At 43.0% G+C, this 68,124-nt stretch overlaps 2 protein-coding genes across 2 annotated transcripts; one reads left to right on the forward strand and one right to left on the reverse strand.

The window, feature by feature from the left end:
- Nucleotides 1-1,169: 1,169 nt before the first annotated feature.
- Nucleotides 1,170-38,267, forward strand: sema3gb (sema domain, immunoglobulin domain (Ig), short basic domain, secreted, (semaphorin) 3Gb; the record flags this gene model as incomplete). The annotated part of the gene is made up of 17 exons (XM_083656940.1): nt 1,170-1,275; nt 26,471-26,631; nt 27,448-27,510; nt 28,580-28,699; nt 29,437-29,530; nt 29,810-29,929; nt 31,205-31,350; nt 31,478-31,592; nt 31,726-31,795; nt 31,890-32,034; nt 33,546-33,768; nt 35,167-35,255; nt 35,357-35,398; nt 35,581-35,738; nt 37,023-37,090; nt 37,358-37,482; nt 37,875-38,267. The coding sequence occupies 17 exons, from the start codon at nt 1,170-1,172 to the stop codon at nt 38,265-38,267; spliced, it is 2,238 nt and encodes a 745-aa protein (XP_083513066.1).
- A 6,276-nt stretch (nt 38,268-44,543) lies between these two features.
- trappc6b (trafficking protein particle complex subunit 6B) lies at nt 44,544-46,966 on the reverse strand. The gene is made up of 6 exons (XM_083656806.1): nt 46,696-46,966; nt 46,500-46,567; nt 45,940-46,057; nt 45,412-45,495; nt 45,132-45,225; nt 44,544-45,049 (listed from the first exon to the last, which is right to left on the reverse strand). The coding sequence occupies exons 1-6, from the start codon at nt 46,774-46,776 to the stop codon at nt 45,018-45,020; spliced, it is 477 nt and encodes a 158-aa protein (XP_083512932.1). The 5' UTR covers nt 46,777-46,966; the 3' UTR covers nt 44,544-45,017.
- Nucleotides 46,967-68,124: the final 21,158 nt, after the last annotated feature.

Below are 68,124 nucleotides of genomic sequence, written 5' to 3' on the forward strand. Positions count from 1 at the left end.
ACCTACAATCCGCTACAGAAAAATGTATATTGTTTGTTTATTAACTGGCCCCTGGCCTTCTATCATTTCACGAAAGTGAAAGCAAGTTGAGTATCCCTGACCTATAGGGAGAAATTTAGTTTGTCATTGTAAACCCACAGCACAGTAATGATGACATGTTCTTCATAGATCTAGCCTTTTAATTTTGCTCTTATGCTTTCTCAAAGTACACAAAATTCATGCATTTTACTTTAAAATGTTTTAAAAAAATCTCGCGGGGGGCATGTCCCCGCACCCCCCTAGGGGGTCTGCGGTCCCCCACCACAAATACTCAAAATCCTGTGGGAAACACTGGGCACAGATCATGGAAAGACACCTGTCACAGGATGCCTGTGATTTAAACATAATAAGGAGTTACTATTTTTGCTACATGTAGCGAATAAACTTGTTTGACAGTGAGGCTTGATATTTGCATTGTTATGATATCAAAGTGCCGAACCTATTTACAGATTATATAATCAATCAATCCAGTGACACTCACATTCAGAAGCCCTGCTGGTTTGTTGGCATTGTGAACACAAGGCCGCGTCTCTCTTCAGATGATGGTTTCCATGGGGATGCAATTGGGCGAAAAATGTATTTCATTCTTTCGGTATTTTCCTGGCCATATGCTTTCTTCAATGTGGAATCGGCTGCCATTGATGACAAATGGCCATAAATAAGCAGAATGCCTTGCAGATGCCTCGATAATTCATCACTCTGACAACAGAGACTGGCCCGTTTGAGTCAGGGAACGCAATGTATTTACTTGGAAGGTTTAGGCTCGTTAATTAAGTCCACTGTACCTCAGGCTCTGTTGGTCTGGGACCAGATCCCACCACAACTCTCTGTAATCGGTCTCCTTTCTCCTCTGCTCTCCAACTGACTGACAGAAAACAAGACACAGAGTCTAATAACGGTGTGCCTTCTACACCGGTGTTGGATGCAATGTGGATGCGGGGGAATTATATATATATGTATATATATATATATATATATATATATATATATATATATATATATATATATATATATATATATATATATATATATATATAATTATATATAGTTGGTTAATCTGCACTGCCTTTGAAACGTTTTCTCCTCTCTCCTTGTGCAAGGAGCCAAAGGTTACCTCTGCTGTCACTGCCATGCAGACCAGCCAGGCCGCCCTCCTCCTCCTCCTCCTGGCCTGTTGTGTCTACCGTTGCCATGGTTACTCCCGTGCAGCTCCCAGGGTGCATCTGTCTTACAAAGGTGAGCTGTAGTTTGTGTTTTGTTTCCCGCCGAGTTCATTTGGTCGCTATTCTCAGCCACTCTTGAAAGCTTTAGCATTGAAACAAGTCTGTTTCGAAAGGATAAAATAAGGTGCCGTAAAGGCTGGATAAATCTCTGTTCAAAGGGAGAAAGATGTGTAGCTTAGCTTAATTGCTTTCTATAATTACGTCTAAAGCAATAATGGGCCAGACGTCTGTGAGTTCAAGCCTAAATTATGACCATTTTCCAGCTGCAATTTTCCCCAACACTTCATGCACTCAAGGTTGAATCCCCCTTTCATCTTTCCATTTTTGACTTCAGCTGAAAGATTAATGATACGCTGAGAGTTCACCTCTGAGCAACACGTTTTCTTCCACAATGGAGTATCAATTTGAAATGTTGTGTTAGAATCATACAATCATTTTGAATTGACATAAAACTTTATGGAGCGAAACAGATTCAGGAATGGAGAGCTCCTGAATCAGAAAGGACAAATTCACTTTTATTTCATTTGTGTGAGTCTAATCGTGATTAGAGCTGGGTATCTTAGGCCAGTGGTTCTCAAATGGGGGTCCGCGGACCACCAGGGGTCCGTGGCACTTTGCCAGGGGGTCCGCGAAAAGTTTTCAAGTAAAAATTTTTTTTTTTTTTTTTTTTTTTTATTAAAAAATAAAATACTACATGTTAATTATTCCTTCTCAAACTACTTCCTACATGGTGCTAGTCTATCAAAATATCTTGGATGCCATTGATTGTGTTGCATAGTGGTTTTCTAATTGTGATATTGTAAGTCGCTTTGGACAAAACAAAAGTGTCTGCTAAATGACGTAATGTAAATGTAATGTAATAAAAAAAAAATATATATATATATTTTTTGCAAACTCTTCATAGTTCAACGAAAATAGTTTATGCTTTAAATCTAAAATGGTTCATGGATTACATTCTAATAACAAACCTATCAAAATAAAAGTCAAGCACATTACCGTGGAAACAATTAAGCTTAGCCCAAAATCACAAATCAGAATGAGGGGGTCCCCGGTATATTTTCTATCTTGTAAGGGGTCCTTGGCTGAAAAACATTTGAGAACCTCTGTCTTAGGCCATGTTCAGACTAGGAGGCCAAATCTGATTTGTGAACTTTAATGACCAGACCTATTTATGATTCTATCCAGATTGGTTTTATGAGTCTCTGGATGCTCCAAGTCTGATTCGTGTCACTTGTCCCAAAAAAGTAATAATAAAATAAATAATAATAAAAAGGGTAGTTTCCATTCTGCTTTCGACTGATGTGACTTCAGTCTGGACGCGCTGATCACCCAAATCAGATTTGAGAGTGTCTTTTGCAGGGGGCGGGGACTTGAAGAGCAGAGAGCAGACATGCAAACACTGCCAGAAACATTGTATGTTGGCTCATTGGCCCAAATTTGTATCTGGACACACAGATCCGACTTGAACACTTGCCCAAATCGGATTTGTGACAGTGCGTGGACACACTCCCAAATCAGATTTGTGAAACCAATCAAGATAATGATGATTAACGACTTAAGCAGCAAATCGCATTTGCCTGTAATGTGAACATGGCCTTAGTGTCGAAACTTCTCCAGTCAAACGATAGCTGTATATGATCCTTCTTGTACACAGATCTAGAAAATAAATGACTATTTGTATGGTTTTGCTCGCAGCCAATCACCGCAAGCGTTCTTCGGTGTAATGCGACATGTGATTGGCCCACCCACACTGCAACCCATACAGTCTGTGATGGTGAAGTGGAGTGCGGTGTATGTGACGGAATTGGCAGTTTAGTGTGCCGAGATGCCAATCCAATCAAAACGTTAAAAAAAGAAAGTATTGAATGAACTTCAATGAAGTACTCTTAGTGGTATATCAGTATCACTTTAAGGGTATCACTTTTATTGGTACTGGTTATTGTTATTTTTGTTAAACGATACCCAGCCCTAAATCGAGATGAGCGAGTATCGGAGTACAAGCAGCCTCAGTTGAGAAACCTGAAACAAAGAGAGGTGTAAATCTCAGTTGGACATGCGTGTGTTTGAGAGCGAGCGGGGGCAGAGAGATGCAGAGAGGTGACAGCGGGTGGGCTGACTCAGGTTATTGTGTGCGTAGATGACAGCGAAACGCATTCCTCTTCTGAGAAAGAGGATAGGGGCAATGGTGTAACCGCAGTAAAAATAGCCTCGCCACGGTTGCTGTGTTTATCTCCTAGCAAACGCGCAGGGAAGCCCCCCAAAGAATGTTGTCGCGAGGGCTTCGCTCCAGGAGCCTCATGTGGCGAATGTGGCGCAGCCGCCCGGACTGCCGAAACCTGGAAACCTGGAAACGCTTCACTACGATGACTCCATGTGTGCCGGCGAGTCAGCCAGAACACAGGCAGGCAGGGGCTGTTATTGCCAACTATTCGATATTACAGATACTGGGAACTTTGGAAGGGTGGTCCTGACGCTTAGAATACCAGTGTGAGGGGTAAGATCTGCTTATGTTCACTATCCACTTTAGAGTTCATCCTGGCTCTTGAAGCCATGGCACAATATCTCTGCCTGGCCCTTGTCTCTCTGCACGTCATTCTCTATTTCCTCGTCCTCCGTCGATCTTTTAGCCGAGCTGCGTCACCAGCTCAGCTAACTCTCCCAGAGCCTTTGTTTTCATATATTATATATTATATAATATATATATATATATATATATATATATATATATATATATATATTGTATATAGCTTAGCTTAATTGCTTTCTATAATTACGTCTAAAGCAATAATATATATATATATACAGTATATATATATGTATATATATATATTGTATATATATATATATATATATATATATATATATATATATATATATATATATATATATATATATATATATATATATATATAAAAGACTTATATATAACTTATATATAGGACCAATATATATATACAGGTTATGGGAACGGTTTTGGAAAAGGTTGACACAGCCCTGTGTGCAAAGCCAAATACCCAGGAACAGTGTTGGGAAGTAACCTGTTACTTAATAACGCGTTACTGTAATCTGATTACTTTTTCAGTAACTAAGTAATATAAGGCGTTACAATTTCCAAAACAGTAATTATATTACAGTTACTAATCCAAGTAATGCCGAGTTACTTTATTTATGCAGAAAAAAAACATAAGAAAAACCCAGGAGAGACTATTGCTTGTATAAATATATACCGTAAATTCCGGACTATAAGCCGCACCTTTTTTCCCGTTTTTTGGCCTTTTTTGGCCCCTGCGGCTTATATAACGGTGCGGCTTATCTATGGATTTTTTCCAAAAAAAAAAAAAAAAAAAAAATCTCTCTTTTTTAGCACTCTTTCTAACTATAAATCCACTTCTGTTTTAATTTCCTCTCTTGCCCTCTTTTCACCACACTGTATGACACTGTATGACACTGTGTGCACTGTAAAAAAGAAACACAGGTGGTGTTGTGTTATGTTGTTTTGTTGAAATGTTAATAAATGGGAGCTTCCTCAAACAGCCATCTCTTTCCCGACAATCCCCTCTGTGCATGAACCCTTACATATGGTAATTAAACATTAAAACACAATTAATAAAAAAAAAAAAAAAAAAAAAAAAACATTAAAACACCCGCGGCTTATAGTCCGGTGCGGCTTATATATGTAAAAAACAGTCAACTTTGCAGGTGCGGCTTATACACCGGTGCGGCTTATAGTCCGGAATTTACGGTACATCCTGTATCCCATCACTTCAGGTTTGACAGGCTGCAATGTGCAGTTTGGCCGATTGCACGACTTCTGTATTTCGTTCCAATAAAGTGGATTCAGTTGCAAAAGAAAAGAAAACTTGAAAAAAAGAATGAAAAAGTAACTAGTAACGTAACTAGTAATGTAAGTAATTACTTTGGAAAAAAGTCATCAGTAAAGTAGCTTTTATTACTTTTTTGGGGAGTAATCAGTAATCAGTAACTAATTACATTTCCCAAGTAACTTGACCAACACTGCCCAGGAATCAGCGCCATGCTTCATCTTAATACAACTGTAAGGTCCAGACATGGGAAAGGCTCCCCCCACCCCCCCTCTGTCCCTGTCTGGACCTTTTTCTGAGAACTAGCCTACAGCTTTGTTTATGTGTCCCTCAGTGAGCAATGGATTATCCTCCTTGCCACTTTAAAGTGCTGCTTCTTATAAATTGTACAATTAGGGCTGACTTATAGCAGTGCAGTGCAGTGAAGTGCATCTGACCATATTAGCGCAGTGAACATGAACGCGATCGTTGAAAGTATTTCTTTGATTAAGTTAAAGGAACACTCCGCCCATTTTCAACCAGCTTTGTATCATTAGAACATCAGTAGTATATCAGAAAACTGTAAACGGTTTTGTAGTCTGTCATTTAATTTGACAGTTATTGAGTGTTAAAGTGTGGACCAGTGAGTGTGGACTCATTAACTCAAATCAACTCTCAATAACTGTCAAACTATTCATCATTCATCTAGTTTGACAGTTATTGAGAGTTGATTTGAGTTAATGAGTTATTAATTTGAGTTAGTGTGGACCAGTGATGTCACTGGTCCACACTTTAACACTCAATAACTGTCAAATTAAATGACAGACTTCAAAACCGTTTACAGTTTTCTGATATACTACTGATGTTCTAATGATACAAAGCTGGTTGAAAATGGGCAGAGTGTTCCTTTAATCCACCGTTTTCACATCATTTTACAATGCAGTGCTGTTCGTTTACCCAGATAGGTCAGAAGGTAGCGTTCTATTCTGGTCATCACAGGTTATGTGAAAAATCCATCGGACAACTGTGGCGCAACAGGGTCCAAGAAGTCTGTGTGATTAGTTTGTTTTTTTCTTCCTTGAGAATATTATGCCGAATGCGAGCCAAACGAACCGGTCGAGTACAAAGCCAGGCGCTGACGGAGCTCTGTGACAGTGGAGTGGAAAACAGGGAAGTCCCTGTAGATCTGCAGCCCGGGCAAGCCGCCAACACTGGCACCTAGCCACTAATCCAGCCACAAGTGGGCTGTGGTGCCCCCCGAAAGCCACAGGCGAAGACAGACAAAGCCGGCAGCAAAAACGTGTTGAGGCAACACTTCAGCTCTGCTCTCAGGGCGAGGAGACGGAGGTCAGAGAGCATGCGACGGTAGTGGAGTGCGAGCCGACCGACGGCCTCGCTGGTGATGATACTGTGGCAGTAACACTCCCAGGCCAGCAGGTGTCGCCATGCGGGGCCGTGTTGACAGGGAATGTGCAAGGGATGCGGGCGGCGGAGGGTGGTTGTCTCCGCGAAGTGCATTAAAATCGTATAACGCACACCGGGGAGTTGATTATCGCGCTTATACCATGGTCATTTGCCAGCAATATGAAATGAAAGCATTTGTGAATTTTTGGTGCAAGTTTAGCAATCAAAACCTTACTTTTTTTAACCAGCCATAACTCATGTTTACCTAGCAACACTTGGGGGACTGACTAATACCTGGAACAAGCGTAAACCATCCCGTCGGCTTCTCATGCAATGGAAACGTTGTTCGCTGTTCCAGTAAATAGGACGAACCTTGGATACGAGCTGGTGTGGTGCAGGGAAGCTAGTCCGCTCAGCTCAGAGAAGCTGAGGTAGCGAGTTGAATATAACGTTAGCTGTGCTGTTTGATTAAACAGCTGTGCAGGTTGGGGAGCGCATGAATTTACAACATCTGATTAGACTTGGGCCGGACTACGTGTGCATCAGAGCCGTGTAGATAGAAGAGTGCCGACATCTCCATTCTCTCCAATGGACCAGTTTTTTACTCTCAAGAGTTCCAGGAAGTAAGGTCCTGGATTAAGCAGCACTGTCGAGCAAAATAGACAGTTTGTGTTGTACTCTGAAAGGGTTTTTCCCCCTCCTTGAATCAAATTGTACATTATCAGCTTTCTTTTAGCATGCAAAAAGTAGCGCGAGACCCATTCCTGGCTGTTCATTGGCTAATGAGTCTCGCATTTTGGTCCTCCGCTGACGCCACTCTCTCTCTAGAGGACACTAGTGTGCATTATACGGTTTTAATGCACACCTGCCGGCCAATCAGAGACGAGTATTCACCCAGGTACTGCAGGTGAACTCAGAACTGCTTCAATATCAATTACCATTTTAAATCAAAACGTGTTTTGCTTGTTTTATGTGTTGATATAGTTGCCCAGAGCTGTCCAGAAATCGTTCTACTCGAACTCCACATCCATTTTCACCGAGTGCTGCGGCTTGTTTGTGATTTAAACAGCGCACTGGCAGACATTTTGACTCCGCCCTCCTTGGAGAAACATTGATACTTTAAGTCGCCACGGTCAACATTGTTTCAAGTGCTGCTGAGGCCCACATGCTTCACTAATGTTTCACTAAACGCTGCCAAGCCGCTCTGGCAATTTGGTTGATAATTGACACTAATCCTCTCCGTGCTGCTTCGTTATTCCAATTCTTTACAATATGACAATACATGACAGCAATAATGAGCAACAGTAATGATGGATTCCAATATTATATATTTTTTTTTATATATTTCTTATCCCATTTTTATCCCCCATTAGTGCACATTTTCATTTATCCTGGTTGCTGCTCCACCCTCTGTCGATCTGGGGAGAGCCCAAACTGGCTCCATGCTTCCTCCGAGACATGGGCAGTTAGCCAGCAGCTTCTTTTCACCTGACAGGGGAAGCTTCACCGATACTATCCAATACTATTTTTTATTTTATATCATCATCATCATCATCATCATCATCATCATCATTTGATATCTAAAAATGTGGATACAGAAAGAGTGAACCAGGCACGTCGGCTGGCTTCCTGTTTGTACCGTGGAGATGGTCAAGGTCAGTCACCTTCTGTCCATCCTGCAAGACACACCTCATCCTCCCGGTGTTCCAACGCCTCCTCTCACTTCCCGGACGGCCGGGCACACGCTCCCAGATACATACTAAAAAAAGCCTTTCATTTACTTTTCATAATAATAATAATAATAATAATAATAATAATAATAATAAAGGTAATAATAATAATAATAATAATAATAATAATACCAAGAACTGGATTAAGAAACACCTGCCATATTTTGTGTCCCACTAACAAATGTTGATTCAAGGCTGTCTGGTTGATTTGTGCCCAGGCAGGCTGACACACACGCACACGCACACGCACACGCACACACACACACACACACACACACACACACACACACACACACACACACACACACACACACACACACACACACACACACACACACACACACGCACGCACACACACACACACACACACACACACACACATGGTATCAGGGCCTATGCAATCAATCAAAAACCACTGATGTAATGAGCCTCTCCCAAAACTCCCTCATGATTGATTACTTGATTGTTTTTATTCATTGTGTCATGCACTTTTTTTTATGGGCTTACAAGACAACAAAATACACACTACACACTACAACATAAGCCAGCGCTATAGTGGTACAACTAAATCACAGCATATTCCTGAAACAGCAAAACATCACTTTCTAAACAAAACGTTCTGCCTTTGCTCCCAGGCCTGGCAAATAAAATGAGCTATGAAGAAGGTTGCTTTCTTAAAACACAACTCAAGTTTCTCATAATCATCCAACTAAAAAAAAAAGTCAATGTAAATAGAGGACATTTTACATTATGGTCTGACAGGGACAAGGAACAGAACAGAAGACATAATATCAAAAGATCATCACATGGAATATCCTAAAAATATGTGTGATTTGGTTAAAGAGATATTTCTGAGATATAGTAGTTTTGGGGAATTTGACTTTTTACCCACTTTCCCACAGTCAGAAACAAATAAATGCCTTCACACCTTTTTTGGTCTAGTCTGAAGAAACAAACAAACAAACAGCAATATCAGGCTGTCTTGGCTCAATTGTTGAGTGTTTATGGGATCAAATAACATAATCATGATCTCATAGGCATCCAGGAAGGAATTGAGCGAGGAATCCAAGCTTTGTTTGGGGGGAGGCCCACCATCTCAGACTTTGAAAACCTCTGCCTTAAAATGATCATTTCACGTTCTCTGTGTGAAGTCACAATTTGGGCCATATCTTACGCACAGTGCAAGGGCAAGAGCAAGGGCAAGCGTTATCTTTGCTAGTTTCTAGCACTCAAAATCTCCCCTTTTTTCTTATAATTAACACTGGTTCACTGAAACACGTCCTGTGATGTACTGACCCAGTGGGAATTAAAAGATATTTTCAGTGCTAGAAACTAGCAAAGATAACGCTTGCACTGGCAGTGGGCGTAAGATATGGCCCAATATGTTTTTATTTGAGATGACACATAATGTTAGAAATCAATCACTTTTTCACAGACCCAGGACCGCACTGCGTCACACTTGCCCACATTCCAGCTGTTTAGTTTTGCAGACGACTCAGTGAAAGCACAGTCCTTCTGTTTGGACTTTCTACGGGGCTGGATTTTCTTCCAGAACCTGTTTAGAAAAAAAAGGTGTATAGTCAATTGTACTTGGTGGAAGATGAGATGCGCAATGCATTTTCAGGCCAAATCACCGATGACTGACTGGGACTGAAGAATGGATGTCTTACCCTGTGCCCTTCAGAAGTGTGCCATCCACCCATTTCCAGGTCCCCTCCTCATCCTTGTCACTCAAACCAATCCAGGAGGGTCTCTTGTTCAAGGAATTGATGAATTTCTGTTGAATTATTGAAAAGACAAATGACATCAACACACACTTGTGAAGCACTCAAACAAAGTGTGGAATGTGAGACAGATTTAGCCCAAATAAATGGACACTAAAGAGATTTTTACCACTTGGGGAGGGGGGGTGTGTGTGTTTTACCACTTTTCCCTTTACCTGTTCTTCTTGGCTGGTGATGATGACCAGGTCTGCTCCTCTCTGTAGACAGTCCTGCCTGCTGCCATTCCAGCTTTTTTGATCAGCAGAAATGTAGTAAAAACTGGTGTTGAGTGATCTACATCCAGCTTCAGCGTTACAGAAACGCTCTGCAAGAGGAGAGGATCTTAAGAGCAGCAAATAAAAGTACAATATATACGCACACAAATGTACAGTACATGCATGCTCAGGCAAATGCAAAGAGACAGACAGGCAGACAGACAGACAGACAGACAGACAGATAGGCAGGCAGATAGGCAGACAGACAGACAGGCAGACAGACAGGCAGATAGGCAGACAGACAGACAGACAGGCAGACAGACAGGCAGACAGACAGGCAGACAGACAGACAGACAGACAGACAGACAGACAGACAGACAGACAGGCAGACAGACAGACAGGCAGACAGACAGATAGACAGGCAGACAGACAGACAGACAGACAGACAGACAGACAGACAGACAGACAGACAGCCATACTCAACTGAGCTCAAACAAAGTCTTGTTGAGGGTCTGCAGTTTGCTTTTGTCCACAAAGGAGGTGCAGTTCTGTGAATCTAAAACAGTGGTAGAATTGAGGTAGAAACAAACATGCAAAATGGATGGTGAAAGTGAGAATCTCTTGTGTGAAAGAGGAAGTGAATGGCTCACAGTGGACCGCAACACCTATGAGGGCGGCCAATAGGAGAAGACACATCGGCACCAGACACACTGTAGTCACCCTGCAGGGCTTGGTCACCGGCTGGACAACATCAGCTGTAAGAACAAGACAGACCAGGTTATGTTTTAGTTATTTGCTGTATTATAAGTGATTAGATTAGATCCCCCCCGAACATACATTACATGTACTGTGTGTGTGTGTGTGTGTGTGCGTGCGTGCGTGCGTGCGTGCGTGCGTGCATGCGTGCGTGTGTGTAATGGCGTTGTGTTGATGGTACTTGCAGCAACCCATGTTAAGGGCTTGCCCAGGGGTGAATTCGAACCGCCGACCTCCGGCTTCCAAAGCACACACCAACAAGAGAGCTAGCTCCCTTGGCGGAGCTGATTAACGGGCCTTTATACTGGGGGAGTGAGTTTAACAAACTTACTCACTACGACTATGTATGTATGTATGTATGTATGTATGTATGTATGTATGTATGTATATAAAATGAGAAAAGAAATATAGGCAAGAAAATGCCAAACAAGAACAGACAATTATTGAATTGACAGCAAGTATACAGCACATTCTCAATCAATATGAATATTTCATGTCCGAAAAGGAGTAGGAAGAAGTGAATAGAGAGCCAAAGTCGATCTCACTTCCTGCTTCAGCATGCGTACCAGAGACTTTCATCCAGCATTTATTTTCCCATAGACATTTCGTAAAATGCGTATAAAAATAGTTTTACTTAGTCAAACCAAACGATTCAGCTATATTTCACTTCAACCAAAACTTTTTTTTATAAATAATTTTTATAGAGTTTGGTTTGACTAAGTAAAACAATTTTTTATAAGCATTTTACGAAATGTAAAATAAATGGTGTGTGTGTGTGTGTGTGTGTGTGTGTGTGTGTGTGTGTGTGTGTGTGTGTGTGTGTGTGTGTGTGTGTTACTCACCTAGCTCCTGAGGTGGTGTGTTCTCCGTATTTCCGTCACGACCCCCATAGTTGTCTGCACTTTCATAGATGTCACAGTCCACTGTCCTCTCCTCCACCATGGAGGAGGCCCTCTCCTCCCTCTTTCCTCGACACTCCTCTGTTTCCAGTGGATCTTCGTAGATGTGAATGTCAGACATCTCCATCTTCTGTCTCAATCATCAGCTACTTTTAGATCTGGACTTGTTTTCAGTTTGCTGCTCTTTTCTGCATAGTAAACTACACAGTAGCCTAAGTCATTTTTTGTGATCTAATCCAAAGAAAGACTTGTTTCCTAGCTCCATTCAGTATCATGCGACTCTACGGATGCTACCGGGTATATAGAGTATAAGAGTTTCTCCTCACTTCCTCCTTACTTTGAGAAGTAGGGTAAAGTTGAGATAGGCTGTCAATACCAGCCGCGACGGCTGCTGTTGTTTTCACCGTGCGTGTGTGTGTGTGCGTGTGCGTGCGTGTGTGCGTGTGCGTGCGTGTGCGTGTGCGTGTTTGTGTGTGTGTGTGTGCTTGGGTGTGTGTGTGTGTGTGTGTGTGTGTGTGTGTGTGTGTGTGTGGGTGTGTGTGTGTGTGTGTCGTCATGGCAAAATGTGAGACACCTATTGTAGCGGGAACTACCACAGAAGTGGTTTTGCCCAATATTGACCACCCCTTCCCCCCCCCCCCCCCCCCACACACACACATGCACACACACACATACCCCCCCCCCCCCCCAAAAAAAAAGAAGCTATATGTATTTCTCTGCGGAAAAACCCGTTGTGCTTTTCAATGGTCTTTTTCCAAGTAAATCCATAGCCAGAACTAATGTGGCGGAACCAAAGTTACTTCCGCATTGACTGAGGTGTATGCGCTGTGTGCCGTCATCAGTACTTCCTGGTATGCATTTACTTGGAAATTGACCGTTTCCCGTAACTTTGGATTATGATTTCATGGCGTCACAACATGTACATATGAGTGTTTTAGGCACTGTTGGAATGTGTAATTTTTGGTAACTGTACGGCGGTAGGCTGGTGTAGCGTTTATTTACTACCATTGTAGTTGTTAGCACTAGCAGGAGCAGCACAGGGCTACTTTCTACTGCACGCACAGGGAAGAGAAAGGCCTCTCTCTTCTCCTCTTACTATCGGGAATATGACAAATAGGCAAATCTCCCAAAATGTTGGCGTGCTCCTTTTAAAGGCAGTTAGGACAAATTAGATGCACCTCTGTTCTGTCCACGTCAGGCTGGACGGGAGGATAAAGTGAAGGGAGAAGTTAGACTTTAACTTTCTCAAACTGCTCTCTGACCACTGGACCAGGTCTGTGGAAGCCTTTCACCTGCTACCTGACTCACCTCACTCCAAAGTCACGTCCCCCGGCCAGAGGTGTTATCAACTGACTCTACAAAAGCCACTCTGTCCGCTGAGATGGAGATGTGACTGAGATGAGAATGAACTACTACCCAACGCTATCTGATGACAAACTGACAAACTGCTTACAGCGAAAGCAAATGAGAGGCTCTCAGTGTGTTTTGCAGTATGTGTCTGGGAGCGTCCGGGAAGTGCGAGGTGGTGTTGGAACACCAGGAGGATGAGGTGTGTGTGCAGGATGAGAAGTGCGAGGTGGTGTTGGAACACCAGGAGGATGAGGTGTGTGTGCAGGATGAGAAGTGCGAGGTGGTGTTGGAACACCAGGAGGATGAGGTGTGTGTGCAGGATGAGAAGTGCGAGGTGGTGTTGGAACACCAGGAGGATGAGGTGTGTGTGCAGGATGAGAAGTGCGAGGTGGTGTTGGAACACCAGGAGGATGAGGTGTGTGTGCAGGATGAGAAGTGCGAGGTGGTGTTGGAACACGAGGAGGATGAGGTGTGTGTGCAGGATGAGAAGTGCGAGGTGGTGTTGGAACACCAGGAGGATGAGGTGTGTGTGCAGGATGAGAAGTGCGAGGTGGTGTTGGAACACCAGGAGGATGAGGTGTGTGTGCAGGATGAGAAGTGCGAGGTGGTGTTGGAACACCAGGAGGATGAGGTGTGTGTGCAGGATGGACAGGAGGCCACTGACCCTGACCACCATCTCACCACGGTCCAAAGGCTCTTTCACACATAGTTAAATGTAAATTACTGGGATAACCTTTCAGGCACCGCAGCGATTTTCACTATTCACACATGCACCACTACGTTCAGGAACATTTCTGTCTCACGCCTTTTCTCAAATGCAATGGCAATTAGAGGTGTCAAAAATGTATCGTTTAATCGATGCATCGAAATGCGGACGTGTGAATCGAATTGAATCAAATCGTTGACAGATGAATCGTTGAATCTTTATGTTTAAATTTATGTTGACATTCAGATTTTAGAGCACTTTCTAAGTAAAAAAAGGGACTTGATATTTATCTGACTGCTTGTATTAATTGATGAAAAAGTAGCCATGTGCAGTAATAATATAGAAAATTGAGGATGTGATACTTGGAGCTGCGATACTTTGAGCTGTATCGAGGTGCATCGTGATGCATCGTGGAATCGAAACAAATCGAATCGTTGACAGATGAATCGTAATCGAATCGTGAGGCCAGTGAAGATTCACAGCCCTAATGGCAATGCTGGGATAGTTGGGGCACGGGGGGCTTCATTCACACCACAGCCGTGCAGGGATTTCCCCTGAAATGTTACTTGGTCTTGAGGTGGGGAAATTGGTGGTACAGAATTTCCCTGGATATCGATCCCTGCTCCCATTCACACGTGACGTGAGCCCATGCTGGAAATGTCCCTTGACTTTTCAGTGATAGGCTGCATGTGTGAAAGAGGTCAGTCAGGTACTGTTGCTGGTCTACTCAGACAAGCCTGTTGTGGATCTCCTATAGGAGGTCACCAGCCCCAAAGACTGCCTCTTCTCCTTTTTGGTCTCGGGTCTCAGACAGGCGGTGTTTGGCTGCTGCCTGATTTTTCCCACCAGGAGGCGCACTTGCTCACATGGCAAGTAGTATCCCAGATGCCATACCTGCCTTTGTAGGAAGTCTGCCAAGTAGCCCTGGGTTAAATCCAGTGTTGATGATAATTGAGTACCGTAAATTCCGGACTATAAGCCGCGGCTTTTCCCCCGTTTTTTGGCCCTGCGGCTTATATAACGGTGCGGCTTATCTATGGATTTTTTCAGAAAAAAAAAAAAAAAATACAAATAAAATCTCTCTTTTTTAGCACTCTTTCTAACTATAAATCCACTTCTGTTTTAATTTCCTCTCTTGCCCTCTTTTCACCACACCGCGGACACTGTGTGCACTGTAAAAATAAACAAAGGTGGTGTTGTGTTATGTTGTTTTGTTGAAATGTTACGGTAATACGGTAAATGGGAGCTTCCTCAAACAGCCAACAATCCCCTCTGTGCGTGAACCCTTACATATGGTAATTACGGTAAGCAAACGGCCACTCGGTGACCTCCAAAATCGATGGATTTTACAGGTTACACAGCTTCATCAGCACATTTTATGTGCATTGCTTTGCTGCTTGTTTTTTCGATTATTTTTTTGTAAAGCACCTTGAATTGCCTTTGTGTATGAAAGACTTGACATCATTGGCGGAAATCAACCGGTTACTCCTACCGGTTCAAAGTTCATCAGCAGCCCGGAATCACAACAAGACGAGCAGTCTCTCACTTACCATGGGGAAGGTACGCAGAAATTCACACGACGCAGCTTTCAAGTTGAAAGCAGTCAATCTCGCATTAAAAGAGGGAAACAGAGCAGCAGCGCGTACCCTGAGCATCAATGAGTCAATGGTGAGGCGTTGGAAGGCGCAGCAGGAGGAACTGTCTCAGTGCAAGAAGACCAAAAAGTCCTTCAGAGGTCATAAAAGCAGATGGCCCGAACTTGAAGATTTCCTTGAAGATTGGGTGTTGACCCAGAGAGCAGACGGCCGAGGAGTTTCCACGGTGCAGATCCGACTGAAGGCCAAAACAGTCGCCACCGAAATGAAAATTGAACATTTCAGAGGTGGGCCATCTTGGTGCTTCCGATTCATGAGACGAAAGGGACTGTCCGTCAGGGCGAGGACGACTGTGTGCCAGCAACTCCCTCCCGACTACCAGGAGAAAATCACAAACTTCGGCGAATTCACACAAAGGAAGATCAAGGAATATTCCATCGAACCGGAGCAGATCATAAATATGGATGAAGTGCCTTTGACGTTCGACCTGCCACTCACTCGGACTGTTAACAAGAAAGGTGAATCGTCGATCACATTGAGAACCACTGGGCACGAGAGAACGAATTTCACTTGTGTTCTGGCCTGCACAGCATCTGGAGTAAAGCTGCCGCCAATGGTGATTTTTAAGCGGATTACGATGCCGAAAGAGAAAATTCCCAGTGGGATATGCCTCAGAGTCAACAAGAAAGGGTGGATGATGGAAAGTGTCATGAAGGAGTGGCTGGCTGAGTGCTACGTCAAGCGCCCTGGAGGATTCTTTCGGCAAAAAAAAGCTCTGCTCGTTCTCGACAGCATGAGGGCTCATATAACAGATTCCGTGAAAGCAGCCATCAAGACCACAAACTCCATTCCAGCTGTGATTCCTGGGGGCACAACGAAGCATCTGCAGCCACTTGACATCAGTGTCAATCGTGCGTTCAAAGTGGCACTACGCGTTGAGTGGGAGGCGTGGATGACGAGCGGCGATAAATCATTCACCAAAACTGGTCGCATGCGAAAAGCAACTTTCGCTCAAGTTTGCCAGTGGGTCCTGACAGCGTGGAGGAGTGTGAAAACATCCACGATCACCAACGGGTTCCGAAAGGCTGGACTGCTGCGTGATGATGACGCCGGCACAGCTGGGCGCCTTCAGAGGCTGTTCGATTCCGACACCGACAGTGACGAAGAGGAGTTCCTTGGTTTTGAGAGTGACAACGAAGGAGAGAGGAGAGTGGTTGACGAAGCCACCCTGAACCTGTTCGTTTCCGACACTGAAGTTGAGGACTTTGCTGGTTTCAGTACGGAGGAAGAAGAGGAAGACGAGGATTAGTGACTTGACTTTGACTCTGTTTACAGCCGTTTGCTGCACCTTCACCTAAAAGATGAAGACAAGGATTACGGTACCTGGTTTGATTGTTGACAGCACCTTATCCTTTTGAGGATTGTTATATTATTGTTTTCCAGTTAATTTGTTTACTGCACCTTACCTTAACCTTTTGAGAATTGTTTTATTGTTTACAGCACATTATCCTTTTGAGGATTGTTTTATTGTTTACAGCACATTATCCTTTTGAGGATTGTTTTATTATTATTATTATTGTTTTATTTTTTATATTTATTTTGTTGAAATGTTAATAAATGGGAGCTTCTTATAGTAGCCTACCGTAATGCTGATTTTGTTGAAATGTTAATAAATGGGAGCTTCTTATAGTAGCCTACCGTAATGCTGATTTTGTTGAAATGTTAATAAATGGGAGCTTCCCCAAACAGCCATCTCTTTCCCGACATTCCTCTCTGTGCACGAACCCTTACATATGGTAATTAAACATCAAAACACCCGCGGCTTATAGTCCGGTGCGGCTTATATATGTAAAAAACAGTAAATTTTGCTGCTGCGGCTTATATACCGGTGCGCCTTATAGTCCGGAATTTACGGTAGTGGTAAACCAGTTCATTAGCCACATTGTGCTATCAGGAACATGGTGGCTCTACAGTCACTCAGAGACACTTATATTATGCTATAGAGCTGCAACAATTAATTAGTTGTCAACCTTTAAATTAATCGCCAACTTTTTTGATAATCGATTAATCCGTCGAATCGTTTTTAAGAAGAAAAGTTAATTTTCTGATTCCAGCTTCTTAAATGTGAAATGTGGTTTCTTTAATCCTGGGCACTACACTGAATATCTTTGGGTTATGTGCAAGACGAGACATTGAGGAAGTCATCATTGGGCTTTGGGAAACACTGACACACATTTTTCAAAAGTTTCTGACATTTTCTAGACCAAACAACTAAGCGATGAATCCAGAAGATAATCAACAGATGAATCGTCAATGAAAATAATCGTTAGTTACAGCCCTATTATGCTATAGTCTCGCTGGCCAGCCTCCTCTCCCTTCAGCCTCCTCTCCCTTCAGCCTCCTCTCCCTTCAGCCTCCTCTCCCTTCAGCCTCCTCTCCCTTCAGCCTCTTCTCCCTTCCGTCCGAGGAGTCTGCCGCCGCAGGTCTCCATAGTGGTATTTTTGCGATGGGCGGCGCTTAGCGGCAGTGCCCTTGGAAAATAGTTTCCAACAATCCAATTTGCCGTTTTCAGCGTGTAGCAACGAGCTAGCGTGTAGATTTCTGCCGTTAGCTCGCTAGCTAGTTAGCGTTGTTGTTTTCACTGAGGCGGCAGGGCACTATTTACAGCGACACACAGGGAGGAGGGAGCGGAAGCCGCTCTGATTGACATGCTCGGAGCCAATGACAGAGCTTGTAATGAGCCGGGGGGCGGACATCCGGCTGCCACCGAAACAGTCGCTCGAATGGGAGAGCAGAGTTGAGCAGGGGAGGGCTTATCCCAGTTATGGAGACCTGGAGGCTGGCCAGCGAGACTAATTATGCTACGACTCGTTTCCAGCATCACCTTCAGCGGAGGACTTTCAGGTGATGTAACACGCCCTCTGGCAGGCATCATGGAAGCCAGAGGGCGTGTTACATCCTCTGGCACCTCTTCAGCTCTTGGGCAGCAATAGCTGTGAACAGCTGATTATGCTTCTGCTCGCTCGTCTCAATAGAATTGAATGGACATAGTTAATTTCTCTGCTGTGTTTGATCATTCATTTGCTGCTACATCAAATCGCTTTCAGACACTGTAGAAGGAATCTCCTGCGCTTCAACCCCTCCACAGAGGGAGGTCGGTGCTCTCAGAACAGGACAAAACAATGTAAACAGGTCAATGGGCCACTTCCAAAAGGACTAACCCAATGAGTGAGCTGGAGCACACGAAGTCACTTAAATAAATTTAATAAAGGTACAAAACTGACGTTTCGACGCGCACTGCGTCTTCTTCAGAGTCTTTTTTTGACTCTGAAGAAGACGCAGTGCGCGTCGAAATGTCAGTTTTGTACCTTTATTAAATTTATTTAAGTGACTTTGTGTGCCCCAGCTCACTCATTGGGTTAGTCCTTTTGGAAGTGGCCCATTGACCTGTTTACATCGCTTTCAGACACGTTGAGGTATCTGGTTGTTATATTTAGGTGTTTAGGTAAAGATATTTAATTGGGAGAGCGCCCATGATCAGTGTTTCCCCTAGAAAAAATGTCAGGCCTGGAGGGATTTCGAAACGTACCTCGCTGGCGACGCTAAACTTTGAGCTAACCTGTCCGCATCTATGTTCGCAATGGCATCCCCAAGTATCATCATACTATTATGGGATGCGATGCGAACAGTTGTATTATGGGATGTGCATTTCCCAGGCAACGACACACATTGACATGTTTTGGAACAGCGGCGCACGCTGGCACAATGCACAATGCTCCTAAAAACAAAATGCTTATTGTTTTGAATGATTTAGCATCTTATATTACTGTCAACACTGTCAACACCAGTATTGCTGTATTGTAATAATATGCCATAAAGGTTTATTGAAATTTTGGGGAGAGCAGAAAAAAAATCTAACAATTTTTTGTTTTGTTTTTGCAATTCTTTTTCTGGCCTGGCGGGGGCGCCGCCTGTAAATTGTAGGGGAAACGCTGCCCATGATCACCCCTGGGCCAATGAAGTGAAATCCCTTCTTGAATCAAACGATCTATCATTCATCTTTCATAACCGGTTACTTTGTGACACCCGAGAATCTATGAGAAACATGTTTATTTTGTCTAAAGATAATTGGGCTGTGGACCTGTGGCATAAACCAAAACTAAGGACCTATCGGCTCATAAAGGACAGCTACTGTGTTGAACCCTATGTGGAATTTGATTTGAACAGACAAAAAAGATCTCTGTGTGCTCAGCTACGATCGGGAACACTTCCCTTAGCACTAGAAACTAGATTTAAGGCTACCCCTGAAGAAGAAAGACTATGCTTAGTTTGTGAGCTACACGAAATTGAAAATGAGGTTAATTTCTTGTTTTACTGCTCTGCGTATCATGACGCAAGGGATGTACTCTTTAGCAAAATGTCATCTATCTATGTTGGCTTCTTTAAGCTGGATGACTATGAGAAACTTGAGCTATGTTTCAGCAAGGGAATCTTCCTCATTGCAAATGTTATCTGTCAAGCATGTGGAGCAAAGACAGAACCTTCTATTTAGAAATTGATGTATGGGGGTACGGTGGTGCAGTGGTAAGCGCTGTCGCCTCACAGCTCGAAGGTCCTGGGTTCGATTCCCACCTGGGACGCTGTGAACGCTGAAGGAATGCGTGCCCGTCCGCATGTCCTCGAGTGCCCACCGCCCGGGTGGGGTCGTCAAAAGGGCCTTTCTGTGTGGAGTTTGCATGTTCTCCCCGTGCCTCCCGGGGGTTTCCTTCATATAGGAACCCCCTTCACCAAAACATGCAATATCCTGGTTGCTGATGTGGTGCCTCCTCTGGTCGTTCGGGGCACCTGTTCGGAGGGAGGGGAACTCGTTGGAATAGCGTGATCCTCCCACGTGCTATGTCCTACCGGTGAAGCTTCCCTGTCAGGTGAAAAGAAGCGGCTGGCTAACTGCCCATGTCTCGGAGGAAGCATGGAGCCAGTTTTCGGCTCTCCCCAGATCGGCAGAGGGTGGAGCAGCAACCAGGATAAATAAATTAAAATTAGCACTAATGGGGGATAAAAATGGGATAAGAAATCGGGAAAGAAAAAAAAAAAAAAGAGAGAAATTGATGTATTGGTTTTTATATTGCTGTCCGGCACCATTGCTGTCTTACGACTTGTATTCTAAATGTATCATTGTTGTGTTGTTTATTGTTCTGTTTTATTGTTGTGTCTTGTAAACCCATGGGGGTCGGGCACCTAGAGTGCATGACACGTAAATAAATCACTCAAATCAAAATATTGTTTGAGCTCACCTCGTGGTCTTCAGTGGAGTGGACCTCCATGATGCGCCACCTCAAGGTTTTCTTCTGAAATGCGCCCAAACATCTACCTTGATACAGTAGTTTGTTTAGATTTCTGGAAGTTGTATTGAAATGATTGCCCTCTTAAGCTGTGTTCACACCGAGATATTTATTTTTCTCTGTGTCGCTCGATTCAACCCTTTGGAATCGCTCTGTCGCTGTGTTTAAATCGCTCGTCAACAGGCACAAGAATCGACGGACATCTGGGGGCTATAACGTTACGCAATGTCATGATGTTTGCCCACTACGAGCCACCGTAGTTGTTTACAAGCTAAGCCTATCAGCGTGCTCCTAACGCGAGCTCCATACCGGTAGTACAGACTTCACTTCATGTCAGCTGTCAGCCTGTCAATCAGCTGTCAATGCGGTTTGTTGCCACACAATAAACCAGCGGTTTGTTCCAAGCCGGTGTGATCCTTGACTCACTCTCACACGGCAGCCAATCAGCATTGAACAGCGAGCGACTTTTGCCAGCGTAATTTCGCTCGAGTTGGGATATTTCATCTCGGGCAAGACGAGCGAATGTTCGCCCTATCGCTCTGTCTCTGTCGCTCGGACGCCCAGCGATTTTTCTCCCGGGCGAATATACGCTCAATCCTCGTTTGCATTGACTTTGTATCTGAACTCAATGCCAGCAAAAAACTTTAATAGGTCGGTGTGAACGCACCTTTAGTGAAACTGAAAAAATTAAACCTGCTCTTCTGTAAATGCATCGATCGGAGGACTATAGGACCCATCAAAGGACAAAGCACTACTCACACAGCTCCATCTATCTGCCGCTAAAGCCTGACAGTCACATGAGTGTGGTTACGCTCAGAGAACGCTCCGTGACCTTTGACCCCTACATGTCACATGTCTCAGTCAGAGCACAATGAAACAAACAAGATTAGTCGGGTTTCCATCCACCTGTTTTGATGCGAAATTTCAATTTGCGCATAAAAAAACTGAGTGGAAACGCTGCCTAATTCGCAAAAACCTCCAAATATCGCAAAAAAAAAAATCACGCTTGAGGGAGGGGGAAAAGTCTGGTGTATCGATAAAAGGAAAATGCGAAACGTGCGGTGGAAACAGTTTAAGCGATATTCCGTTGTCATTCAAAAACAACACAGTTTACCTTGATCACTGCAAAACATGACATGTCGTGTAGCCTACACAATAGGGCTACACACGGTAAATCATGGTACACGCAGCACAATACCCGCCGTGGTAAACAGAAGAAGACTGGGATATTAACTTTAAGGTGACTCACTTCTAGACTTGAATGAAATTGTATTCACTTACTATCTGCTCCGTGGATTATAACGTTATGGTTGCCGAGTTGCACCTGGTAATCCAGAAATGGCGTTATGGTACCTTACTTGTAGATCATCAAGAAACTTTAAATGAATAACATTAGATGTGTTTAACAGAGCTGTATATCGGGTCTAGCAGCTGATCAGCAGTTCAGACAGCCTCAAACACGAGGTGATTGACAGCTCTATAATTCGAAAAATAGCAGTGGATGGAAACGCGCATTGTTTCGCATTTTATTTTGCCGACTTTCTGAAAATTTTATTAAAAGTTGCGATACATTTGGATGGAAACCCAGCTATTGTTTATGTTTTATGGGTCTCTCTCACAGGTCCTCAAATCAGGGCAGCACCAAGACTGGAATAGCCTTCCACAAGGATCAGTTAAAATCAGTTGAAAAATAAAAAAAACACGTCTTAAAGCCTATTTTTTTATTCCTTGGCTTTCTCACTGACATTCTTTTCTGCTCGATTAATTTGTGCTTTTACCCATCCACTTATTTCCCTGTTCTGCCTCCTTTCCCCCTTGTTCTGCGTGAAGCACACACCGGCTTTGTATTTTGTAAAGTGCTATATAAGATAAAGTTGAGTTGACCCGACCTGACTGCTCATCGTTGCCTTCTGCCTATCCACATCTCAGTGTCTCCATGACGTAGGCGAGTTCGCACCACGCAGACAAGGCCATCTTGTGGTTAACTGTCGCTGCCATGGTCGCGGTGCAGAAATAGCCCCAGAATAGACGGATTCCTCCTGGCTTTCCGGGCCCGTAGGTGTGTCCGTCCCAGCCTTGCCTCAGACGTGGTTGATTTTCAGGATAATGCCACTTGGAATGGGATGAGAGAGGTCCTGAGAATAGAAGCCGTGCATACAGAGCGGAAGGTATGCCAGGCACTTGGCAGGGCGGTGACGTTTGGGATTCTACAGATTATTTGTGGATCGTCATACAGCTGCACCTCAGGCAGACAGACGGTGACACTTCGCCACCTAGTTAGACTCCCAGAACAGCAACTCTTGTCAAAACATCCACCTGCATGAGGGCATGTAAGCACACAGGTGCACAGGTATCCACAATATTTATTTTTTTCCATGCAACTTTACTCAGTAAAGGCTGGCTTTACACGGTGAAACTTTCACACAACTAGTTGCAGGTTGCAAATTGGATGAAACATAATTTCCATGCAACTTGACAGTTACATGAAGCAATTCACACGGTAGTTTATTTCACTAAGCTATAGCTAGAACAGACAACGAACATTAGCAAATTGTTCAAACAACCGTCATGTTAACGCTAACTAGCTAGCGGTAGCCACCAGCTCACTGCCATTTAAACAAACTTTGCTTAGCTCATGTTTGTTTGTTGACATGACTCAGCTGTTTGACAAAATGAAAAACTTTAGCATTACCAAACTTGCATGAAGTCTATGAAGATCATTCTGAAGTAGTCAAGATCATTTCTGTTTTATTTTCTTTATTTTGGTGATAAGCTGTCGTCGGAAAGAATCAATCAATTAAAATCGATTGAAATGATACCGCATCAACGGTAGTTTGCCTAGCTCGCGTTCGTTTGTTGACATGGCTCAGCTGTTTTGACATCATCATCTGACACGTTCCCAGCGTTTTGATTGGCTGTGGCACGAAACTAGTTTCACAAAGATGAGAGTTTTGCAACCGTTGTGGCTGAGTTCATTCAGACAAGTTTCAATTGTGTTGCGCGGAGGACTTTACACCATGCAAATCAGTTTGCAACTTAGTTCACTTCAGTTTCAACCAACTAAAGTTGCGTGAAAGTTTCCCCGTGTAAAGCCAGAAACTGAAATGTAAGCAACACTCCTATGGTCTGAGTTAGTTCTTGCCACATAACTTCCCAATGCAATAATATCGACTTTTATGCCATACACGTGCATTTAATGACAAATGTACCATACATGTTCTGGAATAAACATTACAGACACACATTAAGTATGGTGGAAATACACAGATCTGCATAGGCTCTCATTGACGATGGCATAATGATCACAAGACAGATGAATTCAGTTATTTACGTTATGGATGAATGGATGTCAGGTTGATGGATACTGTGTTTCTTATTAGGAGGTTTAGGAATGTTTTAGTAAAACCTTCATCCATCTGACTTCCCTTGTTGCTTTCGGCATAGTGACACACAGGCATGACAGTAAAGACAACAATGAAGCGATTGAAGTTTAATACAAACTCTCCATTGGGTATTGCCAAAAAACCTCTTCGCAGAACCCTGTGAAGTGTTCCACTCTTGGTGACTCTTGGTGACTTCTGGGTGCCGCTCGCTCCACATGATTATTTCCTGCCTCTGCCTTAGCTTCAGCTCTCCAGAAAAATAAATAAATAAAAATAAATGTTGTATATGTGTGTGTGTGAGCCCTGAAGCCCCGCCCCACTGTGATGTGATTTGACGGTGTTTATATGAAACAGACAGAGCTGAGTGGCTCGCTGTTCGCTTGTTTAGTCAAAGTTGATGACCATAGAGAGGCAAAGTGACCGCCTACTTCCTGCTTCAGCACTGTACCAGAGATTTTCATCCGCCATTTATTTTCCCATGGACCTTTCGTAAAATGCTTATAAAAATAGTTTTACTTCGTCAAACCAAATGGGTCAGCTATATTTAGAATCGGGAGAGACCATAGAACATTTCACTCTGACCAAAACTTAAAAAAACAACATCGAAAAAATATTTTCTTTAAATCCGCAGTTTTTTACGTTTTGGTCCGAGTGAAATGTTATGTGGTCTCTCCTGTTTCTAAATATATCTGAACCGTTTGGTTTGACCAAGTATTTTACGAGATGTCTATGGGAAAATAAATGGTGGATGAAAATCTCTGGTACAGTGCTGAAGCAGGAAGTGACGTTTCACTTTGGCTCTCTATATTGAACGTGTTGTGGGTCGAAAATTGCACCAAATCTGACACTGCACTTCCTTGGGTCCCCAGCAACACACGTACCACCAACCACCTGTGTTTTGTGTGTGTGTGTGTGTGTGTGTGTGTGTGTGTGTGTGTGTGTGTGTGTGTGTGTGTGTGTGTGTGTGTGTGTGTGTGTGTGTGTGTGTGTGTGTGTGTGTGTGTGCTAACCCTCTAGCCACCACCTCATTCTCTCTGACTCTCTGTGCAACACATTGAGAGGGTGATGTTGTCGCCACGTCCTCATAACCCGGAGATTTATAGCTAAAGTCAACAAGGCTGGTTTGGCACCCCTCCCCCACCCCACTGACTCCTCCCCAACCCCACTGACTCCTCCCCCACCCCACTGACTCCCATAGAACTACTCCAGCCATTCCCAAACCACGCGGCCCAATTTGAAATGTGAAAATCTTCCGTGGCCCACCCAACCCTTTAATCAGAACTCCAATCAACACATGAGACTCAGTGTTTCCCCCTAGAAAATCTTTCAGGCCTGGAGGGATTTCGAAACGTACCCCCGACCGCAACGGTGGGGGCCGTCACTGGCGATGCTAAACTTTTAGCTAACCTGTTCACATCTATGTTCGCAATGGCATCCCAAGTATCATCATACTATTATGGGATGCGATGCGAACAGTTGTATTATGGGATGTGTGTTTCCCAGGCAACGACACACATTGACACGTTTTGGAACAGCGCTGCACGCTGGCACAATGCTCGTAAAAGCAAAATGCTTATTGTTTTGAATGATTTGGCACCTTCTATTACTGTCAACACCAGTATTGTTGTATTGTAATAATATGCCATAAAGGTTTATTGAAATTTTGGGGAAAAAATAAAAACAAAAAACAAATTTATTTTCTGGCCTGGCGGGGGCGCCGTTGGCCTGGCGGGCCCGCCAGGCCTGTAGAATGGTAGGGGAAACACTGAGACTAATATGAAGTATTTCCCTATATGTTTTGTATATCTTATCTGTAAAGGGGAGACTCATGGGTACCCATAGAACCCATTTTCCCATTCAGATACCTTGACATGGGGACGTCAAGGGACCCTTTTGAAATAGTTTTTCCCTCGCCAAGATTTAGCCTAACTTTGATGTGTTATTTAGCCCCCTTCCCCCAGCTAGCATGGTACCAAGTTCTTACGTCTTCTAGTTTCATATGTCACTCTGGCTTTAAAACTGAGCCCGCAATACAGCCATTTCAATCAATCAATGAACTTTTATTAACAGACACATAGTCCATAGAAAAAACATACAAACACATATAACAATTAAAACATAATAACAATTCAAAGATAGCACTCAGAAGCACAGTAAGAGAAATAGACCATTTGATTTGAGCCATGCATTTGAAGTCATAGGCTCTCAATGGGTTCCTGTGGCCTTTACATGTTTCTTTCCATGTCTTTCTGTCCTTCCATGCAGAGTTGATAGAAACCAAGACGGCCAGGCCGTTCTCCTTCTCCTTCAACACCAGTGACTACCGCATCCTCCACATGGACCAGGACCAGGGCCGGCTGTACCTGGGCACCCGCGAGTACCTGGTGGCTCTGGACATGCACAACATCAACAAAGAGCCGCTCATAGTGAGTATTACAACCTGACATTACACTCGCCTCAAAGCAGGTTGGACCAATTATTGCAAGTACAGTTGTATAGAGACACTGCGGAGCGCGTCATCATTCAGAAACCACGCCCAAAATGGGGGGAAACTAAACAAACACTCGCCCCATCCCCCAATCCTGTCGTTCTCCTATGTCACGTGCATGGTCGGGAGTTGCGCACAAAGATCATATATATGGAAGATAAACACTCCAACTTACTTCTTTGACAGCTAGATTCACATTTTTCTTCTCGCCAATTCTCAGTGGCTTCCTTGTTTTGCTCGGGAGTACAAAAACAACATTAATTGGAAAATGACGCTGGTGTATGGGAGTGAATGGAGCGCTTTCCCCCGTGATGGGCGTGGCCTATTTCATGCAGTGTCTCTATTGGCAGAACGGCTCTGCATATGTATCGGAGGATGCATGTGTGTGTCTACGGCTCTCCCCAGATCGGCAGAGGGGGCAGCGACCGGGGCAGCAGGGGGAATTGGCCAAGTACAGTACAGTTGGGGGGAAAATGGGGGGTAAATCAGAAAAAAAAAAGATAAAAAAGAAAACCCATAGCATAAAACCAGACAATAAATTATAATATTATAATGTATTATTATAATTATTATATTATAAGAATGATCATTACTAGACCCCTCACTTTGCAGCTATCCCAACCCTTTCTTTTCACTATTACACCTTCCAAAACAAATGAAATACTGTCTACAACAGGTTGGTGAGCATCGTTGAGGCTGCTTGAACTTAGTTGGGTACAAATGAAAAAGTGTATTTTGTCCTTGTCTATATCAGATCCACTGGCCAGCTACTGCCCAGAGGAAAGGAGAGTGCCAAATGACTGGAAAGGGAGGGAAGGTCAGTTGAACCCTTCTGTCAAAGCTCTCTGTTAAACACTAAAGTCTATTCTGTGCCAGTAGTGTACTGTAGTAGATTCTGTCTTCTGTGCCTGTACTGTAGACTGTAGTATAGTCTGTCTTCTGTGCCAGTACTGTAGACTGTAGTATAGTCTGTCTTCTGTGCCAGTACTGTAGACTGTAGGGTATTCTGTCTTCTGTGCCAGTACTGTAGACTGTAGTCTATTCTGTGCCAGTACTGTAGACTGTAGTATATTCTTTGCCAGTACTGTAGACTGTAGTATATTCTGTCTTCTGTGCCAGTACTGTAGACTGTAGTATATTCTGTCTTCTGTGCCAGTACTGTAGACTGTAGTATATTCTGTCTTCTGTGCCAGTACTGTAGACTGTAGTCTATTCTGTGCCAGTACTGTAGTAGACTGTAGTATATTCTGTCTTCTGTGCCAGTACTGTAGACTGTAGTATATTCTGTCTTCTGTGCCAGTACTGTAGACTGTAGTATATTCTGTCTTCTGTGCCAGTACTGTAGACTGTAGTATATTCTGTCTTCTGTGCCAGTACTGTAGACTGTAGTCTATTCTGTGCCAGTACTGTAGACTGTAGTATATTCTGTCTTCTGTGCCAGTACTGTAGACTGTAGTATATTCTGTGCCAGTACTGTAGTAGACTGTAGTATATTCTGTCTTCTGTGCCAGTACTGTAGACTGTAGTATATTCTGTGCCAGTACTGTAGACTGTAGTGTATTCTGTGCCAGTACTGTAGACTGTAGTGTATTCTGTGCCAGTACTGTAGACTGTAGTGTATTCTGTGCCAGTACTGTAGACTGTAGTGTATTCTGTGCCAGTACTGTAGACTGTAGTGTATTCTGTGCCAGTACTGTAGACTGTAGTGTATTCTGTGCCAGTACTGTAGACTGTAGTGTATTCTGTGCCAGTACTGTAGACTGTAGTATATTCTGTGCCAGTACTGTAGACTGTAGTGTATTCTGTGCCAGTACTGTAGACTGTAGTGTATTCTGTGCCAGTACTGTAGACTGTAGTGTATTGAGTTTCACACCCTTTCCACGCAGGGAGAATGTGCCAACTTTGTGCGTCTGATTGAACCCTGGAACAGGACTCACCTGTACACCTGTGGCACCGGAGCCTACAAACCCATCTGCACCTTCATCAATAGAGGCTGGCGAGCTGAGGTACACGCATGCACGCACGCACACGCACACACGCACGCACGCACGCACGCACGCACGCACACGCACTTATAAATTTGTTATTGATTAAAAAAAAATTACATGATAATTCAAGAAAAAGACAAAAAACAAAAACAATTATATATATATAAATACAACATTTGTTTCATATATATATATATATATATATATATATATATATATATATATATATATATTATATAAAATATATATAAAATAAATAAATAAATAAATATTGGTTTGACTAAGTAAAACATTTTACGAAATGTCTATGGGAAAATAAATGCCGGATGAAAGTCTCTGGTACGCATGCTGAAGCAGGAAGTGACATCGACTTTGGCTCTCTATTCACTTCTTCCTACTCCTTTTCGGATATATATATATATATACACAGTATATATATATATATATATATATATATATATACAACCAGATTCAAACCCACAAATACATTAGCTCACACAGTATATACTTTATGTAAGAAAAAAATTACAAATGCAACCTAGCTATCATGGCGACGCACATGTTTGTATTCCTAACAGAGAATAGCCGGAGCTAGTCGGAGCCTTCTGTGCTCAGTTGAATATGTTTTGAGTGTCTGGCAGCCCTAGTTGGAAAAAGCTGTTAAGCACATATCCACCGATAAGTCTTTTGCTCACTGCGACTTTTCCACTTTTCCACGACAGCTGTATGAAATGGGGCCTTTTGTCTGTGTCCAGGAATATCTGTTCCGCCTGGTGCCAGGTTATGTGGATTCTGGGAAAGGCAAATGTTCTTATGATCCTCGACAAGCCAACGCTGCAGCTCTGATCAGTGAGTGAAACACTTTGTCACTTCCAACGCACAATGCAGTGTGACGGGAGTGACGTCCATCAGGATAGGTACGACATGACTCGGCTTTGTCCCACATTCGTGACACCAAAGATCGGAATGGAAGATTTGGATATTTGGATGGAGAAGGTGCTGTGACAAACGTATTTTGAAAGCTGCGAATTGCTTTTGGAAAGGATTGTTTACTATACAGTTGGGAATAGGAAGTTGACTCGTCTCCAGTAGGCGCTCACTGTTCTTCTCTTTGTTGATGTGACCCAGATGGGAACCTGTACGCCGGCGTCCACGTTGACTTCATGGGAACGGACGCCGCCATCTTCAGGACCCTGGGGGACAGGCCGGCGGTCCGGACCGAGCAGTACGACTCCCGCTGGCTCAATGGTGTGACGCGCGCACGCACGCACACATATACGCACGCACGCACGCACACACACACACACACGCACGCACGCACCCACGCACGCACGCACACACACACACACACACGCACACGCACACACACTCACACTCACACACACACACACACACACACACACACACACCGCTCCTCCTTGTTCTCTCTGTCATTGTATGTTTCTTTATCTTGTATAGAGAGGCAAAGTGACCGCCTACTTCCTGCTTCAGCACTGTACCAGAGATTTTCATCCGCCATTTATTTTCCCATAGACATTTCGTAAAATGCTTATAAAAATAGTTTTACTGGTTCAAACCAAACGGTACAGATATATTTAGAAACAGGAGAGATCGCATAACATTTCACTGGGACCAAAATGTAAAAAGAATGCGGGTTTATCGGTGTTGTTTTTTTAAGTTTTGGTCATTACATTACATTACATTACATCATTTGGCAGACGCTTTTATCCAAAGCGACTTACAATATCACATTTTTGTCAGCAATAGAGCAATCAACTATGCAACACAGTCTATGACAACTACAACTTTTGAAGGAACAGTGGTACAAGTTTAGTTTAGGTTAGTAGGTTTTTTTTTTTTTTTTTTTTTTAAGAGAGAAAGAAGTTAGTTCAAGAAGGGCCCAGATGGAGCCTGAAAAGGTGTGTCTTTAGTCTTTTCCAAAAGATCGGCAGTGATTCGGCCGTCCTGACCGAAGGTGGAAGCTCGTTCCACCATTGAGGTGCCAGGGACGAGAAGAGTCGCGAACGGGATGAGCGACTTTTGAGCCCCCGTAGTGAAGGAGGGGCGAGGCGTCCTGCACTGGTGGAGGAGCGGAGGGAACGGTGAGAGATTTGGAGCCTGACCATAGATTGTAAGTACAGAGGAGCTGTCTGGTGTACTGCCCTGTAGGCCAGTACCAGTGTTTTGAATTGAATGCGTGCCGTGATGGGAAGCCAGTGAAGGTCCCGGAAGAGGGTAGTGACATGAGAGAATTTGGGTTGATTGAATACCAGACGGGCTGCAGCGTTCTGAATGAGCTGAAGTGGTCGGATGGCTGCAGCAGGTCAGAGTGAAATGGTCTATGGTCTCTCCCGATTATAGCGTTTGCTGAACCGTTTTGGTTCGACGAAGTACAATTATTTTATAAGCATTTTACGAAATGTCTATGGGAAAATAAATGGTGGATGAGAATCTCTGGTACAGTGCTGAAGCAGGAAGTGACGCTCCCACTTTGCCTCTCTATGCTCTCTCTCTTCTGTCCAGAGCCGGTGTTTGTGAAGATCCAGAAGATCCCGGACAGTTCGCAGAAGAACGACGACAAGCTGTACTTCTTCTTCCGAGAGAAGAGCCTGGACGCAGCGGGGGGGAGCACTCCCATCGTGTTGACCAGGGTGGGCCGAGTCTGCCTGGTGAGAAGGTCTCACTGAACACTCCATAGAGAATGGAGCTCTGCAAATGACAGCAGTGATGGAGTATCAAGTGAGGAGGACCAAGCTGCAGTGTTGAATAAACCTCTGTGACATTGTTGTCCACCAGAACGATGACGGCGGACAAAGGTCGTTGGTCAACAAATGGACGACCTTCTTGAAGGCTCGCTTGGTGTGCTCAGTGATCGGGAGCGATGGGGTCGAAACACATTTTGATGAACTGAGTAAGTCCCAAACGATGTCTACAAAACTGAAAATTCATTCGACTATTTACATCTCAATTAGGGGGGATCAGATGGCTGTATTTTTACGTAAAAAAAAATGTTTTTTTTTCATTATTATTTTTTTTATCTACAGGGGATGTTTTCATTCAGCCAACACAAGATGAGCGCAATCCAGTCGTCTATGCCGTTTTCTCCACTGCCGGGTAAATAGAAATGTCAGTTCTAAAATATTTTACCCTCTATTACTGTGTCTTTCCTTGTGACAATCAGTCTGAAGCATTCTTCTTTCTGCCGTAGGTCTGTGTTCAAAGGCTCAGCGGTCTGTGTCTACTCCATGGCTGACATTCGAAACGTCTTTAACGGCCCCTTCTCCCACAAGCACGGACACAACTATCAGTGGACGCCCTACACCGGCAGGATCCCGTACCCTCGCCCAGGAACGGTTAGCACACCTACAGTTACAATCTTTGAGTTGTGTTTCACCTGTCGCCGACCAACCACATCTGGTTGTAGTGTGGGTGTAGGTCCATGGAGTAATGTTAGAGCCTACCAGTAGTTGGGCAAGTTACTTTCAAGATGTAATATACGACATATTACTAGTTACTGTCATTTGAAAGTAATAAGTTTCAGGTCCATGGAGTAATGTTAGAGCCTACCAGTAGTTGGGCAAGTTACTTTCAAGATGTAATATACGACATATTACTAGTTACTGTCATTTGAAAGTAATAAGTTACTTTACAAGATTACTGTCTGTGTGGAGTAACTCATTACTTATTATACACTACTTTTGCATTACTTTCACCAAAATAACTGCAGTAGCGGAATGACATCGCCGCCCCGGGACCATCCCGAAAAATAATTGAAACCGTCTTGAAGTCAGTGTAAACCGTCCAAAATGATAAATGTTATCCTTTTCCTTTGTTATTGTCATCTATAGTGATTATTTGCATAAAAACACAATTTGATTAGGAAATGATTGTATGTTTATTTAAACATGTGCTTTGATTTGAAAAGAAATTACTCAATTTGTAACTTGTGTTAGTTGACAGAGTAACTGGTATAATATTTCTGAAATCATATTGGTAATAAGTTATATTACTAAGTTACTGCTAAAAGTAATATATTACATGTAATATGTTACTCTTGTAATGAGTTACCCCCAACACTGGAGGCTACTACAAGTAACAGTGAATAGTCTAAATTTACAGTTAACTTGAATAGACAGTTTGTTTTGGGTCTGTTAGCTACATGTAGCTAAGCAGCCAATAAGTTTATAATAATGACTGCAATCGATATTTATACAGTGATAGAAACTACTGCTCTTGGTTCAAAGAGGTACGTTTCTCCACGAATACAGTGAAACTCCCATAAGAGAAGGGGTCAAACACGGCATAGAATGAAAAAAATCACACAAAAGTCAAGTCTTTTGTAGAAGCACTCCAAGGGACATAAGACCCATAAACCAGGAAGTTCACACGGCCAAAAATCTCATCGACAGTTTAAACTCACCGAGAGAGAGCAGCTCTATAAACCATTAGTTTAAATTTTCCAAGAGAGACCTGCTCTTTCAGCTTCATATCGTTTTATATCAGTTTCCATGACAACGGCGGAAAATACATAAAGTCACTTTTGCTCGATTCAGTTGTGACCTTGGGCACAGAGGACAGACACAAATCCTGGTATAAACGGTCATTCCCACCAGGTTTTTTGGAGATATAAAAGCACAAATTGAGAGGAAACAGATCCAGAAAGGAATACGAGCGGAACGGACAGGGCAGCCCAGGGGAATCTATTTCGATTTGAAAACCAAGTAATTTTACAGCAGCGGAATGTTTCTTCAACAGGTTTGATAGATCATTGAAAGAAATGACGGGGGGTGGGGGGGGAAAGCAGTAAAATGCTGTCTGCATGTTTTGTCGCTTTGTGTAAATCCTCGTCGTTGTGCTTGAACAGTGTCCAGGAGGAACGTTCACGCCAGGCCTCCACTCCACCAAGGAGTTCTCGGACGAGGCGGTGAACTTTGTGAGGGCCCACCCCCTGATGTACCACCCCGTTTACCCCATACACAAACGCCCCCTGGTGCTGTCCACCGGCCTGGACTACCGCTTCACCTCCATCGTGGTGGACCAGGTGGACGCCGTGGACGGCAGATACGAGGTGCTCTTCCTGGGCACAGGTCAGTCGCTGGCTTCATGACGCAACCATTAAAGGAACAGCTCACCCTAAAATCCAAAATACATATTTTTCCTCTCACCTGTACTACTATTTATCCATTTTTATCGTTTTGGGATAGCTGCCTGAGTTTTGGAGATATCGGCCCCAGAGATGTCTGCCTTCTCTTCAATACAAGGGAACTGGATGGCACTCGGATTGTGGTGCTCGAAGCACCAAAAAAATACATTTGAAAAACTCAACAGCATTGTCTCTTTCCAGAAATCATGACCCGGGTACTCAATATAATGCACAGACTTTGTTGTGAGTAGTTTCATGTAGGAACTATTTTCTTTTGCAGTCTCATGTAGGAACTAGCTAGCAGCTAGCGGGTGTAGTTCGGTCAAAAGAAAATAGTCCCTCCATGAAACTGCTCATAACAAGGTCTGTGGATTATCTTGAGTAACGGGGTCATGATTTCTGGAAAGAGACATTGCTGTTGAGTTTATCAAATGTATTTCTTTGGCACTTTGAGCACCACAAGCCGAGTGCCATCCAGTTCCATTGTGTTGGAGAGAAGGCAGAAACTCTGTGGCCGATATCTCAAAAACTCAGGCAACACTAACACAAAACAATATAGATGGATAAATAGCACTACGGGTGAGAGGGAAAATATGTATTTTGGATTTTAGGGTGAGCTGTGCCTTTAAAAGGGATCTGAGTACTGGCGAGTGATTTGGAATACACAAACATGGCCATTCTTCATCTAAGGCATGCACACAGGGAAGAGCAGATATACACACTCTAGGCACGCTGAATGAAATCTGAATCAGGTTTGTTAAAGATTGTTAAAATCCACACACTGTTACCTAGCCTGGTAAAAACCATCCTGATCATGTGACCTCACATTCTGTTGCGCTCCACGTATCAGTCTAGGCTTCTATTCTCCCGCATCGATTTCCTGAAATGACAACGCAACCAGGCCAATCAGGGACTGCGTCTTAGTCGATGACGTAACCAGTCCAATTAGGGTCGCCACTGGCAAAACAGTAATGCCGTCTCCTGAAGCAACGAACGGTAACGTTAACGTTCGTAGCGTAAACCCAGCCATAAGTGCAGTTATTGCAGAAATAGACTCCACAACAACAATAAAATAAGAACAAAGAGTACTATGCACCAGCGGAGGTTCTCGGCGGAAGACGTTTTCGCCGTTCGTCCGACTGGATTTGGATTTGGATGGAGCCAACACTGATTGGCTGAAGGAGTTGTCTGTCAAGGCAAGTACTCCCGCCCACTGAAATGGCTGTGGGGGCCTGGAAGTCCAGACTGATCCATCGAACGAATCGAATCGAATGTGAGGTCATGTGATCAAGATGGTACTGTAACTCTGAAGCCGAGATGACAGAAAACGCCTCCATTTCAGATCGTGGGACAGTCCAGAAGGTCATAGTGCTTCCTAAAGACACCAGCAGCACAGAGCAGCTCGTCCTGGAAGAGGTGGAAGTCTTCAAGGTAATGATGTCAAGATTTCCATCTACTTTGTTTGACTGTTTCAAATCCGAGAAGACAATCTCCTCAACCATTTCATTTTCCTCATTGTGGTGTTCTTGCAGACTCCAGTTCCTATCAAAACTATGAAGATATCGTCCAAAAGGGTAAGCCTTTAGAATACCTTGATAGATGTCATTATTGTAGCTGCTACAATAATCAATAATGCTACAATGGAGCATTATTGAGTGATCAGTCCCTGAACTCATGATCAGATGAATGACACAGTTTTGTTGATATAGAATTATTGGATGCTAATATGATCTGTTGCCTTTGTTGTGGCCTGCAGCAACAGCTGTATGTGACTTCAGACAGAGGCCTCACACAGGTCTCCCTGCATAGATGTGCAGTCTATGGCAAAGCCTGTTCAGACTGCTGCCTGGCCAGAGACCCTTACTGCGCCTGGGACGGCGAGAACTGTGCCCCCTTCGCCCCCTCTACAAAGAGGTGAGAGGTCAAACCCTGGACAGCCTGCTCCTAACAATGGCTGTGTTACGGTCTTTTCAGACCAAGGTCGGAATGAAAAAAACGAAACAAAATCTTTGAATATATAATAACGTTGATGCATTTTTATGTTCAAACCTTTCAAACCAAGAGCGTCAAAGAATAATCGCGCTCCATGCATTCCACCAAAAGTAAAAATTCCGCAACGTTGTGACAGACAGCAGTGGCTGAGCAGCAGCGGTGATGTGGTTAGTGAAACTGGAGGAGGCAGATAGCAGCAGGTCGGGGGAATGGTAACCAGGGGCTCCGGGGGAACCTGCTCGCCTCCGCCTTGCCAAGCCAGCTGTGGTGCACCATGGCCGGGTGCCGCAGCACGTCGCTCAGAGCAGGGCCCAGAGGCAGCCGCAGCCTCTCTCCTCCGCATGACCGGACAGCTCTTCCCCTCTTTCTGCAAACTGTGCTGCAGAAAGCATTCGCCGAGCATTTGAGTGGGATAATGGAGCTAGTATAGCATTTTATAACTGAAGAGTGAAACACGTGGTGTAATTTCATTCATACTCAAGACTACATTATTGATTTCCCTCTGATCAAGTTTGTACTAATAGGTGCAACTTGCATCCTATGTCTAGGGTACGCACAGACAGATTAATATTGGCATCTTCTTATCAGCATCCGGAATCTAAATCTAAACGGCTCCAGAAAAGGAGGGAGAGAGAGAGAGAGAGAGAGAGAGAGAGAGAGAGAGAGAGCGAGAGAGAGAGAAAGAAAGAGAAAGAGAGAGAGAGATGTTTACATATCTCTGTAAACAGGCTAACATTATAGTTTATATTATTGTTATTATTGTTACTATTATAGTTTTGTGCTAACCTTTCGGTTATAAATTGTGTTACTTTTTGTTGCACACTTGCTTTGGCAAAGTAAACCTATGTTCTCCATGCCAATAAAGCCTTTTGAATTTGAATTTGAGAGAGAGAGAGAGAGAGAGAGAGAGAGAGAGAGAGAGAGAGAGAGAGAGAGAGAGAGAGAGAGAGAGACCTGAAATACGGAAGTCTCCGTTTGGGTGTGGATAGGCTCATAAAGACATATGGGTTTCTTCTTTCTTTTTATTGACATGTGATTTATTGGTATGAATTAATTACTCACATCTTTAAGCAGTCATTCAACATTCTATACACTTGAGGGTTTTAATGACTGTTTTTACTGGATGTGCCCACAACACACAATATAATTTCACAATATTCTATGAGACTTGAGAGTAGACTGTAACTTGTTTGGTCTTCATTTCAGGCGGAGTAGAAGACAGGATATCAAACACGGAGACCCGATGCGTCAGTGTCGAGGTTTCAATGCTAAAGGTAGGACTAGACAACCGATTCACAAATGTGATGACTTCCTGGTGTTTCTGCCCAGTCTGGGTTACGTTTTTGCTGGGGCCTCATTTCTAGAAAGTGTACTGTCATTATTTGTTCTTACTTGGCGGTGCAGGCAGGAAATCACAATAAAGTAGTCATTTATAAAACCTCAACTTGATGTAGATTATACCATAATTAAAGATGAAATGAGGTTCCTGGCGTCTTGACTGTGACCAACCACCGGTGTCCCTCTGGTGTGTCCGCCTGTAGAGAAGCGTCTGGGCCAGACGGTGCAGTTTGGGGTGGAGGGCAGCAGTGTTTTCCTGGAGTGCCAGCCCAGATCTCCACAAGCATCCATCAAGTGGCTGTTTCAGAAGGACGGCAGGAGGAAAGTGGTGAGGAGAGCGAGTCCAAGTGACTGCATCTTACTTTGGTTGATGGCATCAGAATGACCTCCTCGTGGTCCTATTGTAATCAATGGTGTTTCATAAAGGAACAAGGGGAATGGTACCATCCATTTACGTCATCATCATTGATCATTAACTATCCGGTGTGCACAACATTGTCAGACTAAACTCGGGCTGACACCCCAAAAACCTACAATCCGCTACAGAAAAATGTATATTGTTTGTTTATTAACTGGCCCCTGGCCTTCTATCATTTCACGAAAGTGGCCCCCGGGCAAAGCAAGTTGAGTATCCATGGTCTTTAATGTTGGGAAGGTGAAAATATGAAACACCTTACAATATACATCATTTAAATACAATATTATATTCCCCCGGTCAAGCTCACCCGGGACCAGGAGGTGCTGAAGACGGGCCACGGGATCCTGCTGAAGTGGCTGACCCAGGCGGACGCCGGGCTGTACCACTGCCTGGCCACCGAGAACAACTTCAAGCACACGGTGGCCCGGGTGGCGCTGCGCATCCTGGACAGGGAGATCGTGGAGGCCCTCACCGCGCCCGACGACGACGCGCCGCCCGACGGCGAGGCGGACCAGAGCCAGCAGCAGCCCCCTCCGCCCCCGCCCCCGCCGCACACGCTGCCCCCGCACGTCTCCTCCCAGCCGGAGATCCGCCTCATCACGCAGTACTGCCAGTCCTACTGGCAACAGCTGCACCCCGACCTCACGATCAAACGCACCAGCCGGCGGCACGCCGAGGACCGGGACGACCACTAAAAGACGCGCCCCCCGCCCGCGCGTCTGCCGTGTTCACTCGCTCTGAAACGTCACGCGCTTTCAGACCACAGTTTGGTCCAGGACCTTACGGGAGAAATCCACCATGAGATCCACCGTTAGATATCATCAGTTTGTGATGTTCAGTATATTCTAGGAGTTATTTTATGATGACGTCTTGTAATTTTTTTTCTTTTTTGGTGTTGCCACTTTCCCTCAAGCTGCCTCCTGTACCGTCTACTTCAGTCAGTGATTTCCTACACTTCCCAGAATGCCTTTCAACAACAAGGTTTTCAATTTAGCTGTTTACAGTACATGTAGGTGATAGGTCGCTATCACTGTTGTCTTTCTAGTGAGTGGAGAGAGAACGGTGCTGCGCTCGGTTTGTTCCAGTTACAAAAAAAACAAACATTGAAGAGGACATTGTATTTGACCGGCGGCAGATCCACGAACATGCAAAGCTGTGCTGCTTTGCATTGTGGTCTGTTGAGTTGTTGTTGTCAGTGGAGAAAGTGGTCTCTCTGCCTCTTCTACGATGGGTTTCTCCCTGTGTGACTGTCAACCTCCATTGTAGCTGCTGGAAAGTATCTCAACGTGATGTCAACGCTGTCTACATTTGGCCAGTTACAGTATAAGACGGATTCATCACCAAACGACAACATCGGGCCCAGAAAGAGTTAAGTTTTGCTTATATTCCCGAAAATTTTAAACAAGGAAAATAATGTCCACATATAATTAGGATTCCTGGAAATTTGAGGTCAACAGCACGTACTGTACATGTCAACTCAGGAGTGAAAATGTACAACAGATCAGAGGAAAGGTAAAAAAAAAAAAAAAAAAAAAAAATTGCTCACTTTTTGCATGTGAAACTCCACGGTTACTTTATTTTCCACCCCAGTCACATGAAATTTCATTAATTTCCATGAATCAAGAAATTGATGAAATCTATACAGTGTACTAAAGACATGACCGCTTTTATTGCATTGCCTTGACTGAGAGTACATTTTTAAAAGGACCATTTAGTATAATAGTTTCTTAGCCTTTTCTTAAAGCAGCCATTAACCCAGTTATTTGATCGTTCAAATGCATTTTGGGTGAACTATTTAGACGTTCAGTACAACATAATCTGTAATGATGGCACTAAAAGCATCTCAACAAACAAACAAATCTTTCTGTGGAGAGCAAAAAAGGATATTCTTGCATTATAATTGTTCAATAAGATAACGGTTCATGAAAACAAGATGTATTCAGTAAAAAAAATACTTTTCAAAAGGTTTGATATTTTTTTCACTGATGCTACAGTCATGGATTTGTATTTATTTGCCGACTCCACTGACTTGCCAATGCCTTACAAGTGAGAAATGCAAGAGTTAATATTACAAACTTACGATAAACACAGTAAATATTCTATTTTAACCATGTATAATATTTGTGAATCTTTCCCAAAGATAATGTTTGTGTTTTTTGTCCTAATTTATAATAAAGTATAGTCATTTTTAGATCAACAGTCTTGTATCAGACAAAAATTTAGGACCAAACACGATTCCATTCTCCAGCTAATGTATTGGTGATTTGTAAAGGAGCATGCAAATACAAAAGGTTTTAAATGTTGCAGTGAAATAAGCGATGAACACCCGGAAGTGGTTAGCTTAGGTGTTTCCTGTAATGTCACATTGACGTTGCAGGACAAGTCTTTGCTGCAGCTCAGTGCATCTTTTAGTCCAATAGGAGCGCATCATTGGCAGATGTTGCGCCCTACCCCTAATGCTGTACTCAGTAATGTGTTTGGCTGTGGCCCGGGAAAAGAGGTGTACATTTCCTGTGACACGCACAAGGTAGTATTTATATCCCAGTATCTTTTTATTTTATTTACACAAATGTGATGTGAACATTGCCGCTTGGTTGTCTTTAGTGTTAGTGGTATCTTTGTTAGGTTACAAGCATGCTTAAATGTTAAGGAAGCTATTTATGACACTGCTGAATAATATTTAGTTACTGAAGCCATCTGAACACGGCACTTGTCGAAGTAAGGCACCTTTTTTAAGACAGTTTTTTTTGGGGGGGGGGGGGGGGTATTTCCAAATCTGTATACTTGATGTCAGATACATTGTTGTGGCTCGTGGATCTCTACGACATCTGGACTGTCAGCAGCCCACTGCTCTCTCGCCAGCAGATGGATTTATTTTGAGACTGTACATATTTCTGTCATTTTAGCAGCCCTCTGGTGGTGGGGATGTCAAGGCTGGGCTGTGCAGGGAAGGGGATTGTCTGTATTGTGTAGTAAAGGACAGTAATGGACTACTAGAGCCTCTAGTGGTCGCCGATGGAAGTGATAGAAAGAAAATGCTGGTGTACAAATCATGAAACAAAAACACTATCCCATATAGCATTTCTTTTTTAAGACAACGCTGATACAATGGAGGAAGATGTGAACGCAGCATTTTAAACTGTACAATCAATCTAGAACTTGCGACCTCTACTGGCCATCTCTGTGGAATACAGTACTAGTAGTATTTGTTGACCACAATACTATAATATAGTATTATGCTGGGTAATAGTGTGCCCTGTGTGACTACTGACTGAATTTTGGGGTCAAAAATTAACATGGCATGGAGCACAGAGTTATTCTTTAGTTTTCCGCCTATATAATACTAGAGCCTGACCGATACTGGATTTTTGAGGCCAATGCCGATATTGGGGAGTAAAAAAATTCCGATATCGATATATCGGCCGATATTCTTACATTATTATTATTATATTACACGATTTTTTTGCAATGATCCCTCAAATATCAAACACTTGACAAAGATATGAGTTGACATGAATTGAAAGAAATATGTAATGTAGGCAGGATATTTTACAGCTTATCAATAAACTTTATTGTCCAAAATGACATCAATGCAATGAAACCGTAAACTTAACTGGGAATTTAATAATTATAAATAACTAGAAATACAAAAACACAAGAAATAGAACAAATAGTTAAGAAAAAATATCAAATATACACAACATGCTGTCTATAACTTAAAAAATACCAAATAAAAAAATATCTGACATATTGGCCAACATATCGGCCGATACCCGATATATCGGCCAATATCGGCCGATAATACAGTCGGGCTCTATATAATACCACCCCCCCCCCCCCCCCCCCTTCTCAGTTTTCACATCTAGTTTTCAATATGCAAAGCTTGTAAGAGTTCTGAGCAATGCTATTATAGCTTTCTATTTCAGTTTTAGTTTTTTTTTAAAGGGATGTCAACCCAGTTGAAAATGTAAATGTTCTTGTTTAGTCTACTACTCTTGATTACCATACTCATCCACCAAGATTTGAGCGTTCCCAACATTCAATAACTGTAATTAAATTGAGCTTTTGGCTGTTGCATTTTCAATAGACCATGTTTGACCATGCAACATTTTCTTGCAAGAAAAACTGTCTAAAGTCAGAGCTATTTTTATTACGGTTATAATTCTGGTCTTCTTCTCTCTTGTTGCTGACATGTAGAATGCACACAAAATCCATCAGCTAAGTCCTCTCTTATATCCTGAGCTTAGCTTACTACATGTATCTAAATAGTTATATGTATTTTGATTTCTTTAGTGTACAGTCAGTCCACTGTTTCCCTTTTATACAGTATTTTATTGTGCACCCGTTACTTTAATTTACATTCATTAATTTACATTCATTTGTTAACTGTCCTTTGCTCCAAGAGATACTAAAAAGAAAACCATTCATTGATCAGTGTTTTTCTAACAGCTGCCTAGATACTGATAGTTTGCTTGTGCTAGTTAGCCTGCTGTAGGCACTGTCTGGCCTACACTGCCCCTCCACTCTGCTATTACTGTATCTGTTATCAGTGTTTACAAACAGAGAAAGAGACTGTCTCATTTGGCTGATCCAGAAATCAACTGATCAGCTCTTCTCAGCGTAGAAATGACTTCAGATTCCCACAGTCCCCCCCTCATTCCCCCCCCTTTTTTTTTTTACACCCAACAGTGACTAAAAATTAATAATAATAATAATAATTAGAAGTTGCATTTTATTTGGCTATCCCTTTTGCATTTTGCAAGTTTGCAACAGGTAGCCTATTGTGTTATACATAACTCATCATTAATAATAATAAAAAAAAACTGTTTATTTTCAATTAGCATTGAGCAAATATAGCCACAAATTATTTGCCCCACATGCATTCTAGACAAGATACTTGGAGTGTCACCCCTGCCATAATTTGCCCTTTGGAGAATGGTTTGACAGAAGTGTATTGGATCCCCCCCTTGTGGGTCAATTTGACAGCTGACCTTGTGGACATGGTCACTGTAAAATAGGAAAAGTATTTGTGGTTATCATTGCTGTACTATTTTTCTTTTGGTTTATTTGTATCAATGTAAAATAATATAATTGATAGTTTAGTTTTGTGTATTTTGGACACAAGCAGTCTGCCTTTGTGTGGATTTCTTGCTTCACGAGGAGGAACACTGTTGCATTCATGTAATGTTACCTTGTACCATACAGGATAACGGTATTCTTATTATTAGGAACTTCAACAAGGAACAAATACAATGATCTGATGCTAAGATAAGCCTTTTGCTGGATGCACTTAACTTATTTGACAGCTGGTTTTATTTCCTATGCAATATGTGATTTTGAGCCCACAATTAGGAGTATCAGATTTAGCGTTTAAGAGTTTTGCTCTTTGAAACTACGTTGTGAAAACAGAGTCCAGGATGGTGGTTATTTTCTTCCATCCCCATTTTGAGAGAAACTAGTTTTCAATTCGGGGTATTGCCTCTCACCATTTATCCATATATTTGAAGGGAAAATTAACCTCAAATCAGCCTGAATTAATTTACGAGCCACATCATCAAACATTGAATCTGAACGTATTGTTAGATTTTGTGCATGTGGCAGCCACAAATGTAACTGATATTTGGGTTTATCGCCCCCTCTATTATTGTCCAGTTTAGACACATAAACTAATTGCAGCACATTGAATAATTAATTTACATAAATTACTGACACCAACAATCTTCTAATAAGCTTTTTTTTAATTTCAATATTTTTATGGAGGGTCGGAAATTTCTAGTTGAGCTACATTACATTGTTGTCTACTTTCTTTGTATTCATAGAGTTGCTGTGTTTATGTAGCGTATGTCATTATGCTTGTTCATAATAAATATTTTATTACTAAGATACTAACTGAAATGATTGTCCACATTTCATAAAAAGTTGTAGGCTATTTTACCTGAGGCCACAGAATAATGCAGAAAGCCTTTTTCAACCTGCAGATTGACAGGCGACCTGTGGATCATGACTGTTTTCCTGTGAAAACTGAGGGGCAACAAGTCCATCCATAAGGGCAGGTAGTCACCACTGATAATGAACCAAACACATTCGCATAGGTTTACACTCAAGTCCCATTTGACTCATGAGATTTTCTCATATTAACTGGAGCCATCATATCGCCACATGATGGCGCTGTTGATCAGAACATTGTACCCAGCCCTCAACCTCTCCTTTCTTCCATCATTCCTCAAATATCACACAACAGTTGTAACACTAACCTACATGATTCAATATTACATTTATATTCAAATTCGTTTTTTTGTTTGAACCTAAGATGCACTGTGAACTGTGTGGACAAAATCAAAACAAGAAAAAGATTGAAACTGAATATTTAATAAAGGCAAAACAGAGAGAAATGTAGTAAATAAAATCCTGAAATAAAAAAAACATAATTTAGTGATTGAAAGCAGGATCTTAAAACATAATTACTGATTGAAAGCAGGATCTTTAATAAAGGCTCAGTGCAAATCTTGAAACGTCATCATGTGAGAAAGGGGAAAACATGTTTACATCATATCAGTAGCTTGAGGTCCACTTCAGTTACAGATACCAAAGAGTGGGACTTGACGCGGGCTTAAGGAGAAGGTTCAGTACTGTCAGATGCGATGTCTAATCAAGCCTCCTTTCAACACATTCCATGTTTCACACTTTTTGTTAGTGAGAGATTTGCCTCAGATGTCTGTTAGCAATCACAACACAGCGCGTAAGTCATACCATTTAATTCCATAAGCTGTAGCTATAATAAAAACATCAGTGGGTATGACATAATCATCAGTGATATAGAACAGTATGACAGCTGATGTCATAGTAGCATGAGCTGTAATTTGTCTATGTATGATGATGTAATAGCAGTGTGCATTGTGACTGGTCTACGTACGATATCGTTGTAGCACCCCCCCCCGCCCCCTCCTGCCCCACCAAGATTCAGTCCAGACCCCTGAAAAGTGTGCAAATTTTGGAGGCGATCGGTGCAACGTCGCGCCTTAATTAATGAATTATCATTTTGGGGGAACTTTTTCCTTTCAGGGACCTGTATTTGATTTTGAGAGAAATGGTCACTCCCAAATGACTTGCACTAGCAAGTACTAACAGAAGGCTAAATTCTCTAAAACAAAAACTCTACTACTAGTCATCAATACTGTACGCTTGTAAAAAAAAATACTGAACCTTCCCTAAGTTGGAATGTTGGATGCGAGGAGCCCAGAGTGTTAATTTGACATTGAAAACTACTGCGTTGATTCAATCAGCCTGTCTAAAGTGCAGGATAACACAGCACCCACTCACAAACACCTGCAATAAAACAAAGTCTGCAATAGGGTGACATTTTCATGCATAATTAACGACAAAGATGCAAACATGTTTACAGGACAGGGAGTGAGGAGGAGTGAACATGGCCTCTTCTGGAGACGCTACATTTTCTGGATCATCACCTGGAATTTACCTGCAGAGAAATTAGGAACAGAGAGTGAACAAAGCTTTCATGACTTCATACTGCATGGATGGCATTTAGAGAGCTTCCTTACAGGCAGGCATGACGGACACCTCGGCTGTGACGATACTCTTCACCCCCAGGTTGGAGAGGCCTCCTCTCACCAGGCCACATGTGAAGGCCAGATACTGCAGAGAAACAAACTATTTATCAGCTAGAGTTATCTTATCAAGGGAGGTGACCTGTAATACAGTATATTTGGTAACATATATATATATATATATATATATATATATATATATATATATACACACCGGTATACATGTGTATATATATATATATATATATATATGAGGAAAATCAAGGTAAAGCACCTTTGGGGCATGTTCCAAATACTGCTTCCCAGATGAAAGTTGACTCAGTAAGCGGAACTTGTTGTCCTGTAGGACGTAGATGCCCTGCAACACATGGCACCGGCATCAGCACTTACATCCATTACATTTACACAGCAGGTCGAGTCGAGAGAAAACAATCATAATAAACTGTAACCTGTAGTACTGTATGGCTTCTTTTTTTAGAGTTGTTCCAAGTTTACATTATGATTTACACAATGAAAGAACCAAAACTGTAGTTATGGATTTGCTGACTGGTAGACTAACTTGTGGGATGTTTGGGGTTTTGCACTCAAATTAAATTAGTTATATTAATCGCACACGGCAAGAACTTCTGAAACAAAGTATATTCATGTGTCCAGACAGAGAAGAGTTGAGAAGTCAGATCCAATGCCTCTGAACCAATCTGTTTCTTCATGCTAAACAGAGGAAGTTACCGCCAATCAAATCCAACGAAGAAGAACAGAGGAAGTTGCATGCCCCACGGCCCAGTGGACAGGATGGTGTTACCTGGTGATTGGTCCGGAGGTTGTCGATTTGCTTCTTGAATACACAGGTCCAAAAGTCTTTGCAGATGAATTTCATGATGTCCAGCTCATCTTTGAACCGTGCTGTGTCTTTTGTGAACCTAATATGACAAGATAAACTGTTTAAACATAGGCTATATATGCTAAACACACACATGATCAGGTCTAGACCTATAATGACTTATATTTGATTATCTTTATATAATACAAGTCAATTACCAATACCTGAATTCTCTCTTATGAAGACACACCAAACCCCATTCAACAAACATGCACACCACGTCTTAGAACCACATTATACACCTCCAAGAAATCTGTCTTCTGAATTCGACATGATACCCGGAAAAAGGTCCTCCTAAGTTCTTCTAGAGACATTTTGCTTCGCCGACAAGTAAGGATACAATGAATTACGATATTTGTGAATGCATTTTTGCAGTGTTATTTTTTGATGGGAATGCCTTTCCTCAAACTCATTAAGCTCATATTATATGGGTTGAATTACGGCAGTTTGAACAGGAACGATGTTGACTTGAAGCTCGTTACCTCTCAATTAGCCCTTGACCGACCCTGAAGCCCATGTTTTCCAGTTTGGTGATGTTTCTTCCATTCTCCTGTGGAAGATGTGAACCCCGGTTAACGTTATATTAACTGCAAACTTTACAGTTTACAGTGTAAAGCGACCAGTAAACTATAAACGCAGAACTGATGACCAAATTCGGGTTAGCATTGGATTTCTTACCGTCTCTCCGTTTTCAGCAGACTTGTAAATGTACTGTATTACTTCATTATGTAAAAACTGGAAAAGCGCTTCGTCTGCCATTCTTCCTTCCTTCTTGGTGTAGAGACAAACAGAATACGAGTGCTGCTGTGTTAGGAGATGATGATATCTTGGTCAGTTAAACTGGACATGACATCGACAGTTAGACAGATTCTTTCTTTCACTATTCCACACTATTCCTAATCGTTTAATCGCGTTTTACACGTTTTACAACCTCCTTGCCTGAGGCGAATGAAAAATAAACATTGAATCTGTCAGACGGGGTCCTTTTCGGATCGACCATAGTGGTGCCTGATCCAAAATAAATTTGAGAGAATCATTTATATCACAAATTTAACTAAATATACTTTAATTTAATGAATTAAGACGCGAAGAACTAGCCAGATGTTTCTAGTTCAAATAAGGACAGATATAGCAACGATATTACATAAATATCAGGTGGGCGAAATTATCTCCCTCCTAGTTTTGTCAAAGACATGAAAGAACAAGAAGTGAAGATAACTAATGCCTCTTCCGGTTCCAACAGAAAATGTTGAAAATACATTGAACATACTGTGATCATCACTGTGGCAAAAACTGTTGTCAATTCAATGTAATACAATAACGGACAGTCTATTTACCAAGACAAGTTAATATTTTTTAGCAGGTTAGCAGGTGGTATCTGACATTGTTACACTGCGCATGTGCAAAACGGAAAGGACAGAATTTCTCTCTTCAACATTCCTCTTTGATTGTAAAAACTCAGGCGGGAAGTTAAAATTCCTCCAGACTGCGCTCCAGTTCCAGACTGATTCGAAAAACAAAGGTAAGATACCACAGTAATTATATCTGTGAATCGTGGTATGAGATCTACTGCTATCTTAACCATTCACTGACTGGATAGGCACCGTAGCTAATGCTAGTGTGTGCTTTGTTCCATAGCATTACGTAGCTGGTGGAGTTGCATGGTATGGTAGCGATCCTGAAGGACATGTAGTTAGTCTAACTAAGGGGTACAAGGAGTGTAGTTATAGTATAACTACGGGGGTACAACGAGTGAATTTAAACTTTAACTAGAGGGTAACAAGATCTGTAGTTATAGTATAACTACGGGGTACAAGGAGTGTAGTTATAGTATAACTACGGGGTACAAGGAGTGAATTTAGACTTTAACTAGAGGGTAACAAGATCTGTACTTATAGTATAACTAGGGGGTACCACACTAGTTATAGTATAACTACGGGGTACCACACTAGTTATAGTATAACTACGGGGTACAAGGAGTGTAGTTATAGTATAACTATGGGGTACAAGGTGTGAATTTAGACTTTAACTAGAGGGTAACAAGATCTGTACTTATAGTATAACTAGGGGGTACCACACTAGTTATAGTATAACTACGGGGTACCACACTAGTTATAGTATAACTACGGGGTACAAGGAGTGTAGTTATAGTATAACTACGGGGTACAAGGAGTGTAGTTATAACTACGGGGTACAAGGAGTGTAGTTATAGTATAACTACGGGTAGTTATAGTATAACTACGGCGTAAAAGGAGTGTAGTTATAGTATAACTACGGGTAGTTATACTATAACTACACTCCTTGTACCCCGTAGTTATACTATAACTACACTCCTTGTACCCCGTAGTTATACTATAACGACACTCCTTGTACCCCGTAGTTATACTATAACTACATGCTTATTTGCGGGCTGTATTCTAAAGCGTTACCATTATGTTTTTCTATGATGTTTTACATGCTGGTTTCTGAGTAGTGAACAGCTGTTGGAAGCGCGCACGTTGTAGCCTATGTCCCGCCCTTGAGGCGCGGCCCAACTGGCCTGCGCTTGGCGCAGTTGTGCGGTTAGGTTGCTACATCTAGCGGGTAAGGTAAACAGGTGCAAGAAAAAAGACTTAATGAGGGTTTCCAACTTCTATGATTGGAAGTTGCTTTGAATCATTAACTTGTTTTGCTTGGTGACGTTTTCCATGATTTGGACTTTGACTTGTTTTATTATTGATCTCAATTTGAACTCAGGTGGGCCGCCCTCAGCGGGGCTCAAGGCACACTTCACCTTTTCTTTTATTCTTTTATTTTCTTGTGTCAACCATTTTATGTGAAGCACTTTGAATTGCCTTTGTGTATGAAATGTGCTATACAAATAAACTTACACAAACATATTCTACAGACTTAAGAAAACATCTTTGTTTGGTACCGATCCCGCAAAAATCACACCATAATTATTGTAATATATTTTTCAATGAAAATGAGAATAATTATGTACAAATTATTGTTACCTCTAATATCGTAAATCATATCCAATATCAGTCAAAATAATCACAATTTGACGACAAAAAAACGTGCAGCCCTAATTTGGGGTTTTGTTGTTGCTTGCTGAATGTAGCTTCATCACTTCCGTCAACTTTGTGCTTCTCACTCCAAACGTCTCTTTGTGTGTTTTAGAGATGGAGAAGATCATTTTACAGAGCTGGCAGAGAGCACTGATCTCCATCTTTGAGGAGCTGAGCGAGCAAGAGTACAATAAGATGCTGTTCAGTCTGCCCGACGAAATCCCAAAGAGTAAGAAGAGCAACTCTAGAGAGGAAATGGCCCAAATCATCATCCAGTACTTAAGAGAAGACAAGTCCATCTCTGTCATGGATAGTGTCCTGGATGAAGTGCCCAGACGGGATGAGAGAGTCCAGAAGCTACTGCGCCCCTTTGTGGACAAACTGAGGAACAAACAGCAAAAACAGAAAGACAAAGGTAATAACAGCAGCACTGACATAAGTTTGTACAATGAGCTTCTCCACAAAGTTGTCATTTCTACATGAATGACATCACTGGTGCACATCTAACTCAAATCAACTCTCTAATAAACAAACAAAACAAAACTCTAATAAACTAAATGAATGACTGCAAAACTGTCGTTTTGGATATGTGTGCAAAATAAATATGCATCTATTTTTCCTGGTGAAGTTCTCCTTTATTATGGGTGCTGACTTATTGAATTTGATGATCAAATACAAAGTAATTAGTTTAAAACAGTATTTCTACCTATTTTCAAATCTCACACTTTTATTTTGAAGGCTAAATGGCCAAATTGGAAGTCTTGTTCGAGACATTTTATGGTTATTTTCTGATATATTTTTTTAACTGTGATGTCAAGTCAGGTCCAACCAGCTGTTTTGGTGAAGCTTATATGCTGCTCTATGAGCTCAGAACTTGCCAGGACTAATTTATGGTTTCTCGTGCAACACTTTTGAAACAATTTCTTTTTCTTTTGAAAGTCTTTTTTTACTCTAAAATATTGGAGTAGAGTAATGTGTAATAATAATATTCAATATGAGGATCCTGTTTATTTTGTTCAGGAGAGAAGAGGAAGCTGGGGTCTGGGGTCTGGGGTCTTTTTTCATTTATTTGCTGGTTCAACGTGTTGTCTGTGAAGGACAGGAATAGCCTAAACGCTATAGTCAAGGTCTGCTCCAGGATTATTGGAGTCCAGCAGAATAACCTGTGCTCCATCTGGGAGAAACGTGTGGTACAGAAGGCAAAAAAGATCATAAGACAATCTAGCCACATTTTGTCCAGTGAATTTGCTCTGATGCCCTCAGGCCGGCGCTACTATGCGCCCCCTAGGAGAACGAACCGGTACTCCAAGTCTTTCTTCCCTTCAGCTGTCAGGCTGTTAAACACAGACAGTAGTCATTTTAAATGAATGCCTTCACTCATACAGTATGAGCGCACAACAGGCTGTACGTATCCTGTCTGTGACGAACAGGTTAGGCTTGCTCATACATATATAGATATATTTTATTTCTTATACATCTTCTCATGTCTTTACATATAGAAATATATGTATACTTTTTATTTCTTGTTCATGTTTATATGAGTCTGATCTGTTATCTTTGACATTATTTGTTTGTTTATTTGTTTGTTTATGTCATGTCATGCTGTTACGTTACGTCCTGTCATGTCTGAAGTTTGTAGCTCACTGTGAGCTTTGAAGGTATTGGGTAGGCTGTGAAACTGAATTGCCCTTCTGGGATTTCAATAATGAGAGACTAGAAGGAAAGTACGATAAACTTTAATGATAAACAACAACACTTAGATTTGGCGAATGACTCCATGGTATGATGACGCTCCTCTGAGCCAAGAGGAGGACGTCAGTGATTTATAGGATAGAGAACCCCATAGGGAGTTCTACTGGAGTCATGACATTGGTGGTGTTCAGGGGAGGAGGAGGGGTGAAGCAGCAGCTACGCAGGAACAGCAGCTATATGGGTGAACAAACAGGGTGAGTTACAACTTGCAAGAGTCTTAAATAGAACTTCATTTAGGTGATTGGCCAACGGCCGAAGAGAGGGAAAGCGTGGGAGACATTGATTGGACAGGGATAAAGAGGGCGTGCATATTTATGAATGGCTGATGTAACCTGAGGGCGTTGCTGCAGGGGAGAGATGAATGGAAAGGAACCATGGATTAGTGAATGGGATGGATAAACAATCATTGACTAGTGAAGTAGTCTTCATTATTGAAAACAGTCTAAGACATTATTAATAAAAGTTGTCTGAAGTCTGAAGTCTGTCTGAAGTCTGAAGCCGAGGAGATAGCGACGCCCAGTAGGTCAACCAAACACATCCACACAGAAAGTTGGAAGTGTGTGTGTGTGTGTGTGTGTGCGCGTGCGTGCGCGTGCATGAAATGTGCTATACAAATAAACTTACACAAACATATTCTACAGAATTAAGAAAACATCTTTGTTTGGTACCGATCCCGCAAAAATCACACCATAATTATTGTAATATATTTTTCAATGAAAATGAGAATAATTATGTACAAATTATTTTTACCTCTAATATCGTAAATCATATCCAATATCAGTCAAAATAATCACAATTTGACGACAAAAAAACGTGCAGCCCTAATTTGGGGTTTTGTTGTTGCTTGCTGAATGTAGCTTCATCACTTCCGTCAACTTTGTGCTTCTCACTCCAAACGTCTCTTTGTGTGTTTTAGAGATGGAGAAGATCATTTTACAGAAAGGCTGGCAGAGAGCACTGATCTCCATCTTTGAGGAGCTGAGCGAGCAAGAGTACAATAAGATGCTGTTCAGTCTGCCCGACGAAATCCCAAAGAGTAAGAAGAGCAACTCTAGAGAGGAAATGGCCCAAATCATCATCCAGTACTTAAGAGAAGACAAGTCCATCTCTGTCATGGATAGTGTCCTGGATGAAGTGCCCAGACGGGATGAGAGAGTCCAGAAGCTACTGCGCCCCTTTGTGGACAAACTGAGGAACAAACAGCAAAAACAGAAAGACAAAGGTAATAACAGCAGCACTGACATAAGTTTGTACAATGAGCTTCTCCACAAAGTTGTCATTTCTACATGAATGACATCACTGGTGCACATCTAACTCAAATCAACTCTCTAATAAACAAAAAAACAAAACTCTAATAAACTAAATGAATGACTGCAAAACTGTCGTTTTTGGTTATGTGTGCAAAATAAATATGCATCTATTTTTCCTGGTGAAGTTCTCCTTTATTATGGGTGCTGACTTATTGAATTTGATGATCAAATACAAAGTAATTAGTTTAAAACAGTATTTCTACCTATTTTCAAATCTCACACTTTTATTTTGAAGGCTAATGGCCAAATTGGAAGTCTTGTTCGAGACATTTTATGGTTATTTTCTGATATTTTTTTTTAACTGTGACGTCAAGTCAGGTCCAACCAGCTGTTTTGGTGAAGCTTATATGCTGCTCTATGAGCTCAGGACTTGCCAGGACTAATTTATGGTTTCTCGTCGTGCAACACTTTTGAAACTATTGTTTTTTCTTTTGAAAGTCTCTTTTTTTTACTCTAAAATATTGGAGTAGAGTAATGTGTAATAATAATATTCAATATGAGGATCCTGTTTATTTTGTTCAGGAGAGAAGAGGAAGCTGGGGTCTGAAGCCGAGGAGATAGCGACGCCCAGTAGGTCAACCAAACACATCCACACAGAAAGTTGGAAGTGTGTGTGTGTGTGTGTGTGTGTGTGTGTGTGTGTGTGTGTGTTTGCGTGCGCGTGCGCGTGCGTGTGCGTGCGGCCAGACATCACAGTGCTCCACAGCGCCCCTCTGGTCGGAAGCTAACACATAAGAAGGCACGGCCACCATCTTGCCATTTTCGAAGAAATTGTTTCACTCGCACACAGGATTGGTATAAAGAGCGTGTGAGTGAGTGTGTGATCATTTTCACTTTTTACATTTGATTCTTTTCAGGGCAGAAGAGGAAATATGTGAAAACAGAAACAGAGGATGAGGAGCAAGACCGTGTTGGTAGGTTATCTCCCTCCCACCCACCCACACACACACACACACACACACACACACACACACATCTACCTACCTACACCTTTAACATAACAGATGAATAGTGAACATATCCACAATTTGTTCTTATATATCAGGGCTATTCAACTAAATTGTTCAGGGGGCCACATTGTCAGAAACCTAAGGGACCGGGGGCCGGACCGTTCCCCGAGCCAGTACACTTGACACAATGCACCACCACATTTTCGCAGCCGCGCTGGAACTATTATTAAGTAGGGGGTACTGTAAGGAATGGAATCTCGACGCTGCCCAAGTAAATTTTATGTTTTTTGGACTTTTATCCATATTTAGAAGAATATTTAATTTTAAATTAACATTAGGATTATACTGTTGTGATGTCATTATTCAGTATCTTCTCCTTTTCTATTATTAGTATTAGTATTAAATACTGAGTATCTCATGAAAAACTATTAATATTGCATCTTTTGTGTTTAGCTCCGTCTCACAGCATTGTAACATTGTAGTGCAGCAAGAAAGGAAAACTACGTGCCTACCAAACCCCAGCAGTGGCTGTGAAGTGGTACAGACTCATTTATGTAGTATGCGGAGACTCAAATATTATGAGGTATTGTAGTTAGCTAATTCTAATTTTAATAGTTAGCTCGCTTGCTCGTTAGCTGTATTTATAATATATTGTTATTCAGATTCAGATCAACTTTATTCTCCCACACAGTGAAATTCATTTGGTCCAGTGCGCCAGACATAAAACACCCCAATTCATAGTCAAGACAACATAGCAGCATAATCATAATAGCACATATTCATAGTCTGTCCAATTTTCACTGACTTTCATGAGTCATCGAAAAGTAGTTTATGCCCGCCGCCATAAAACGGCGGCGGGCAGTGCACAGCGGGGCGGCACATTAATATCTGGCATGACCAAATTGCACCAAATCCGACACGGTCCCAGACACACACCCGCAAAGTTTGAAGTTGATTTGACGAGCGGTTCTCGAGATATGCAGAGGACAACTTACTCTCTCTCACACACACACACACACAAACACACACACACACGGTCCTAGAACTATTGGATAGATGCTCACCCAAGTCAATCACCTAATGAGTGATTTTTCATTCTCTTTCTCCTCAGCGAAGCACTTTATCAACATACACAAAATTGAGCTGATCCAGAGAGTGAACACAGTTGATGCTATCGTGGATCACCTCCTGAGCAAGAACGTTATCACCGACGAAGGCTACGCTACTGTCCGATCTAAATCTCCCAAGCAGCAGCAGATGAGGCATCTCCTGAGTTTAGTGACGACGCCTGAGGTCAAGGATATCCTGGTAGGTATCCTTGAGAAACTGGAGCCGTTTCTTATGCGTCATCTCCGTGGTGTGGCCATTTAGCCATATGGCACTTGATGCACGCTTCACCCCCCCCACCTCCCCCCTGGCTCGCAACCTTGGCTTCATCCTGGACCCCACCCTCTCATCTGATCCCCATGTGAGCTCCATCATCAAGACTTCATACTTGCATCTCCACAATATTGCTAAAATCAGACACTGTCCCTCCCTCCCCCTGCTGCTGAATCCCTCATCCACACCTTCATCTCCTCCCGTCTGGACTATTGCAACTCCCTCCTCACTGGCATCACCTCCCGCTCCCTCCATAGACACCAGATGGTTCAGAACTCAGCCGCCCGCCTGGCCTGCTCACAAACACCCGGTCCCATGATCACATCACTCCTGTCCTCCATTCCCTCCACTGGCTCCCCATCAAAGAACACATTAACTTCAAACTCCTCCTCCTCACCTTCAAAGTCCTCCATAGCCTGGCCCTCCTTATCTGACTGACCTCCTTCTCCCCATCGCCCTAACCGAACCCTCCGATCCTCATCCACTGTTCCCCTCACCGTTCCACCATCCAAACTGAAAAGCTTTGGAGAGCTGCACCCCGACTGTGGAATTCCCTCCCTCCCCCAGCCTATCAGAGACGCGTTATTTCGAATCGCACATAGGTTACGCAAAAACCACGCCCTGTGCCCGCCTACGCAGCAGTCAAGCGCCAGGATTGGCCAGGCGCTCGAGGCTCTAGAAGACAAAATCCTACATCGCACCAAAGCATACAATGTATTTTAATGTTATTTGACTTTCTGACCACCCGCCTCAGTGCTTATTATGAGGCCAGAATAACAGATGCTGCCCTTGGCCATTGGGAAGGCTAACTCTTTACTTTTGGTTTTATTTATTGTGTATGATTCAACTTTTTATCTATGATTTTATATTATTGCATGTTTTTGTACATTGTTTGGACTTCACTGGCCTGGAACAAACGGCTGGACTGGCGGGGGGAAGCTAGGCCTAGGCTATGTGCTGTAGCCTATTGTATTTTTAATTTTATATTTTTTATAGTTTTCATTTGCAGGTTAAACTGTCAGCTGAGCTCTGTTATTGAAGCTTTGGCTAAAGGCCTGAATTTTACAATGATGTTTTGAAATAAATGTTTAAAAATCGATTGTGTGTTAAAAGCTTGTGTTACGTTTTCATTGGCGTTAATACACTAATAATTAATTTCAATGTCCGCTATCAACAGCAATTCAGTTGGTTCATGAAATCGCTGGGCTGCGTGCCCAGCGATTTGTGGTGTGGGAGCATTGATACGATAGTATATGTGGGAGATTCCAGCTGTCAAAAGAAGAAAAAAGACTTGCTCCTGGCCAATCCCGGCGCTTGACTGCTGTGTAGGCAGGCACAGGGCGTGGTTTTTGCGTAACCTATGTGCGATTCGAAATAACGCATCAGAGACTCACCTTCACTCCCCACTTTTAAATCCCGACTCAAAACCTACCTGTTCTCCCAAGCTTATCGTGCGTTCCTTTATCGCAAAATAACTGGGATGTGGAGGCTAAATGACGTCACATCCGTTTTGTTAGCGTTCCATTTGCAGAAAACTTGAGCTGGGAAGTTCACTGTTCATTGGTCAGATCCAGTCGCTAGCCATTGTTAGCAATAACAGTTGATAACCAGGCATTTTACGGCATTTTGCGCATACAAACACTGCAGCCTCATGTCCACACAGATAGATGTTAGGCAGTGCTGTGTGTACAGCTGATTTAATGAGACAGAAACAAAACAGAAGTGCTAAACAATATTACTACGATTATAACTACTGTTGTTGCGCGGCGCAGCCATCTTGGATTTTTGAGGTTGGGGCTGCTGAGGCTCCTACGAGTTTGGAATGGGAAATACCAGCTCTGGTGACGTCACCGTCCCAGCTCATGACCTTTGAAGTCGTAAGATGACCAGTTCCCAGTTATAAGGCTACGTTCACACCGGGCACCCAAGCCTTGCCTATGCCTTGCCTTTACCCACGCTTTTAAATAGGCGTCCGTTTTAGTCAACGAGGCTGTGTACACCGGGCGCCTGAGCGTGAACCCTGCGTGTACCCACGCCTTGCCTGGGCCTTGCCGATTTTATCGTTTAGGCGTGAGTTCTATTTTCAAGCCGACTAGGCGCAGGCAGGCAGGCTTCTTCTGTCAAGCCATGAAGGAAAAACGCGACAATATCCGTCGGAAATGGCAAAGTCAATTGAATTTCAAAATAAAATGGAGTTACTACAACAGTGTTGAGCAGAGAGAGAGAGCGAGAGAGAGATTGACGGGTGGCCATCACGTGGGGCTTTCTCCCCGTCGGCAAACAAATCATCAGGAGAGAGAATAGCGACCGAAGAAGCAAGATGGACAATGTTGTTGTGCCAGCACATATTCTTGCAAGATTACCTCTAAAAAGTTAGACTATAGTCAGACCTGGTTATACATATCCAGCATCAACAGAACATTAAATATATCAGGTTTATTTGACCTACCCATGATAATTCGGGACCACACGTGAAAAAATACAGTCGGGAGAGAGGAGAGGCGCTTGTGACTCGGCTCCAGGTTCAGCGTGCAAAGGCGTGCGGTATGATCGGTTCACGCCCAGCTCAAGGTCTGCAGGTGTAGGTGTAGGCGTGGGTTGAGGCAAGGCAAGGCGTAGGTTCTCTGTGTGAACGTAGCGTAAAGGAATGCACGATTACAACCTCCCCTACCCGTAACCACCTCTTCCTACCTTGCCTCCTCCCCTTTTCCACTTCCCTCTCTTCCCCTGTCCCTCCCACACTCTCCCTCCCTCCCCTCTGTTTCCATAGATCCCTGATCGATGTGTTAAGTGTTACTTGTATCTGTTGCCTGTTGTAGTCTTTTCTCTATGTACTCATACTGTGTCAGCATCTTTGGGTCATTGAAAAGCACTTTATAAATGCAATTAATTATTATTATTATTATGTCACTTTATGCGCGCTTCACCCCCGCTACTACAACTCCATCCTAGCTACTGTATGGCCCCTTTTTCTTAGCCCTGCCCCCATTCCCCATTTTGGAAATAGGTGTCCTCACTTTTATACGTCATCCGTTGAATTCAATGTGTCTTTTGTATCCACAATGAGCAGTGCTGCACTATACGGCACCAGCAACATCCTGCAGCTGCCGATTAGTGGCCCCTCGGAAGAGTTCATGGTGTCACGCACACGGGGAAGCTCTCCAGTACAGAGAGTCCAGGGATCCAAAAGTGTCATCGGCTGGCATCCAGGTTGGAAATGGAGGTGGCTGAGTCATGACTGAGGCAGAAGGCACTGGTTGGAACCAGAAGGCACTGGTTGGCTCTGTAGCAACAGGCCACACAGGCATAGGCTACTTCCCAGCAACCAGGGTGGACACCGCCCAGGGCAAGGAGCGGCACCATCTTGTGCAGGAGGAAGTGTGGAGGACGTACGAGCCAGCAGGATGGTGGGGATGGGACAGCAAGGAGCGTGGACTAGATGGGAAAGTGTACTGCAACGGAAGATCACCTGGACAAACATCTGGAAAGCAGACTTCCATCGCATCAGGTTCTTTTTTTTCTTCTTTTTTTTTAAAAATATTTCCCCCCCGATTTTTTTATCCCCCGTTAGTGCTAATTTAAATTTATTTATCCTGGTTGCTGCTCCACCCTCTGCCGATCTGGGGAGAGCCGAAACTGGCTCCATGCTTCCTCCGAGACATGGGCAGTTAGCCAGCCGCTTCTTTTCACCTGACAGGGGAAGCTTCACCGGTAGGACCTAGCACGTGGGAGGATCACGCTATTCCAACGAGTTCCCCTCCCTCCGAACAGGCGCCCCATCAGCTACCAGGATATTGCATGTTTTGGTGAAGGGGTTCCTATATGAAGGAAACCCCCAGGGGGCACGGGGAGAACATGCAAACTCCACACAGAAAGGCCCTTTTGACGACCCCACCCGGGTGGCAGGCGCTCGAGGACATGCGGACGGGCACGCACTCCTTCAACGCTCACAGCGTCCCAGGTGAGAATCGAACCCAGAACCTTCTAGCTGTGAGGCGACAGCGCTTACCACTGCACCACCATGCCCCCCATCGCATCAGGTTCTTGATCTAAGCTGTCTACGATGTCCTACCAAGTCCAGCAAACCTCCATGTGTGGGCCAAAAGTGAGACACCCTCCTGCCCTCGTTGTTCTGGAAGAGGATCCCTAGAACACCTCCTTAGCAGCTGTCCAAAAGCCCTCGAACACTTTTCATTGTCTCTGTCTATTAAATGTGCCATATACTAATAAACGTGCCTTGCCTTGCTGCCATTCATGGAACAATTGTATATGATCAGGGAAATATGCACATTTGTACTTTGTACTTTATAGAGCTGAACAGTCTCTTGTCCAGGAAGTGAGTTTCCCATTCATTTTCTCCATAGACATTTCGAAAAATCCGTATATAACGAGTTTTAAGGCTGAAACCAAGTCGACCCGTGACCTACTGAACGTTTATTTCACTTGGAGCTAAATAAATAAGAATAAGATTTTATTTTGCTCCAAGTGAAATGTTTTATCGTCACAATTCAGTAGGTCACGGGTTGGCTTGGTTTCAATAAGGATTTTTCTAAATGTCTATGGAGAAAATGATTGGTAAACTCACTTCCTGGGCAAGAGATGTCACATAACTGTTAGGCTTCTATTCGTTTCAATTTCTAAGAAAAGCTGTTTGACTGATGGCTATTTCATTCAATGTTCATATAAAAACAGTTAAAGTGCCATTGCCACCATCATCTATGGCTCCTGTATTAATTTGGAATAAATATGATTCGATTTTGGTGGTCAAAGTTCAAGATCACTGTGACCTCACGTCTCTCCATCCCATTCTCATTAACGCGATACAGGAACGCCTTGAGTGAATTTCTTAAAAATAAATAAATAAAATGTACCTTTATTTATACAGGGGGAGTGTCACTGAGAGCAATGCTCTCTTTTTCAGGAGGGCCCTGTTCACATTCACACCACAGTCTGATCTGTTGGCCACTGAGCAGCTCCACTGGAGCGGTTGGGGTTGAGGGCCTTGCTCAAGGGCATCTCATTGGTGGTAATGAGGGAGGGCCAAGTGCTGCCTTTTCACTTTCCCCACCTAGATTTATCCTACCGGTCCCGGGGATTGAACCGACGACCTTGCAGTCACAAGCTCGCTTCTCTAACTATTGGGCCACCACTGCACCTGAAATTTGACGCAAACGTCCACTTGGACTCGAGGATGAATTAATTACATTTGGGCGGTAAAAGGTCAAAATCAGTGTGACCTCGTCCATCTCCTTAACACAGTATCTCAGGAACAGCTTGAGGGAATTTCTTCATATTTGGCACAAACATCCACTTGGAGTCGGGGGTGAACTGATGCAATCTTGGTGGTCAAAGTTCAAGGTCACTGTGACTTTATGTCTGTCCATCCATTCTTGTTAACGCGATATCTCAGGAACACCTTGAGTGAATTCCTTCAGATTTGGCACAAATGTCCAATTCGACTAAAAAATGTACTGATTAGAATTTGGTGGTCAAAGGTCATGGTCACTGTGACCTCCACAAAAGACACTTTTGACCATAACTCAAGAATGAATACACGAATTATGACAAGATTTCACCCATTGTCTACTAGGATACAATGATGAAAAAATGGCATTTTATATCTAAAAGTTCACTGTCATGTTTTGCTTACCACTGTAGCTGAGAAAGCGATCTTGGGTCATTCTACAAAAACTGAAGTGCTGTCACTTTTGCAGACACCAAAATCCTTTAAGTTGCCCTAATAATCACGTTAAATGTATTGATTTGGACCCCAAGTTACTTGTATGAGTCCACACCATTGACATATACAGTAGGTCAGTAGTCAACCCTTTTCACTTCCTCTCCTTGGATGACAACCAGGACAGGGGGCCTCCCCAGAGATATTTAGAGAGAGAGTGGCATCAGCGGGGGACCAAAATGTGTGACTCATTAGCCAATGAACAGCCAGGAAGGGGTCTCGTGCTACTTTTGAATGCTAAAATAAAGCTGATAATGTACACTTTGATTTAAAAAACAACAACTTTCAAATTACAGCACAAACTGTCCATTTTGCTGCAACTCGACAGTGCTGCTTAATCCAGAACTTTGTGGTTTTGCCACTAGATGTCACTGCCACTCTGTCTCATCCAGCCTGAGTTCCCTGTAGAAAGCTTTACCACCCTACAGAACCACTTTTCTGGGGACCCACTTTCTAAAAAGACTAACCATCATGACCCAATTCACAATAGGCCTTATCTATAAATCGTGATAAGAGCAAATTTGTGAATAAATGAACGTTCCTGACCATTTTTACTGCCAGGTACGCATCACTTGACTAGCCATTTCGAAGAGATATACACTCTGTAAATTCTGTAAATATGTTATAAGTGAGACCAAATCATGCATTTAGGGATAGTTAACAGGCTGTGTCAATGTTTTTATTTAAACAATTTAAAACAATATACACAGTTAAAAAAAAGTTCCATGACTGAAAGCTTGCATTAAATATGATTTTTGCACAGATTTGAGTGTGCGGATGCTGCTTTTTTCACTCATTGTGATACTCTCAATCTCCAGCACCTCAGCAGAGCCTGGTACTGGATGAGCGGTGGTATTTTCACAATTTAAATAAAAGACTGGAAGAAATTGTGAAAATGTCTTTGGGAAAACACCGTTCTACAGTGCAGAGAGCTATGTTGCTATTTGGAAGAACAGACATTGCTTAAAAGTTTCAAATGTGGCAAAACTTCCAAGTGTGATGCTTTCTTTTTAAATCGTGTGCATGGAAGTATGTATGCAATACGGATGCATCACTCAACAGACTGAGTATTTGAGCATGTTTTCATTCGTTTCTGAAGTTTAGACGCCTTTCTTAGCACTCGACAACCGTGGGACTTTCTGAAATTCCTAATCAAGCCAGCATGAGGATGCTTTCGCGTGGCCCAGATGAACCAAAATGGACGTGAGGAATTTATTACGCTCTGATCCCCCGACAGGAAATGGTCTACCGCATGTCTCAATCATCTTGTTTTGACTGCTGGAGCGTTACGCCGCAAATTCACATCTTAAAAACCACGGCTGACCAGATAATACACGCCCATGGGCCCTCTTTCCCTGAGACCAAAGCATCCAGTAGGTTCCCTTCTGTAAAGAAAATATAATACAGAAATAAGAGAGTTATGAGAAAGAATTATTGTACCATCATTTCTAGTATTTTTTTAAATGTATAATATTTGTCGTTCCAGATTTCCTCTCCCGACGCCTTCCTCCCATCGGAGCTCTCTGCCCTCGTCATCCTGACCCCTCCAGGTGTGTTCGCCCACATGTGTGACCTTTGACCCCTTGTGGCATAGTCCATTAAGCAGAAGCTACGTGCCCCTCGGCATATTTCGGTTCTCTGCTGGCATTTGTTGTGTTGTAATGCCGACTGTTTTATTTGTGTGTGTGTGTGTGTGTGTGTGCATGTTTGTGTGTGTGTGTGTTGGAGGGGGGCTGAGTGTGTGTGTGTTTGGGGGGGGGGGGGGGGGGGGATGCTGAACAAGTACGAGGGAACAGGACCCACTGTTCCAAAAGCCACTTTTACCCCCTTTTGCTCTGAGCAGCTGCCTGCGCTCAGAGGCACTATTAAACGCACTGACATTTTCCCAGCCTCTCCTCCCTCTCCGGTCTCCCATGTTGTGGTCTATAGAGAGACAAAGTGGAACGTCACTTCCTGCTTCAGCACTGTACCAGAGATTTTCATCCGCCATTTATTTTCCCATAGACATTTCGTAAAATGCTTATAAAAAGAGTTTTACTTGTTCCAACCAAACGGTTCACATATATTTAGAAACAGGAGAGATCTCATAACATTTCACTGGGACCGAAATGGAAAAAAAATGCGGGTTTAAAGAAAATATTTCTTCAATGTTGTTTTTTAAGTTTAGGTCCGAGGGAAATGTTCTATGGTCTCTCCCGATTCTAAATCTAGCGGAACCGTTTCGTTTCAACAAGTAAAACTATGTTTATAAGCATTTTACGAAATGTCTATGGGAAAATAAATGGCGGATGAAAATCTCTGGCACAGTGCTGAAGCAGGAAGTGACGTTCACTTTGCCTCTCTACTAAACGCACTGACATTTTCCCAGCCACTCCTCCCTCGGTCTCCAGTCTCCCATGTTGTGGACTATTCCTGGAGACTCTGCCCCCAGCGGGCTCCTCCCGCCCGGGGGACACCAGGACGTCCCGTCCACGGGACGGAAAGGACAGCCGCCGTCTGTCTGTTTCCCAGCACGGCGTCTCTGTGATGATTGGCTGCAGATGTGCGGCGGTTAACACCCCTGACGCCTGGGCCACACATGCCCCCTGCTGGCTTACTATCCTGTTTATGTTTTCTGACGAACGTGGATTTGCTGCCTAGCCTCATTTACTGTATAATACCCCACAACCGTCTTTAATCAGCATGCACGCGGTGGATCAGTGGTTAGCGGTGCTGCCTCACAGCAAGAAGGTCCCGGGTTCGAACCCCCGGTCCGTCCCACGTCCTTTCTGTGTGGAGTTTGCATGTTCGTGTGGGTTTCCTCCCACCATCAAAGACATGTATGTTAGGGGTAATACTCAGTGTCAGTGTGTGTGTGAGGCAATGACAATTCTATCTAAGATGATGTATGGAAGTCTATTTTTTTCTCGTATCCTCAGAGTCACATGGCCATAACGAGGAAGATGGCAAACCTCGCCATGACCTTCCCTATCACACCATTTAGGTTGTCTACTGGCTTATAGGGGCGAGTGTATACAGTCTTCACTTCATATTAACCTATTAACATGCAGCGTTTGATGTAGGGCTGGGCAATATAATCGATACAGCAATATATCGCGATATTTTATTTCCCGATACTGTATCGATACTTGGACGCCAAGTATCGCGATATTATTATTATTATTTATTTTTATTTTTTGCAGGCCATGCCATGCCAGGCCTCTGCATCTGGTGATTCCCACCCCTAATCGATACTGTATCGATATTTCCCATATCGATGCATTCACTCAACACTCAGTAGTTTTGACTAAATTTGTCCACTAACTTATCAGTAGGCTATAAAGTGATGTACATATTATTACACTACCTGGGTGGTACACAGTGTGTTGTATCTTTAGCTCTATTATTTAATTTTGAGTACATTCTGTAGAATATCGCAATATGTATCGCATCGCAATATATCGTGATACAATCGTATCGTGACCCAAGTATCGTGATACGTATCATATCGTGAGATCCTTGCTAATACCCAGCCCTAATAGTCTTCACTTCATATTAACCTATTTACGTGCAGCGTTTGATGAGAGATCTTCCTAGGATGGATGGTGTGCAGGTGTAGTGTGTGTGTGTGAGAGAGAGAGAGAGAGAGGATGGTGAGAGAGCAAGGAGAGACTATGCTACCTGACTGCATGGGACAAATCACAGCCATGCACTTACTTATATCACATGGATTAGTATTTCTTCTTCTCCAGTCAACCACCATTCTCTACCTCCACTTGTCTTGACGGTCTGACCATCTTCAAAAAGTTTGAGCCAGAGCCGTGTAGATAGAGGAGTCGGGACATCTCCATTCAATCCAATGGACCAGTTTTTTTACTCTCAAGAGTTCCAGGAAGTAAGGTCCTGGATTAAGCAGCACTGTCGAGTTGCAGCAAAATAGACAGTTTGTGTTGTACTCTGAAAGGGTTTCCCCCCCCCCCTTGAATCAAATTGTACATTATCAGCTTTATTTTAGCATGCAAAAGTAGTGTGAGACCCCTTCCTGGCTGTTCATTGGCTAATGAGTCTCGCATTTTGGTCCTCTGCTGACGCCACTCTCTCTCTAGAGGACACTAGTTTGAGCGTGAATGAGGGAAAGACAATTGGACAACGTGTGTAGACCTGATGATCCTATTGAGGCCATGGGTTTTGTGTTGGACGTGAGACAGACAGGCAGACAGAGACAAGGCTGAATTGAGAGGTCTTTAACAAGGCAATAAGCTTGTTGGCCAGGCCAGTTGGCGCCACCTCACCAGAGAACTCCTACTGTACTCAACTTTACAGTTAGTGTGAGTGATCCTGCTCTTTAACTTTACAGTTAGTGTGAGTGATCCTGCTCTTTAACTTTACAGTTAGTGTGAGTGATCCTGCTCTTTAACTTTACAGTTAGTGTGAGTGATCCTGCTCTTTAACTTTACAGTTAGTGTGAGTGATCCTGCTCTTTAACTTTACAGTTAGTGTGAGTGATCCTGCTCTTTAACTTTACAGTTAGTGTGAGTGATCCTGCTCTTTAACTTTACAGTTAGTGTGAGTGATCCTGCTCTTTAACTTTACAGTTAGTGTGAGTGATCCTGCTCTTTAACTTTACAGTTAGTGTGAGTGATCCTGCTCTTTAACTTTACAGTTAGTGTGAGTGATCCTGCTCTTTAACTTTACAGTTAGTGTGAGTGATCCTGCTCTTTAACTTTACAGTTAGTGTGAGTGATCCTGCTCTTTAACTTTACAGTTAGTGTGAGTGATCCTGCTCTTTAACTTTACAGTTAGTGTGAGTGATCCTGCTCTTTAACTTTACAGTTAGTGTGAGTGATCCTGCTCTTTAACTTTACAGTTAGTGTGAGTGATCCTGCTCTTTAACTTTACAGTTAGTGTGAGTGATCCTGCTCTTTAACTTTACAGTTAGTGTGAGTGATCCTGCTCTTTAACTTTACAGTTAGTGTGAGTGATCCTGCTCTTTAACTTTACAGTTAGTGTGAGTGATCCTGCTCTTTAACTTTACAGTTAGTGTGAGTGATCCTGCTCTTTAACTTTACAGTTAGTGTGAGTGATCCTGCTCTTTAACTTTACAGTTAGTGTGAGTGATCCTGCTCTTTAACTTTACAGTTAGTGTGAGTGATCCTGCTCTTTAACTTTACAGTTAGTGTGAGTGATCCTGCTCTTTAACTTTACAGTTAGTGTGAGTGATCCTGCTCTTTAACTTTACAGTTAGTGTGAGTGATCCTGCTCTTTAACTTTACAGTTAGTGTGAGTGATCCTGCTCTTTAACTTTACAGTTAGTGTGAGTGATCCTGCTCTTTAACTTTACAGTTAGTGTGAGTGATCCTGCTCTTTAACTTTACAGTTAGTGTGAGTGATCCTGCTCTTTAACTTTACAGTTAGTGTGAGTGATCCTGCTCTTTAACTTTACAGTTAGTGTGAGTGATCCTGCTCTTTAACTTTACAGTTAGTGTGAGTGATCCTGCTCTTTAACTTTACAGTTAGTGTGAGTGATCCTGCTCTTTAACTTTACAGTTAGTGTGAGTGATCCTGCTCTTTAACTTTACAGTTAGTGTGAGTGATCCTGCTCTTTAACTTTACAGTTAGTGTGAGTGATCCTGCTCTTTAACTTTACAGTTAGTGTGAGTGATCCTGCTCTTTAACTTTACAGTTAGTGTGAGTGATCCTGCTCTTTAACTTTACAGTTAGTGTGAGTGATCCTGCTCTTTAACTTTACAGTTAGTGTGAGTGATCCTGCTCTTTAACTTTACAGTTAGTGTGAGTGATCCTGCTCTTTTACTGGATAACCTTTAGTTTGGGACAGGTGCTTCTTCTGCAAAATGCTTTCTCCTTGGTTTCTTCTGGCCATAGAGAGGCAAAGTGACCGCCTACTTCCTGCTTCTTCTGGCCATAGAGAGGCAAAGTGACCACCTACTTCCTGCTTCTTCTGGCCATAGAGAGGCAAAGTGACCACCTACTTCCTGCTTCAGCACCTCCTACTTCCTGCTTCAGCTCTGTACCAGAGATTTTCATCCGCTATTTATTTTCCCATACACATTTCCGTAAAATGCGTATAAAAATAGTTTTACTGGTTCAAATCAAGTGCTACAGATATATTTAGAAACAGGGGGGATCACATAACATTTCACTGGCACCAAAACGTAAACAAAATATTTTTTCGACGTTTTTTTTTTTTTTACGTTTAAAAAAAAAGTGAAACGTTCTATGGTCTCTCCCAATTATAGCGTCAGCTGAACCGTTTGGTTCGACGAAGTGAAACTGTTTTATAAGCATTTTACCAAATCTCTATGGGAAAATAAAGGGCGGATGAAAATCTCTGGTACTGTGCTGAAGCAGGAAGTAGGCGGTCCACTTTGCCTCTGGATTGGGCCTTCAGGTGCACACAGCAGAGAGCAGGAAACACAGTTCTGCCTGCCACACCGTCGTATCCTCCGACCTTAGGATCATATTATTGTGATGTGACACATTTCCAACCTGGCATCATGCCTTCTCTTCCAGTTTCCTCCGTTCCTTTCCATGATGATGACTAAGCTCGTAGCGCCTCAAACCTAGACGCTCTGTTTCCGCCTTTTGTGTTCGCTGTCACCCGGCCGCAGTGCTGTGCCCAAGCTGACCTCAGTCGTGGGATGGGCTGATGGATTCATTTCCCTGACCGAGCTATAGCTGCTTAGGCAAAAAAAAAAAAAGTTGATGGCCCTGATAAATGTAAGTCCACGCATAGATTTGAAACCGCAGCCCGCTATGAAAATAAGAGTAACTGACATTGTGCAACATTCATTTTTGCCCTATTGTGGTTTTTGGCTCTCAGCTATACCGTCGAGAGGTATTCATTTCACAGCTGGTATGGTTTATATTCTCCTCTCTTCTCTATTCTATGGCCAGCAGGGACTCCGGACCGTGTTTTTATATTCTCCTCTCTTCTCTATTCTATGGCCAGCAGGGACTCCGGACCGTGTTTTTATATTCTCCTCTCTTCTCTATTCTATGGCCAGCAGGGACTCCGGACCGTGTTTTTATATTCTCCTCTCTTCTCTATTCTATGGCCAGCAGGGACTCCGGACCGTGTTTTTATATTCTCCTCTCTTCTCTATTCTATGGCCAGCAGGGACTCCGGACCGTGTTTTGGTTCTTTCCTGTTTCGTGAGGCCATATCGCTAACTGGGGGGCAGCGCCCACACCCTTGGCTTGGCATGGAGCTGTCCTTGGTCAGTGGGTTGACCACTGTGTGTGGGGCTGACCACTGTGTGTGAGGGAAGCCATGGCGTAAGCGTAGCTCCAGACAAGCACACAGAGATGGGGGGTGTGAGTGGGAGGGGTGAGAGAGGGAGGTGTAGCACACAGAGATGGAGGGGTGAGTGGAGGGGTGAGAGAGGGAGGTGTAGCACACAGAGATGGAGGGGTGAGAGAGGGAGGTGTAGCACACAGAGATGGGGGTGAGTGGAGGGGTGAGAGAGGGAGGTGTAGCACACAGAGATGGAGGGGTGAGAGAGGGAGGTGTAGCACACAGAGATGGAGGGGTGAGAGAGGGAGGTGTAGCACACAGAGATGGAGGGGTGAGTGGAGGGTGAGAGAGGGAGGTGTAGCACACAGAGATGGAGGGGTGAGTGGAGGGGTGAGAGAGGGAGGTGTAGCACACAGAGATGGAGGGGTGAGTGGAGGGGTGAGAGAGGGAGGTGTAGCACACAGAGATGGAGGGGTGAGAGAGGGAGGTGTAGCACACAGAGATGGAGGGGTGAGAGAGGGAGGTGTAGCACACAGAGATGTAGGGTGAGTGGAGGGGTGAGAGAGGAGGTGTAGCACACAGAGATGGAGGGGTGAGAGAGGGAGGTGTAGCACACAGAGATGGAGGGGTGAGAGAGGGAGGTGTAGCACACAGAGATGGAGGGGTGAGAGAGGGAGGTGTAGCACACAGAGAT

The sequence above is a fragment of the Poromitra crassiceps genome (assembly GCF_964638095.1).
Source record: "Poromitra crassiceps genome assembly, chromosome: 20".
Classification (NCBI taxonomy): Eukaryota; Metazoa; Chordata; class Actinopteri; order Beryciformes; family Melamphaidae; genus Poromitra; species Poromitra crassiceps.

Excerpts from the sequence above, each read along its gene's own strand:
- trappc6b (XM_083656806.1), bottom strand. The coding sequence starts at position 46,776 with ATGGCAGACGAAGCGCTTTTCCAGTTTTTACATAATGAAGTAATACAG. Across the intron at positions 46,058-46,499 it reads GGTCAAGGGCTAATTGAGAG|GTTCACAAAAGACACAGCAC; the intron begins GTAACGAGCTTC and ends TTGTCATATTAG. Across the intron at positions 45,050-45,131 it reads GGTGTCCGTCATGCCTGCCT|GTAAATTCCAGGTGATGATC; the intron begins GTAAGGAAGCTC and ends ATTTCTCTGCAG.